Source organism: Passer domesticus, chromosome Z (genome assembly GCF_036417665.1).
Source record: "Passer domesticus isolate bPasDom1 chromosome Z, bPasDom1.hap1, whole genome shotgun sequence".
NCBI lineage: Eukaryota > Metazoa > Chordata > Aves > Passeriformes > Passeridae > Passer > Passer domesticus.
This window is the reverse complement of record NC_087512.1, coordinates 41,604,273-41,676,361: the sequence shown is the minus strand read 5'-3', so window position 1 is coordinate 41,676,361 and position 72,089 is coordinate 41,604,273. Positions and strand designations below refer to the sequence as shown.

Below are 72,089 nucleotides of genomic sequence, written 5' to 3'. Positions count from 1 at the left end.
CTCTGCCATGAAGAGAATATGAAAATGGAGAAAAATGCCTGAAGAAATAATCTGATTCAAAGGTAATCTAGACTAAGACTGTCTCTTATCCAATATTTTCTCAAAGTAATTTTATTCTTATGTCTTTTCCACCTTACCACCCACCTAAAGTGAAAATTTTAGCTGCTGTTAAGAGTGACTCAGAGAATTTTTAAATTTGATTTGAAGAGCCACTAGTAATTCACTTGTAGATGAAGTTTCTACCCAACACAAGTGCTGACGTTCTCCTTCACATTCTCAGAGTTTCCCTTTTCAGAAATAGCATCTTCTTTCATTTAGCTCTTGCTGTTCTCTTGTCTGAAATGCACAGATCAAGCGTTTATGAACACAGGTAAATTTGCATTCTGGAACCTATTCATTGTTAATTAGCCAAGCTTTCAGTGACTTAATGAAGATCATGCTGTCCTACCTCATCTGACAAACAGGATGGTATTCTCACAGTTATAAATTGTTCTTTTCTATAAAAAACCTGCAATATGACTTTTATATCAGAATACTAAATCCTGTGGCTGAATTAAATACAGATGATCAAGTCTGTATTTGAATTTCAGTCCTAACAGCTGTCACTTTCTCACCAAACAGTCTTAATCACTAATTTTTATGACAATTTATCATCATGCTTTTGTGAAACTTAGTAATTTTTTCCCGTTTTTGCATTCAGGCTCTACATACCCACTTTCAACATTCTGCACTCCGCCAAAACCCTTCTTTAAGTTTCAGTTCATGCAGAGAGTTAAGGGGCAGGTAGTTCCTTTCTGTCCACATTCCACAGAATTTTAGATTGAAAGATCTAACATCAAAATAATATCAAAATCATAGAATGGTTTGTGGTGGAAGGGACACTACAAAGCATCTTATATTAACCCCCTGCCATCAGCAGGGACATCTTTCACTAGATCAGGTTGCTCAGGGCTCCATCAAACCTAGCATTGAATACTTCCAGGAATAGGACATCTACAACTTCTCCTGGCAACCTGTTCTGGTACCTCACCCTCTTAACAGTAAAGAATTTCTTCCAAGTAACCAATGTAATTTCACACTCTTTCAGTTTAAAGCCATTCCCCCTTCTCCTATCCCTACATACTCTTGTAAAAAACCTCTCTCCAGCTCTCTTATAGGAGCCCTTTAGGTACTGGAAGGTGCTATAAGGAGTCCCTGGAGCCTTCTCTTCTCCAGACTGAAGAGCCACAGGTCTGTTACCCTGTCTTTTTAATATGAGAGATTCTTCAGGCCTCAGATCATCTTTGTGACCCTCCTCCGGAGTCACTCCAGAGGGTCCACATCCTTGTTGTGTTGGGGCCCCAGAGCTGGACAGAGTACTCCACGAGGGATCTTATGAGAGCTGAGTAGTGTCTGAAGAATAAGTTTTACAAATATTCGTTGATACTTTTTGCTCTCAAGAGCATTTTTTCAGGGTTTTCTTGCTGAGTCAACAAGAGAATGTTCACAGGATGGTTCTTCTTTTGAAGGAACTACATACTACCCACAAACCCTATGTAAGTGTGAGCTTCACATATGGAGGGAAGAATATTCTCTGTTTTCAGTTGAGAATGTGCCTCACAAAGCAGAGACTTTGCATAATGTGTGTTCATTCTGGTATGAAATGGCATGGTCATGTGAAATTTGGGAAGGCAGTGCTAGCTAGATAAGAGGGGCCTGTAAACCCTTTCTCCATTTTCATATTCTGTTTATCAGTAAAATTTACGGTTAAACTATACATGTTTTGTGCACGATCACAATCTGCTAGGAAGGACTTCCAGTGCTTTTGTGAAACTGGCCCATTCAACCATAGGACTGGTTGAAAAGTGGGGAGATTAAATGAGTTACAATATATGGCTAAATAAACATTGTTTCATACAGAGTTTGTTGTGTCTGACAGTGCAGTGGAAAATGGAAGACTGGCCTTATATGGGCTTTGATTTGTTCTCCTTCAAAAAAAAAAACAACCGGTTATAGGTTAGATGAGATTTGGCTTTGTTTGTGGATTTTCTTTTTGCTTGGTTGGTGGTTTTTTGTTAGTTTTTTTTTTTTTTTTTGTATGGGGGGGATGGTTTGTTCTGCTTTGTCTCCCTGTAGTGTATGCCTTTATCTGACATGACATTTTCCAACATAAAAACTGAAGAATATGCATGAAGTTTTCAGAAACATACTACTCAAATTATCCACTCTGTTTTCATTTCTGTGCAGCTAACAATGCTCGTCTTATATAATTGACACTTAGATGCAGATTTGTAATTTGTTTAATTTTTTGTCTCTTACAAGATATATTTTCACTTCTGCCTGGTTATTCATGCAGAAGCTTGAACAAGGGAAAAAAATAATCCTGCACTTCTGTATAATGATTATAAAATCAGAACTTACAAATGACCTATAAAGAATATTTAGGAGGAAAATGGACTGTTTTCCCTCCAGCTATTATGACATGCTTGCAAAGCTTTTTCAAAAACTGCATTATCACTGAACTAGTTAATTAATTTTATTTTATAATGCAGCCAGCAATTTAAGGTAATTTTTTCCTCCCATTGTTTTGATAGCTTTTTTTTTACAAAGATCCAGAGCTTCTAAAAACTCAGGTAGCCAAAGTATATGAAAATACAACTAAGGATGAAAGATACTCTGGGATAAAAATCTCTTGTGGCAGTTTTTGCTTTCTGTGGTAGTATTTTTGTCTCTTTCCCATTCACATAATCAAAGCCCAAGTTAATGAACTCATTGAAAAATCAGCAACTGATCACATCGTGGCTGAATGTCATAATAAAAATATTTTATAACACTTTAATTAACCCCTTGAACACCAGGGAAATATGCAAATTAATTTGCTTATTTCCCTGTGCTCTTTTCGGAGCTATTTAATTAACATGTTTTTGCAAATTCTTTATTTTATTAGTAGCCCTAGAGTTTGAGTACAAGGGGAGCTAGCTCTGAATGCAGGACTAAAACTGGTAGTTTTTTTCTCTTTTCTTTAATGATTGAATTTAATCTTCAAATTTGGCACACAAAAAAAAATCTACAGATGATAATTAATTTTTTATGTAACTTTTTGGCACAATTCTTAATAACATTTGAGAAGAGAACATTCTGAAGGGATTCCATTGTTTTAGAATTATATCCTCAAATACAAAGTGACCTCTGCCACAGTCTCATAGATGCTTGTGGTTGGATAGAAATTTGAGTCCATGGGAACTACAGTCATCAGAAAATCAGGATGAAACATGGTGTAAAATAAGGCAGCAGTTTGTTTCCCAGATATTGAACACTTTCCAGTTTAGACATTACAAACAAGCATGAGACAGAGTGTTGGCTGCATACCAAATAAGTACTTTCATAAATAAATCACTTTACAAATTTTGCTGGTATCTACTGAATAATTCATGTGACAAATAGGAGATGGTCAGCAACGGCTCTCCTTGACTACAAAGAATATTCCTGTTAATTGTTTTTTTTAAATGAAAAATTAGTGATTTTCACTGACTTTTATATTCAACAATTGCTACTCAATTAGATTTAAAAAGTAACAGTCAGAGGGCTTCACATTGCTGGTAGAAAGACATGTCATTTGAGGATAACTTATATTTTCTTTTGTACTCTTTCCCTAATGGTCTGTACCACTTTTGTTCTGTTCAGCTCCAGTGCTAAGTCCTGAAAAAAGCATCCTTTGTTTGGTGTACCAGAATCATCATGTGACTTGTCATTGGCCCAGCAATTCTACTTTCCTATCACTAGGAATATTTCAGGTTCATATTATTCTGAATTGATACATGGGCACTTATTAATATAAAATAGTTAACTTGTCTCTGAACATTGCAAAATGTCCACTTTCACCCTTGGAACTAAATAAAACCCCAAACACAAAAATTCCTAGTATTCAATTCTACAGTTAGGAACTGTATCTGGTTATTACGGCAGAATTATAAAAGGGATTCCCATGAACCTGAAGAAGAAATCAAGCTCTGGATTTGTTATTGCCAAAGATTTGCTTGTTTAGGATGTATTTTCGCTACTCAGAAACTTAAATGACAAAACCTTTCGACTACAGAAAGCAGTTACATTTGAAAATATTTCAAATTTATTTAAATTTGAGACGATAAAGAAGATAAACTATGGGGTTGTCAATGTATCTAACAACTGCTAAAATGTACTGGAATATCTTCCATTTGAACTGTACCATACATGTGTTGTTCTAGTTTAGCTCTGTGATTTAGGTCAAAGATCTTCCTCACAATCTTTAATTACCAGAGATCTAGATGATATAAACATTGTGTTTTATTTAATTTACTGAATATTCAATAGAATATCTGTGTGACCTCCAAAATGTTTCTATGGAAGTTACCTACATAGGGGTTTTTGGAACAGCTGTATCACTCTTCTGAAACTGAACTCTAGGCAGTCTCTTTCTATTCACAAGCTTTTTAACAAAAATTTTACATATGGACATAACTGATAAAAAGGATACATCCCTAAAAATCCAAAGATGACCACATGAACAACATTTGCACAGAGGTTTATTTTCAGCTATTGTTAAAGTCTGACTGCTCAGTGAAATGCATCAGAACATATGCATGTGTATAATGGATAAATATGGCCTTCTTTCTACCACGTGAGTGCAGTGGGATAGCTTCGCATTAAACAGATGATCCTGGAATATATGGCTGAAGATGAAGGAGTTATTTAATTTCATGTGATTGAAATAAATCTATTTCTCTAAATTCGGATGATTTCAAATATCATTCAAAAGAGGTTATTTTCACTATAGCAGGTGCATCCTAACTTTGTAGAAAATGGTATCACTGTAAAAAAGAAGAGTATGCCATGTTTAGGATATGAAACAGATGTAAAAACTGAAATGAATGCTCCATCTATCCAGTCTGACTTTCAAAAGAACAAATTATTTATTGGTTTATGGCCAGTAGAACTGATAGATCTGCAATGTTTCTACTATAAAAATCTCCTATCTTGCTGTAAGAGCTGTAAGAGAGAAGAAACTATCATGGTATTTGGTAAATTTTCTAATGGCAGGGAATCAAATTTTTTCTGTATTCCTTAAATATGTAAGGCAGCAGTAACAAATTGTTACCTCTGTTTAGAGTTTCACTCCTTTTAGTATTTTATTTTCAGTTGTAATAATGGTAAAAAAATGAGCCAAAGATGAACAGACATAACCAATAGTGCAGGAAAAATTGCCACATGAATTCAGAAAATGCCTGATGGGTTTGTTTAGATGTTATTTTTAGAGTATTTTTAAAAAGTGCCATAAATCCCTTTTATCTCTCTTGTACATTTTTAGTATTAGTTTTCCTTTTAACATAGTTTCTGTGTAGTGTATGTAAGGAAGCACTTCTTCTGTCTGAAAACTCAATGAGGCTCAAGATGCCATCTCTAAATATTTCAATTTTTACTAGGCATCTTGAATCTGCACTTTTGCTGATTTCAAGATGCTTTTGAAATACTGCAGCTCCTTGGTTGGTCTGGAATTTTCCATCAAACATTCTACTCATGAATGATTCTTTTCAGTGAAATAATCTCATTAACATTCCCAAGACTTAATCAAGGCATTAAGCTTGAAAAACATGTATCTCTGAAAGATGCACATTCATCCAGCTTCAACTTTCATCTGTTGAAGGAGATTAAAAATTTCTATTCTGAAATATTCAGTTGAATTAACATTATTCCTAAAGACACTTCTGTGTTTGTTGTTTGTGCTTCTACAACTCTTTTTTTTTTTTTTTTTTTTTTTTTTTTGTAAAGTAAGCTGGCGGCTCTGTTGGCAGCTCTGTTTATTTCCTAGCTGGAGTAATTCTTTTGACATTTTGGATTTTGTAACATCATTCAACTCTCTTCTTGAACTATATCTGCTGCTGGAATGTTTTTACAGTTTTAGTGAGTCCACTGGTCAGTACAGATTTCCATTATTGACTTGATCCTGTTCCACAACATGAACGGAACCCTTAACTTATGTAGGTTAGCTCAATTTGTATTAGATGAATGGCCTTAAACTGAAGGAAGGCAATTTTTTATTTGGTATTAAGAAGAAATTCTTTACTGTGAGGGTGCTAAGGCACTGGGACAGATTGATCAGAGAAGCTGTGTAGTCCCCATTTCTGGTGATGTTCAAGACCAGGCTATATGGGGCTCTGAGTTATCTGGGCTAGAGGAAGGTATCCTGGCCCATAGCAAGGATTTAGAACTAGCTGATTTTTGACATCACTTCCAAGCCAAACCATTACAGGACTCTATGATTCCATAACCTGTTTACTGAATTATATAGATGGTTCTCTTAGCCACATATAAACCTTGTCACAATCTGCTAATTTCTTTATAATTTTTCTTCCTGATTATTTGTTCCTGTAGCGCATCTTTGTCATGCACTTTCTCTAGGGCAAGTCATAATTTTCGAGACACTTTTAGGCTCTATCAGTCACCGGTTTTCATCCAAATTTTGGCTAACATGCTCTTTTAATCTTGCAGTCAGAAGCATGACAAAGTACAACTAGTAGCTAAACTGAAAAAAAATTCTGTTGTAAGTAAGAAATTCTTTTGGTGGTATAACTAACTACTAGAAACAGCTATTTAGGGATGTTTAGGAGCCTTTTACCCTCTCCCAAACTGAAAGGCTTATTAAACGCTTGCAATCTTATCAAGCTATTAATGTTTTTAAATACACAAATGAAGTAACAGCTTTCTAAAGCTTAATGAAATCAGAGGACTTTAAAGAGTTTTTAATTTAAGCTCCTTTTTTTCACTTTATTTCACAATATCTACTTATTGTTACTCCAGCAGTGAAGTTGGGAAGATATTGATCTCACAAACTTTACGAAATTTTTTTATCTTGTAACTAGTAGTAGCAAAAATTGATATTTGGAAATGTGCATTTAGGTACCAATTCCTGCCCTTCAGTGCTTCATTTCATGCTTTATTACAATATTTGTCCTTCTCTTTAGCCAAAAATACTCCCACTTGAGTACCGCATTCATTCAGCAGGACAGTGGAGAAAACTGAAGGGAATGGGATTAATGCTGACCCTCCACTAGGAAGCTCTCTGCTGCTTTGTCTCACCTAAGGAGAACTGTGCCGTTTCCCTCCTGCAACAAACTTAATTTTCTTATTTTTCAAGAACCTTACAACTTAAGAACTGATACAATTTTATTAACCTATATCCTATGTAATTTCAAAGTATTTCTTTATAATTTCTCAGTGATCTTTCTGATGAAATATAAAAAAATAATCACTTCGGAACATGCTGAAGAAACAGGTGAGATATAAAAGCTTCAAAAGTTACATTTCAGTTAACTGGAGCATTCCTTAGCTTTGCATATTAGCTTTTTAATGTGATTTAGTTTTTATGCTCTTCAAAATAAGATCTTAGTGAATAATGGGTAGCAACACTCAAGTCACCATAAAAGAAAACGACAAAATGACTTCATAAAAATGCCAGCAAAAGCAAGCTAAGAGCATTTTCAATTTATCTGCCAAGTTTCTAAGCACTCATCCAAAATAGCTTTGTGATTTTACTTCCAAAGCTATTATCTGTACCTAAATAAGTAGCTGTCAATAACTATCAGCTATTATGCTGACCTTTTTCTGTCTGAGGCTAAATCAGAACAGGTCTGTTGAAAGGTATACCTGGCTTCAGTACAGAAGATCCCATTAGCTGTTAATTCTTTAGTCATCTCTGAGGTTGGTGTTCTTGTCAGTGCCTTTATGGCAGTTCTGCAACACTTTAATAGTGATATACTAAGTTGCTGTGGAGTTCTAGCTGTGCTTAGAAGAAAATTATCAATGAAAGCAGACATGATAATAAAGGCAAACATCCTTTTATCTAAATGGATTCCTTGTTTTACCTCAAAAAAATTGTCTTAGATACGTTTTATAAGCCCATAAATCCATATGTTTTATAAGCAGATATATAAAGAGTTATGTCACTCACACCTCAATGTCACATTTTATTATGTAATGCAGAAAGGCTCACAAAACATACCAAATTTTAACAAACTGAGAAATAACATTGGTGCTGTTTGAACAGGCTGTATTCTTCAGGAGGAAAAAGTGTTCATTTCAAAGAAGTAAGGACTGCTGTGATTACAAAATAAGCACCAATTAATTATAATGAAATTTAATTAAGCATTGCTCAGGTTTGCATTCTCTCTTGTGTCTTTAAGGATTGATCTTTAGGAAAGACTCAAAATCACATTTCTCAGGTAAGTCACTTGTTATTTATTTGTGTATGATGAAGTTAAAAAAAAAAAAAACAAACCCAAAACCCACAAACAAAACAAGTACATAATTTAATCTAAAAATCTAAAAGTTTTTGGTTTTCAATTACAACATAAATGCTAATCCTAAAGCTACAGTTCCCTACACACTTATGTTTTCTAATTCACCTATTGTCAAACTATAGGCAGATGGAGAAGGAAAGGATGGGTCTCACAAGATTGACATTTTCATACTGTGGAGAGGTTGTGACCTCAGGATCAACCTTTGTATTTTCTTTATTTTAATGTCTTCAGTTCTCACTTTCTTATGCACTGACATCTGTATTTATTATGCTACATTAAACCACAAGGCAGATCTTGAAGCTTTTGGTCAATTTGAACTACTACCAGCAACAGATGCAGCAGCACCCATATTTTAAATCATCCCCAGTCTTCCTGTAAAACTTGTCTTCTCAGCTCTCTATTGTCCATAATTCAGGACAGTCAAAAGTAAACATATTCTCCATGATATTTTTGCTCTGTCTTCTGACCATTGTGCCTTACCAAAATTATTTACCAAAAGGTGATGTGCTCAAGATTATACATATAAAGTCCAAGCAAATATCTCTGAGGAAGGCAAGACTGCAGAACCACTCCTTTTGAGGTTTAGGAACTGACATGAAGGACATAATTGACACTAAATTCTCTTAACTTATAATCATATAGGTATGTTGCAATAGCACCGGGGCACTTATTTAATAATACTTGAAGGGTTTGTGAATTGATTGTCTTTGAAAAACAACTCACTGTTCAGTGGCAACAAAAAAGCATACTGAAAGCATAAGGAAAAGTGTAACACTATTACAGCACAAATGACCTATTGGCACTGTGCAGTTTTTCAGATTTGTTTTATCTGTAAATTCAAAATCACGTTAGTTTTCAGGAAAAACCCTGTGAGCTAAATATTTTTGTCTTGCCTTGCTTCTTTCCTTCTCCTTCCTCTTCTCCAGACTATGGTGAAATAATGTTCTTGAGGAAAATTGCACACAAATCTTTATTTTTAATTGAGGTTTGTAGTAGAACAATCTTATATGTAATCTCTAGTATCTATGATCCCTATGTATGCACATCTATGTGTGGACACAAATTTTAAATGAAGTTATAATTAGAATGAATAAAAAGTGCACTATATTGATTTCCTAAAACTAGAAAATTGCACAATTGTGGGTGCTTAAAATATTTTGGTGAAGGTGAAAAAAACACTCAAAGATAATATAAATAATTTCTTCCTTATTTTATTTTAATCCATGTGCTTGGTTCTTCCTTATTGTATTTTAATCCATGTGCTTTGTATTTATACAGGTGCCTGCCATTGTTTGGGCATATAATAAACTATTGCTTCAACTTTTTGGTAACAATTGTCATTTTAACATTTACTTTCATTGTCAGAAGAGTGTTTTGTTCTCATACAGTTAATGATACAGTAAGTTGAGATTGTGTCTTAAATTCAGAGAAAGCAAAGACTTTAAGAACATAATAAATTTTGATGCATCACTTACAATTTGTAACTAGTGTCAAGCACCTTGCCAGTATCAGCATATCATCTTGTTCATGAACTTGTCTGATATAATGAAAGATTCAGCTTTTGTAGAGAAAAATGTATTCTTTGGGCATTTTTTCTCTCATGAATGTTCTCCACAAGAGCTTTTAATGCCAAAACCTAACTATGTAACTAATTAATCTGAAATATTTAATGTGTTTTTATAGAACACTTTTTTTTAATTGTCAAGAGATAACTGTCTTGAACATTTATAAAAAATAAAGAATGTTAAGAAAACCTATTTTTGAAATGCCATACTTTATTTGATCTCAAGTCAGTCAGAGTAATCAGAGCAGTAATTTTTACCAGCTTGAAAGCTATGCTTAGTACATAGACACAATGCTGCCTCCAATTTTTCTTCAAATTTTCCTAGTATCAACAGCAGGTTATGTTAGGTATTTGGTAAAAAAACTAATGTGAACTCTAACCTTACCATAGATAAAATGGTGGAACACTCTTAGAAAGCTAGAGGATTTGATACTGAAGTATTGGAACAGTATTTTGGTAGTTTGCAGTAAGCTAGTTGCAACTCCTTTTGTATTGTTTTTCTTGCATAGTAGTTTGACCTTGGCTGAGCACCAGATGCCGCGTCTATTACTCCCCTTCCCAGCTGGACAGGAGAAAGAGAATAAGATGGAAAACAACTAGTAGGTTGACATTATTATAAGGAAAAAACCCCAAACAAAATAAAAACAAAAACAAACAAACCAAAAAAAACCCCAAAACCCAAAAAAGTCAAGCAAAAGTTTGGGCTCGCATAAGGACAAGGAAAAGTCAATCTCGACTTCCCATCAGTGAACGATGTTCAGACCCTCCCTGGGAATCAGCACCTGTAGCAGCTGTTCTGAAAGGAGAGCATTGTAGGACAACAAAGGCTTGCCCATCCCTCCTCCCTGCCTCCTTTTCTACCTGAGGTGGTGTGATATGGCGGGGAATATCCCTTTGGCTAATTTGGGTGAGCTGGCCTGGCTGTGTGCCTCCCAGGATTTCGTCCCATCCCAGCCCCTTTGATGTGGGGCAATGTCAGAGGGACAGCGCTGCTCGGCAGTGGCCAGAGCACGGGTGTGCTGTCAACACCCTGCCAGCAGCCAATGCAAAGCACAGCACTGCCAGGGCTGCTACGGGGAAATAAACTCCATCTCAGTCAGACCCAATACAACTTGTACCAAAGATATTTCATTTTATAAAACATTAATTGTTCGTTAAATGTCTTCCTTGTTATTTTCTCTTTGTAAGCAGTTTCTGTAATAATCACTGTTATTACAATACATTAGTGTCATGAATGGAACCAGTATTACAATACATTAGTGTCATGAATGGAAAAGGAAGTGGTCTGAGATGTAATCTTGCCTCAGACTGTGGTCTACACTATGAAAAAAGTTTGCAAATTCCTATGGTAACCAGTTAATTATTATATATTTGATAAATATCACCCCTGAAACTTGTAACATACACTAGGGAGATGTAAAAATAAATATACTAATTGTGATCATCAATAACAAAAAAGAAATTAATTAATGACTTGATTCAAGAATTTTATTAACTCTGTCTCTTATCAACTTAGCAACTTCAGTATGTCAATACTAACAGAAGAGACTACTTCCAGTAGAACATGCACTTCCTTAGCAAGTTTTCTTAAGTTTCTTTCTCATACTCAAGGCATACGTTGTTGTGAAGACTGCCCTATCTGATGAACTAGCAGCAAGCTAACTCTCTTTGGTTTTTACCAAAACAGTTGTGCAGCACACTTTCTTACATTAGGCAATACATGTATTATAAACACAGATATATCATTGGTTGTTATGGTAATAGGGTTCATATCATTGTCTAGCTGGATAGGGACTAAAAGAAAACTGCTAAGTCTCCCATAGGTTTCAACTGTGTCATAAAATTTCAGAAAAACATGTTCATGGGCAGTAAAGCAATTATTGCAAAACTTTGTCAACAAAATCCCCACCAGTGCAATCCATCAAAAGACTGAAGACAAAGTTTCTATACATGTATAGAAGTAAGATAAAAGGCCTGAGAGATGATGAAACCTAGCCAGACAGTCCAAAAATTCTTCTGCCATTTAAAATTACTCTTTCCAATGTATTCCAATGTTTTATATATAGAAATGCTATAGAAAGGACTGGATGACAGCATGTTCATAATTTCCCATGTGTTCTACTAAAAACTCTGTATGATTATGTCAGAAAAATAGAAAGACAATATGGTTAATTATTATGTTTTAATTGTTCACAGTGCATCTCCATAGGCCTATGCTTTTTCTGCTATAAAAGAAAAACATAGTGATTAAAACTTCATACAATACTTTTTATATTTATGAATTCAAACTGAATAATTTCACAACCTATAGGCCAAATAAAGTCAACATTTGTCTTTTCCACATGGTAGTGGAAGTACACATGCTGGATTTGTATACATTCCTTCTTCTTTGAACACTTATGTTTGCTTTATATTTCTGCATCCAAGAGAATGTTTTGAAGGAACAGTAGTCCTCATGTAGATACTTCAAGCAGTGATGTCAGAAGCAGGTGGGCTAGTTATAAAATTGAATTAGCTGTTTTTATTTTAGGAGTGGGCATCCTTTCTATAGCCTAAGTAAGAACAATATAGTTTGCTTTACGAGGTTTAAGAGAAATCTTACTCACTAATCACATGACTGATTCTAAAATTTTACTCATTTATTCATTGCCATTCCTTCTACACATATGCATCTCTATAGAAGCACATACTGAGACAGGACAGGAGTCATCACCTTTCATTTAGAGATGTAAGGTAGCTCACATTATTATTCATATATTCAAATTATGGCCTAAAATTTTTGGTATCTTTCATGTTTCATAGTAAGGTTCTTAGTGGAAAGATTTTGACTCATGTTATACTTTTCTTTTCCTGCTATCACAACTTATTTTACTTTGGAAGTTTGAACCTGTGCTGTGACATTACAGACTCTTTTGCAAGAAGAGGTAGGCAGAGACATATAGAACACTTTGGTATTGAAAGATGAGAAGTGTGCAGCTGACAGAGAAAAGTGAATTATTTGTATTAGGTTACAACATTTTCAATCTATGTTTCTTGCTTTCAATGTGGTATATTAAGACTTTTCATAAGTATTTTACATATCTACATAAAATGAAAAAGAAGTTCTTAAGTGGTTGTCATGGTTTAACCCCAGCCGGCAGCTATGCCCCACACAGCTGCTCTCTCACTCTCACACCAGCAGAACTGGGGAGAGAATTGGAAGGATGAAAGCCAGAAAATTCATGGGTTGAGATAAAGATAGTTTTGTAGGGAAAGCAAAAGCCACATAAACAAGAAAAGCAAAACAAATAATTGAATCAGTACTTCTGATGGACAGGTAGGTGTTTAGCCATCTTCAGGAGAGCAGGCCCCATCACACATGACTGTTACTTGGGAAGACAAATAGTATCACTCAAAATGTCCTTCCCTTCCTCCTTCTTCCCACCACCTTTATATGCTGAGGCTGATGTCATGTGCCTGGAATATGCCTTTGGGGTCACGTGTCCTGGCTGTGTCCCATCCCAACATCTCATGTACCCTCATGTACATTGTGCCAGTATGCAGAAAAAGCCAGAAACCAGAAAAAGTCTTGGTGCTGTGCAAAAGCCCTGCACAACAATAACAAAAATATCTCTATATTCTCAACCCTGTGTTCAGCACAAATCCAAAACACAATCCAACACCAGCCCCACTGAAGAAAATTAACTCTACTCCAGCTGAAACCAGCAGAGTATTCCTTTAGATTTCATCAGTACACAAAAGGGACCACACAGAACAAGTTTAAAAAAAGTTTTTGATCAGTCATCCTGAGGAAAAAAAACTTTCTGCTTCACAACTAATTATACTGATTTTTCATGTACGAAAATTCAAACCAAGAAAGTAAAAAATACTTATTTTTTCTGACTTGGATTAATCTGATGCAAGATGAATGAAATATCTAGATGGATCTCGATTTGAGATGTTGAACATTCTAGCTTTTCAAAATTTAAAAATAAATAATAATAACTGTTTTGCAGATGACAGTAGTTAGACATAAAATTACAGTGCCACAGAACTGAAAATCAGAGCTCTCATTGACTGCATATTGGATGAATTTCATGCAATGAATTTAAAATTATTTAGGACAGCATTAACGTTAAAAAATAACTCCTAGTTTTTTGCAAATGCAATAGATCTTTGATAGATAAATTCAAGTACTTTGGCTTTATTGCAGCACATCTGTTACTGAAACAAAAAGTCTGCACCACATACTATACTGGAGTAGTAACAATCTTTGGATGTTTTACTTACGGTTTAACTGTCTTTCCATTAGTTTTTTTATAGTTATTAAGCTGTGCTGTATATCTTCCATTGTCTTCCCCTTCTTGGCTAAATTATACAAGGAACTGATCTTTGAAAGGCTACTAATAATCAATAAATATTTTCGAAAGACTCATTCTTGTCCTTCTTCTCTAAATCAGGAAATTGACAGAAAAACACAGAGCACAAGTGAGGCTGTCATCTTATTCACTGGCATCCCCCATCTCTACTGTTGAGATGTAGTACCTGCTTGCATTTTAAAACTGAGAGTAGTGCCTAAAGTGGAGTTCTTAGTACTCCTTTTGACCTCTAGGTTTTACCACATAGTGAAGTGTTTCATTTGCAATCTAGAGGGAGAGACTGTTTTCTCCTATCTAAAATACAATGATTGAGTTAAACATTAAGATTTAGGGGGAAGATGCCTACCTTTATACAGAAGCAGATAATTATATTTTATTAGCAGTTGAAACAGTTCCTCTTGCACTTCTGTATTATACAGTCTTTCATAAAAAAAAAAGGTAAATATAAATTCAGTCTTATTTTACTGTTAATGTAATAAAAGTCTATTTTCTTTTCTTGCTTTAACAAACCAAGGTGGACATGACCTGGTTTCCCAATATTCATGGCAGATGATCAGGGCAATTCTAATAGCAGCAACAAATTTTTAGGCTCATATTGATTACAATTATGTCAACACATAGTCTGATAGGCCTCTGTAAAGAGAGGTAAATTTGCCATTAGTCAAGGAAGCAAAAATTCAGATTGTATACATTATCATCATTGGACAAAACCTGGTGATTTGGGCACTGCGTGTGTTTAGAATTTTTCTGCAAAAATTTATAATATTAGTAAGAAGAAAGGACGTATGTGAAGGGGAATTTCACCAGACAAATTAAAATGAAAACAATATAAACCAATTAAATGTATGAAAACAAGAAGGAATGAAGAACTGAACAATTTTTCTCGCAGATTTCCTTCCTTCCTTCCTTCCTTCCTTCCTTCCTTCCTTCCTTCCTTCCTTCCTTCCTTCCTTCCTTCCTTCCTTCCTTCCTTCCTTCCTTCCTTCCTTCCTTCCTTCCTTCCTTCCTTCCTTCCTTCCTTCCTTCCTTCCTTCCTTCCTTCCTTCCTTCCTTCCTTCCTTCCTTCCTTCCTTCCTTCCTTCCTTCCTTCCTTCCTTCCTTCCTTCCTTCCTTCCTTCCTTCCTTCCTTCCTTCCTTCCTTCCTTCCTTCCTTCCTTCCCTCCCTCCCTCCCTCCCTCCCTCCCTCCCTCCCTCCCTCCCTCCCTCCCTCCCTCCCTCCCTCCCTCCTTCCCTCCCTCCCTCCCTCCCTCCCTCCCTTCTTTCGTTTCTTTCTTTCATTCTTTTGTTGATAACTGAAATGTTTCTTAAAATTGTGGCAATTATAAGAATGCACTTTCTCCTACGTAGACATCCTGATACAAAATCCATATGCTTAGGTTACAGTCCTTTCCCTAGTTGTAGCCTCCTTTGTCTGTTTAATTACCTGTCTTCGCAGACACCTTATGAGTTTTCTGAACTAACTCCTCCTCCTATCCTCATCGAAGTTTTCTATACTGGCCCACAAGCTCAACAATTATTACTGCTGCATAAGCATAAGCATAGGTGGTCAGGTGAGACTTACTTACTGGGAAACTAGGCTATAAATATCCAAACAAATTTACTTTTGTTACTATTTAGGCTATTTTTTTTGCATATTATGCATTTTCACAAATGGTAAAAATACTACTCTGAGTACGTGATCTGTTCATTAGGTTGAGGATGAGTAAAACACTCATTTGGTAACCTTCACAGTATTCTGGAATTTCTAAAGTCCATTTTTAAATTTCAACAGTGTCGCAGATAATATATTACTTTGGCATTTACTCCCATGAGCATACACACGTGAGAAGGCTTATATACTTGTATAATTTCCTTGGTAGCAGTTTTCTCTGAAGAGAAATATAAAAAAAACCCAATTTGCCTGCTCAACAGCTCTCACTACTTAAAAAGAAAAAAAAATAGTCCTAAAAAATTGCTTACATGCATGTGTTTTTATTTCGGCTTTCTTTTTTATGAAATAGCCTAACCCTGCACGTGTGTGTGAATATTTCTCTTTGCATTTAATTTTATGAGATTGTTTTCAGTGCTTTTTTAGTATGTTTATTTATGACTGTGGTTTTTTTTTCCTTTAAAGAAAAAAAGCCCCAAAAACAAACAAAAATACCCACACAAACAAACAAAATAAAAAAAACCAAACCAAAACAAAAAAGCCAAACCAAGAACTACCACTTTCTTTTCTGGTTAGTATAAATTGCAAACATAAATTAGTGTGCACTCATTCCTGGTGCATACATGCATAAAACAATAGGCACTAGACTAATCATGAATATATACATACATAAAAAAAAAAAAAATAAAATATATATATATATATATATATATATATATATAAAAGCCTTGCTTATGTTTTTCAACTATTTCTAGACAATACTCTTTACAACAGAAAAAAGCCAAAAAACTAAAAACCAACCAAAGTTTGGTAGAAATAGCAAATATAAGTTAATAATAAGCACATACAGGAAGTCTATATGGGAATTCTTAAGCCGGGGTACTACATTGATTTATGTATGTACATGGAATCCATACAGCAAAAACTACCAAATTCTGCCCCAGCTGAACTCGAAGCAGTGAAAGTTACAACTACTGGATATTGGTATGGGAAGTATCACAGAACATCTGGTTTGGAAGGGATTCACAAGAGTGACGGAGTCCAACTCCCAAGTGAATGGCCCACTTGGTCATCAAATACACAACCTTGACCTTATTAGCACCATGCTCTCACCAACTGAGCTAATCTCAGCAGCATGGATGGTTAGTAAGGCTCTTCCCTTGCATATTTCTTGACCAGATTAACTGGTTTATACCTCCACAATTTCAGACTGCTGGAAAGTTGACCTGCAAAGTGGATCCCCTGGAGATTTTCCCAGGCTAGCTCTTTCCTGGACCATTCCAAGAGTGGGCACTCCCGAACCACCCTGAGGATAGTCTGGGTAGAAATGCGAGCAGCGGTGCTTGGTGCCCAAAACAGCAGTGCTGCTCCCTACAGTTAGCGATCTTAAAAGGCGTTGCGGATCAAGATAAAGAAACAGGAAGGGTCCCTCACACCAATTCCCACGAGGCTTATTCTTCAGAGAAATCAGAGACAAAGAAAGACAAAAGAACAGGGTACAGTAACTTATAAAGGGGGAAGGTAACTGGCGGGAGGGTACAGACTTCAACCACTTGCAGGGAACCAGGGGAGGGGTACAAGGCGGGGAATGCAATGCTTAGACCAATAGAGAGTAACAGAGGAGGAGAACAGTTTGCATACACCAATGAGGTCCCAGGGGATATACAAGTGATATGGAAAATTCTAGGAACAAAGGTAGGGCCGCAATGATTGACAAGGGAGGAGGGCAGGGTTACCATGATGGGCACGGAAGGGCCTGGAACAAAGGGCAGGTCTTTGGAAACATGGGCAAGGGAGGTGGGAGGATAAAGCTCAGGGACAAACCATCTACATAGGGGTGATGGAACAAAGAATTATAAACTTAGTTTGTAATGAAAACACACCACCAAAGACCTGAAATGCTGAAGAAAAAAAAATAGAGGTAACGCTTGGATTTACTATACTTCTCTTAATGTTTAAATTAGGAGTTTGTCCTGGCTGCATCCCATCCCAACCTCCCACATACTGCCAGTGTCCTTGACATTGTACTGGGATGAAAAGCCAAAAAGGCCTTGATGCTGTGCAAGCCTTGTGCAACAGTAACAAAAATATTTATATTATCAACCCTGTGTTCAGCATATCTATAGGTAAAAGTTGCATGTTTGAGATAGAGCTTCACATATTTTGTCTTGAAGAAACAGCTGGTGTTTTTTAATGGAAACTGACATGTAAAACAGCATGACAAGTAGGTACCTCAGACCAGTGCTAACTTGTGTGATGTATTTCACCCTATCTCTTCATGCCAAGAGACAGAGTGCACCTCCACAGCAAGGAAACAGTGCATTCAACAGCTGGGTAAGCCTCGGAAGACAGGAAATTCAGAGTGGCTGAAGAATACATGCAACAGGTACGTATGGATAGGCATATTTTCTAACCAGTAGCCATGTGCTGAAAAGTTCTACATATTTAAAGACAGATGTAGTATGGATATTAACAACCAAAATGTCCTTTGAAGCACAAATGTAGTAAAGAAACAGCACAATTAATTTCACTATTTTAATGTGTTTTGTTTTTTTGGTTTTTTGAGGGGTTTTTATTTTGCCTCTAAGATAGTTCACATAATGATAAAACAGGTTGAGGCCTAAATAGAGAAAAAACCCAAGACAAAACATACTCTCCTTTACATGAGGCAACAATATCTCTTGTGATCTTACAGTTAAGAAACTATTTTACATTTTCAGCAGTGTGTTCTCTCTGGCCCAATGACAGATATTATTTCCTGCATAGCTGTATAAAGCGCATTTTCTTAGACAAATGAAATTTTCTCCCCTGGCAACTTTTCATGTAGACCTGGAGTCGCTTATTTTTTGCCTCTGTTTTAATTAGGAGAGAAATTTGCCTGCTATGAAAGTGATGGCAGTCCCCTGTTAAATTTCCATCCATGCGATCAGAATTGCATTAATATCTAATGGATAGCCAGTTCATATCGTATCTCTTGAACTGCTATCAGATGATAGCAGTATATGTATAAATTAGTAGCAGCATATGTATAAATTAGTAGCTTCCCAGGTATCCTACCCCATTTCTTCCTTCAAGAATGATAATCCTGTCTTTTGCCTAACTCCTCTGCTATGTATAGTAATAACATGTATTCTAGGTATCACCTTGGAATTAACAGCAATTGTTCTAATGAAGTTTCTCTAAATTTAACTAATTTTAACTCCACTTAATGCCTCATATGAACCCAGCACAACTTAAATTGTAGAATGTTATTGTAGTGGTACATTATTTTTTGTTATTATATGGTGATTAACTAATTTGTGGACAGTGTTAACACATTCTCTTATAACAAATGCAAAATCAGAATCTTGCCCCTTGTTTTTTTAAGTTAATAAGCATTCCTGCACTTTTTCCTATTTATAACAGTAATATCACTCTATCATGAAGTGGTTCAGCTGCTTAAGTGATTGTCTGGTAACGCTTGCCAGACTACAAATACTTCACATCTCCTTCTTAATTTTTTGAATTAATATAATATACCATTAAGAAGTTTCAATATAAATATTGCAGTCTGCTTGCAAAATGCATGTTTTATTGACATATCATGTTTCAAGTGTCAAAGCTAGGCTAAAGACAAATTTGAAATATCATTTCAGAACATTTCTGGAGAGGAAAATCTTTAGACCTCCCACACTGAGAATTTTTCTATTCTGAGACCTAATCTACAGTGGGAGTAGAAGTAACAAAACACACAGTAATTTAAGGAGTAGGCTATATCAGATTAAATTGTAATATCATTTTACTATTCTCTTTTTTGTTCTCCCTGTCTTTCCAAAGATAAGGCTACTGTGTGGCTCTTAAAAACATGTTTTGAAGAGAATTAATTAGCTTTTGAGCACTTCCTGTCTGATGTTATTATTAATCTCTTCCCTGAATTTAGAGATTAATTCTTTTCCTCGTATCATTAATTATTTCTCCATTTTCCCTTACTGAATAATACATAGATGCAAACAGAAGGGAAACCAGCCAATTATTTTTCTCAACTAACATTATGTATATTCCATAAGGAATGTACCTTTCCAACTGAAAACTTTTGGAGCTTTTTTTCCACAAGTGCATATAGTATATAATATACCTCACTCTAATAAGAGCATTGTTCTCTTTCTCTAGAAATATATATGTAGAAAGAATACAGATCTGAAGTTAGCTGAATATTTCACTTAAATATTTTCTGATCGTATTCTGTCACTGCTTTCAAAAACCCAGTTCATAGTTTGTTTGAATAAGTAGATATTCTAGTGTTTTATCAAACTGGAAATGTCCAAAAGTCACTTAAAATATCATATAAGATAAATGGAAAAGAGGCTTAATATAGCTGATTCCATAAACGTCTCCATGTTTTCCAAGGATGATTAATCTGCACTAACTCGTATAATATGATATTACACACATGTTAAAATAGATGCTTAGGATATAAAGAATTAAGTTGTAGTGTAAGTTTTTCTCATGAAATGATGCCTGATTTATTAAAATTTATCATATTGCACACAATTAGTGGTATATCAGGGATTATTACCTAAAAAGTGCAAATCAGCAGAAATATACTAAAATTTTTTCTATGAGCAAACTACTTGGCCTAATGTACCTGTCTGTCAATGTATTTTACATATGGATGTAAAATAGTTTTTCAACTATTTTCAACTTTTTCATTGCTTTTAAAAGTTAGATAATTACTGCATATGTCTGAACTTTCTATAGAAAAATATGCTATGAAAAGTATTTATTGAGCTAGGATGGATTATCATTCTGTGTAAAATCTATGACTATATTTGCTGATGATGTAGTCAGTGATATTGTTTAGCTGTGGAATGTCCCCAGTCAAATTACTGGAGTTATGTGCCAACACAATAACATAAATAAATAAAACCTCCACAGCTATATTCACCTATAGCAATTTTTTATGTGTGATTGAATTTGGACTGGCAGACACCCACTGCCTCTTTTCTCCTTTTTCTAGCTCCAATGTCAATGGTATAGAAATTTCAAACACTTTTTCTGTATATCCCTTCAGTGTTAGAAATTTCTACCCAGTGCATTTTTACTAATGAAATCTGGTTGTCTAACTTATTTGCTTAATAAACTGTGTGTGTGTGTGTGTGTGCACGCATGTGTGTCCCACAAGTAGGAAATGTAACCAAATCAGTTGCACTTGTGGAATGTGACAAGGTATTAAAAAGGAAGCATCTTTTCAAAATTATTAGGCAAAGTAAATACTGCAATTTGAAAAAGTCAACTATTTAACCCAAGATAATTTATGCATATAAAGATCTGGGCTAAATGCTAAGGAACAATGAAGCCTGAGGCTATATGTTTTTCCAACTACCCTCGTCTTTCTTCAAACATATTCAAGTCACAAAGTATGGTTAATTAACTGATGTATTTTCTGTGCTGGAAGTACTACTGAGTATTCTATTCATTTCATTTTTCTCATATCTAAAGCTTGAAGGATAAAACAATAATCACATACTGTATAGCAACCCAAATGTATTGCAATTGTCTACGTTATTCTCCTTGGTCCATCTTGCAACATCAAGTCTGACAGCACACATTACTTGCTAAGTATTAATTTGGTTATGTGCTACTTGTTCCTCACAGTCTATTTATATTGCATTGATGACCTCACTCTTATATATACCAAATCAAATATTTTATTTTCACAGAGCAAGATGGAAAATGGTAGCAAGCTGTAACCCGCTGGTCAGCAAATGAAGATATTCCTTTCTTACCAGGTATCAGTGTCTCTACCTGTAAGGGAAGACTGGTGTCACTGGAGTACTGTCTGGGTCTATGAACATTGCCAAGGGAAGGAATTAGGACAGAGAAGAAGGACAGGAACTACTGTAGAATAGAGTAGAGCCTGAGAAACTTAGTAATAATGGAGTCAATTTTGAACAAAATACTTCAGAAAGGTTGGTGTGAAGTGTGAAAGGGCAAAACTCTGTTTTACATCTAATATTAAAAATACATGTTGGATCTATTTCCTCTAAACATTCTAGCTGGCTTTTTTAGAGACTTGGCTTCAAAACCTAGTTTAGCAGAACACATAAGCACATGTTTTTTGTTTTAAATTTGTGATATTTAGATACTGAACTGAAGTGGCAGTTTGAACCAATATGAAAGAGAGAACAAGATGATAATATAAAGATTATATAAAGATCTATATAAAGATTATATAAAGATATATATATGATAATATAAAGATTTTCCTAAACAAAGGCAAAACGTAAGAACATTCATTAGGCAAAAACCTTTTGGATAATTTGGCTGGCTATGCCACTTGCATTCATGTCTGGTGTGAATGGTGAATTAAGAGGAAAGAAACCTAACAAATGCACTATATATTCACTTTCTACAATTTTAATATATTGAACTCCTGTTGTGGTTAAACCAATTTGAATCAGAAAAGAAAAAAAACAAACAAATGAGAAAAAGATATGAATTATTGTTCAGTTAAGGAAAATAATGGCCTAATATTGGTGGTCCTTATGAAACCAGCTTACTCTTTTTCATTTCAGTAGCTATGATGTATAATTAACAGTCTTGCAAGTAGACTGTAGATTGATCAGGCAGTGGAATTCAATAATTATTGCTCTAAGAATAATTCTGGGACTACACATTGGTGTTAAGATTATTGGTAGAACATGAGCTATGAATGTTTTCCTGTGTACTTTAAATCCTCAGCATCTCTTTTCTCTGCCCCCTCTACCCCTCTTGACATCTTACAAGAAAGCTGCCTAATTTAGCATAGCATAAAATAAACTTTATAGATGTGAACCTGGTTAGAAAGAGTATTTCAATTCTATTCTACTTGCTGACATTTACAATTAAAAGCAATGACTATCTTCTGTGAATAATCACTCTGATGGATTGGGAAAGTATTAAGTATTTCAGGAAAGTATTAACACAGTTGAAAATGAATAGGTAAAACATAAATCTCAGCATGTAAAATGATAACTTTTATTTCCAGAGCTCAGATTGTTATGATATATATACACATAAAGTCCTGTATTAACAAGGAAGGATTTGTTTTGAAAAACATCTTTTATGCACACAGCTGTGGATTTCATTACATGTTGTTTATCTTGGTTTATTGTAAATCCTCAGAAAATGACAGTGCTTCAGGATAAGGTGAACAATTGTACTTAATTGCCTAGAGACTGTTGTGTTGGAGTAGTTCAGTTTCTCTAAAGGCTAGATGGTCAGTGAATAGAGACCTGAGGTGAGGAAAAAAGTGTTTGGCGTCTCTGGGATGCCTGAAAGAAGATTTTTTAAATAGGTTATTTTATTCCCTATTCTTGTAATTTTTTTGTATTTTGATGAAATACGTACATAGAGGTTGGAACCATTTTCATGTTCTTTAGATATCTATCTGTAAATAAGTAGGACAGTTTCACCAAAAGGCTCTTCCTCCTCTGTGGTCCCCTGACACAATCTTCCTGCACACTGTATGCCAATAATAAAAATACAATTTTTAATTTAGCTAGTAAGTGAAAGCTGCATCTGTTACAAAATGGCCAGTTGCAAATTTAAATTTCCCAAAAGAAAAAAACCCCTACAGTTAAAAGCCAGCTGTCTCTCAAAGACAGAATAACACATGAAATAATATCCCAAGGTAGGACAGTTTCCTGTGTGCCACACAAAACAAAACAATCCCAAAACAAACAAAAAAAATTGCCTTTCAAACTGTTTATCAAATCTGAGTTTCACACATTGATTTTAGTTGTTATTGACACTTAGATAGTTAATGCAACAATTTATGTAACTTGAAATATTTTGAGTATATATAAAATTGCTCTGAATCCTGAGCTTCAACAAACTTGTATCACTTAGCGCTCTGGTTCAATACAGCATTTGCTATCCATCTAGCATGTTTTCTTCTGAAGACAAGTGGAAATGGACTGGCCAGATGAATGGCGGTTCTTGTCAAGGTTTTGCCTTAGTCAGTACAATCACTGGACGAAATATAGAAATAATTTATTGTGCAGAAGCTGAAGCCCCAGTTCCTCCTTCCAAGACTGTGCTAAGCAGGAAGACCAGGGATGTGGTCTACATGATCTCCCTGTAAATATTCTGTTTCCCATACAAGTGGTGCAGTTGCAACAAAGCAGATGAATACTGTAAAGACAAAGCTCCCCTTTGGCCTGCTTGTAGCCTGGTATTTTCCTTGGTGGTGAAGATATGGCCTTGAATATCCTTGGGCCAGGAAGAGTGCTGAGCACAAGATATTTACCTCTGACTCAGCTCTCTAGCTTCTGTGTATGTACTGCTCTTTTCTTCATATTGGCTTTCAAATAAAGCAACTACCTAAAAATTTATTAAATAAATAATATCAAAAGCCTGATCCAAAGGCTGGGTCATCAGTGTCAGGAGAGTCTTGCTTAGACTGCAACCCCTGGTGCAAGGACACGAGGCTTGACTCCATGTTGATCAGAAGGCTGATTTATTATGATATATATTATACTAAAATGCTACATTACCGCTATACTAAAAAGAACAGAGAGAAGAAGATCAGAAGGCTACAAAGACAAGAATAGAATAGGAATGAATAACAAAAATCCTGTGACTCTCACAGCCTTGGCACAGGTGGCTGTGATTGGTCACTGATTGAAAACAATCCACATGGACTAATGGAAGATTCACCTGTGGCACTCCACAGCAGCAGATAGTTATTGTTTACATTTCTTTCCTGAGGCCCTCAGCTCCTCAGGACAGGAAAAATCCTAGCAGAGGCTTTTTCACTAAAAATCCTGGCAGCAGGAGAGCACTGGCAAAGAAATTTTAGTTTTGCTTGGAGATGTGCATGAGGTATAAGCTGATCTAGTCTGTAATGGGTATCCTTGAAAGCACAAAACGTAGAAAGGGTGGATTTTTAAGTGAAACATTGTCATGTATTACATCTATTGAATGTTGTATAAAATGCTTGCATTTGCCTTAAGTTGGTATCTCCAATGTTATATTAGTCCACAGACAGTTTTGGGGATGATTAGGATTTAAATGCAGGTTTAAATGCAAAACTTCCATTTTTCCTAAGGCCAGCTTTATGTACTTCAGTCACAAACAGGACGTTTTTACCAGCTAGACTTTAAGAGTATGCTCTCTTCTTCTGGAATATAATTGGATTATTGCTATTGTGATGCTAATTCTGCAGGTCCCTCAAGGTGCTAAGATCTGCATACCATCCATATGTTCTGTTGTGTTGCTAAAATTGACCACAAACCCTTCAAAGTGTGGCATAAAGTGTGGCATACTGACATAATTGCTATTATTCTTACCTTTTGCAAGACACTACGTAGTAAGATTTTTTACAGATTCAAGCCTGTAGTCTGGCATTTCTCTTTCATCAAGTATATAAAAGTGATATTTAAAATCAGGAAAGGAAGAGTGAGAATCTGAGGAACTCCTACACCTTATTAGATGGCTTTAAAGTTAGATAATTTGAAGACTTTTTAGAGATTTTCAAATTGCCTCACTGAATTACTGTCAATGCACATGTGCAATGAGCTCACTAAACAGAATTCTCACAATACTAACAATATTGCTAAAAAGGAAACATTTGACTAAAAGGTGATGCAATTGCCACTTTCTTTAATGGGCATTCTTAATGAATTTTATCAGAAGACTGATTCACATAGAACATGGACAATTAGCTGTGCCCACATTTAATATACCACAATTGCCACATTAGCCTTGGTTTCATTACTTCTTAGAAGTACTTTTCTTGTAAAGTGTATTGTGCAGTAGTATAATACTCTAAGCATTATATACAGATAAAAAGTTACTTTTTAATTGCTCATGTTCCCCAAATGATTATACACATAGAAAAAGAGTATGAGTATACAATACAAAATGTCTTAATCAGCTGAAAAAGGAAGAGAATTAAGCCTCTTTTGAAACTTGGGTTGAAACAGACATATGGACATGTGATTTCTGGTCCTTGATTAATGACCGGGTAATAAAATTCAGTAGAATTTATAGTTAAAACCTGCTGTATTAAAACAACAATGAAAATTTATACCAGGTTAAGGTTGTGACAACACATTGTTCCATTTTATATATATATATATTTTTTTTTTTTTCCTTAAACATATTGACACTGTCTTGTATAGGACAGTTCAAAAACACAGAAGGAAGTTCTCTAAGTCCAACAAATTGTTTTGGTTTTAGAAAGTCTTCTTAAAAATTTATTTTGTTTTTCTTTGAGTTTTTTTCCCTTTGTTTCTGCCTTTCACCTTCTGTTGAGGCTGAACATATCAATTTAATTCTGAAATCTTTAATTCTGGGTGGTTGAAAATTTCATCTTTCCCTGTCAGGGAAAGCAGACATATGGATCTGTCTCTTATTAGCACTAGATAAGAGCTGCTACCCTCATATGGTACATAAACATGCCACATTCTCTCTAGTCCTGAGCAGGCTTCAGCAAGCAATGTCACTGTAATTGTATGTGGGTAATCTTTGCTGAGTTGTGCAGTGAACTGCACCTTGGCACTTCTACATCTGTCGCACAAGCTGAACTCTCAATATGTATGAACTCTCTACAGGCAGCTGAAATATGAAGGCTATTTGTCTAGATATATTGACTATAGAGACCCATTAAAAGCCTAAGACTATTTGTTCCATTATTTTAATCAACTCAAATTTATGAGTTGATTGATTTTTGCAGACTGGAATAGTGTTTTGTCTGTTCCAAGTAGGAGGTGACATGAACATACGTTCATAGAAACAGTAACAGACAGATATTGCAGAGAATTAAAATGGAAGCTGCTGAAAAATACCAAGTCATTAAAATCAAAACTTTTTTTTCCTGTGAAATCATGAATAAATATCTTGAGAACATTTTTTAATCAAAGATACAGAATTTTCATGACATTATTTAATCCTTTCAGAATGTTGTTTCTCCTTGAGCAAAGCAAATAGCAAAACAAAACAAGTTTGCAGAAATACCTGATAATTGAGCAAAGGATAATACTGTTAAAATTATCTTGATGTAGCTACTCTGAGTTATTGTGATGTATTAAAGTCAAGTGAAAAGAGTTTTTATTCTTTAGTATGTTGATCCTGTGGCAGGCTATTTACATTTCTAATGATGTATATTTTAGAAGCTTTTATCGATAATGTGTACAGACAATGCCCTTTAGGTATACACAGCCACTAGTACCAAAAAATGCCACAGGCTGTTTCAAAGAATCAGAGTGTATGGGGTTGGAAGAGATCTCTGGAGATCATTTGGTTCCACTCTCCTGCTCAAGCAGGTGTATCCAGGACCATGCACCAGATGGCTCTGGAAAATCTCTGAGAATCTCTAAGATGGAAGCTCTATCTCTGGGCAACTTCTGCCAGTTATTCCTCATCCTCACAGTATACAAGAGTTTCCTGGTGTTCTGGAGGAAAATCCTGTGTTTTAGCTTGTCACTGCTATTGTGTGTCACTGGACACATCAAAAAAAAACCTCACAAGCTCTAATAAAAATAAGACTAGAATCAGACCATGAATAGATAGACAACCAGGGAGGCACAGGAACAATAGTTAGTTTTCTGAAGGCATAATAACCACAAGAGCTTTGCTAACTGAATTTTAATAGAATAAACAACCTGTTTTGCAGGAAAAGGAGAAGAAAAATTCTGTATTTGTCAAGTATGATGCACAGGTTGCCATTGCAGGCTGAGTGAACTACAAACAAAAAATTACATGTGAGAAAATGTTTTTAAAAAATATTTGGTAAGAGCATGAATCTCTCAAGGGGGATGTGGTGGATTTTACTGAAAGCCAGCCTTGAAACGGTAAATTTCCCCCTGAATTCTAATAAAAGACAGTCTGCTTGAGATCACTGACATCAAAAACATAACAACCTCCCCGCCACTGAAAAAAAAAAGCCAACAACAAACAGCTGAATAGAGACAAAGACTTGATTTGTCTGTCTAATTTAGGCCCTTTCATTCAACATTTACAAGACTATTGAGAATTTGCCAAGTAAGAAATTAATATATTTGAAGACTTGTTTTTGATTAATTAGCAGTGTTTTGACATTGTGTAAAGTAGCTCATGAACTAAATGTGATAAAAAAAGTCCATGTGAAATAAAAGCTGTTACATACTATTAAAAAAAGATATTTATATTTAGTGCAAGTAATTTTCAAATTCTTCCTTATGGAATGGCACTAGCACCAGAAACTGCCTGCCAGATAAGTTGTGTCTGAAGGGATTGAAAAATCTGAAAAAATATTCAAATAGTGACCTTCTATGAAGGACAGCAATATGGACAGTGTTATGCATGTGCATACCACGTATACAATAATTCAAGTCAAAAGGAAAACCCATGGTCATGGCACAAGAAAAAACCTAGTAGAAAACATCATTGTACCTGCTTCCCTGAAATAAAGTTACTTTAAAAATTTCAGTATAATATGTATATTCTCTATTTTTGCTGTATATGACTGTCTTATCAACATCTGATGCTCACCTGCAATGTAGTTAATATTAGTATTAATGTTTAAGTGAAGTATAGGTTCAATTAATGAAAGTTATATTTTGTTACCATTTATCCTAAATACAATAGGCCTCAAAAGAATGGAACACCAGTGTACAAGGTAGAAAAGTCAGATTTTAATGTGTATTTTGAGCAGGCAAATTATAGAATGGCACTTAAAAAGCAAATGGTCTAGTTATGGATATATTCTTCAAGAGAAGCCCAAGAAATTTTAACTACAAGAAGCTATTGTCCCTGGAGATTTACTTGAAGATCTGAATGTACAGATGCAGGCAAGGCTGAGTAAAAATCTCACTGTACTGAAAGCTTCGAAGTATCACCTGATAAAAGTGACAATGCATGCAAGCGAGGCAATGTGTCTCAGCTGTAGTATAGGCACATGAGTTGTGCCTGGTGTCATGCCCTAAGATAGTCATGTCCTGTGAGAAAGGAGTTGTTTTATCTCTCTAAAATTCAAAAAAAAGGAAAAGGAGAGTAAGACATTTTATCAGTTTTACTACAAAAATATTGGACAGATGGTAAATCAAACCATTCTAAGCGTGCTAAGCATTTTAGAGTACACTTTGACAACTTAGCGTACAAAAAAATGTGTGATGCATTCAGCATTTTTAAAGGTTATATTTAAGCTATACTATATCTGTAAAATATGTTTATAATTTTTCTTGCTCATGTTAATGTGTTTATATATATATATATTTATTTATTTATTTTGCCTTTGTTGCACAAGCCCAATATTCTGCATTGATACTCCTCCATGAATGAATGACATGAGGTTTCTTTCTGGTTTTTGGTTCATAAACTCTGCAAACTAGTGTCTGTAATGATAACTGTGAGTTACCATCTTGGTATCAGCTTGGAACACAAACCACAGTCTTCACAGTCCTCAAACATCTTCCACTCCAAATATAGTCTTCGCTATATAAAAATATAGCTTTTTTAGTTGCACGTCTAAGAGGTTTTTCATTTATAGGCTGGGAACACACAGCATATAAATTCAATACTGAATGTCTTTTAAGAAGTTCAAATTTATATATGCAGAATTAATATTATCTCTGTGGCTAGAATCTAAAACTGTTGGGAATTTCTGGTAAGACCAGTGGAGGTAATTAATGGGGTGTTTTCAGTAATGACCTAAGAATCAAGTAAAGGTTAGAAAAAACGATGTGTTTGAATTGGTTCAGGAAAACATACACTTCAAAGAGAAGATTAGAAGGGATAGAAAAAGGCTGAATGATTTTTGGGGTTGTTTCTTTGTGCGAGGCTCTTTGTCTGTCAGCCAGCTTCCTTGCTATATGACATCTTTTGCTGGAATAAGTGATAAGGAAGACTAATTTTTTTCTCATTGAGCCAGGTGACAAACCCACAAAGGATGCATGTGGTCTTAACTGCAAAGTTTCAAAGAAAACCTTGCCTGCTTTACTAAATTGAATGTGTATTGTATATTTAGAGTTTTCAGAACCATGTCTTTAAAAACACTTATCAAGAAGTGTGTTTGACTTGCACTATATCTGGGTAGTATCCATATCTCATTATAAATTATTTACTGTAAACAGTCAAGTAGGAAACCAGAATAATTTTCGTGACTGTAGAAGTGAATTTCGGATGAAATACAACCACAGCCAAAAGAGACTTGTTTTTAAATTCTGGTGGATACTTAGGGTGATATTTATTATCCCTCAACAGTTTACTATATTGATAAAAGAACAATGCATGAATCTGCTACAGGTTATGGCAATTTGAAAACCATATTTGGTCACATTTAAAAGATATTATGCAGAATCATTATTTAATAGAATTTACAGATTCTCTTTTCACAGCAACAGCACATTACTGAGGATGGCAGTTTAAATGCTGAAAGCTGAACAAAATATTTCCAGTACAGTAATTTAAAGCTAAAATATCATCCAGCAAACTTGAACAAAACCAAATGGACAACTTGCTATCTTTCTCCATATGTATAAAGTATAAGTATACTTCTCCATATGTGTAAAGTATACTTCTCCATATAAGTATAAATATGTATCTGTCTAGGTGTATTTAGACATATATACATACACACACATATATTTGATATTGTCATGGTTTAAGTCCAGTTGGAAATTAAACACCCCGCAGCTACTCACTCAAACCCCCTTCTCTCCACCACACCTTGTTGGAATAGGGAGGAGATTAAAAGTAAAATTTGTCTGTTGAAATAAGAGCTGTTTAATAATTGAAAATAAACTAAAATATAGTAATAATGGCAAATGATGACACTGATAACAAAACAGGAAGACCAAGTGATGGTCAGTGCATTTGCTCACCACCTGCTGACTGATGCCAGAGCCACAGCCAGTGAACACAGATCAGTTTCTCTTCCCAGTAAATCCACCAGGATATGGTGTGGAACATCCCTTTGCTCAGTTTGGGTCATCTGTCCCAGCTGTGCTCCCTCGCAGTTTCTTTTGTGTCCTCCTCACTGGCAGAGCATGAGAGAAAAGTGCAGGATAAACACAACTTGGAGAAACCCAAAACATTAGTGTGTTATCAACACTATTCTCATTCTGAATACAAAACATGGCAGTGTAGTGCTGAGAAGAAATTAACTCTACCCTAGATGAAACCATATATATATATATATATATATATATATATATATGAGAGAGATATAAACACATATAGAAAATAGAAATGCTGTACCAAAGGTTTTGTAGTACCAAAGTAGAGTGAGCATAAGTTTTTGGTTCAATCATTATTGATTTTTCTGTACTTTCTACTTTGAACTACAACATTTTGATAAAAAATGGTGAGAAGAGATATCATTATCTGCTTAGTTTGCCTAGTACTTTTTATGTAAAAAATTGCTATTTCTCTATGAAACCATTGTCTGAAGATGCATTACACATTTTATTTGGCATATTTAAAATTTCTGTTTTCTTATTTGGGTTCGTTTGTCTTATCAGCTATCAGAGTATTTTCTCTTTCATACAATACTTCAAAATTTTCAATGTCTTACAGAAACTGAGAGGTTCTTTGATACTCAAAGTAAGCAATACTAAAATGAAGTCCTTTTGATATACTGATAGAAATTATTTTGCCCCATTGATAATGAAAAATGAGAGTCTTCTAACACTGATTATTTCCATGACGTGAGTTCATTACTTTTCTTGGATAATCAAATCAAAATTCATCATATAAAATAACTATTCTTTTCCATGTGGCAGCGATCCCATTTTTCTTTCTAATTACTGTCTTAATTTCTCCAAGCTATGCATGAAACTGTGAAAAAAATCTTTTCCCCCTATCTGATAAAAACTCTTAGAACAGAAAACTTATCACATGAAGAAATTTGTATGCATACTTGCTAGAGAAACCATCTCATTTAAGGTGGACAGGAATTTTATCAGGTCCTAATAGGTAGAAAATACTCTATAAACATTTTACGACCACTCAAAGATAAATTACATACATATGAAATCAGAACATAGTAAGTGATTTTAAAATAAATAATTGATATCTGAAGAATTAGAAAATTTATATTTTATGAGACTCTATTGACAGTTTAAAAAGTTAGGTTTGAATATTTCTTTTATACAAGATGGTGACTTCCATTCCCTCTACAGCCAATTGTCACAGAGGAAATCATGGCTGTGGTTAAGAAGGAAACACATCTGCTGTCTTGTTAGAACCTAAATTCCTCAATCCTCCTGGGGAGAAGTATCTACTCCATGCAGTGAGTAACTTAAATTAGGCTTGTTATGTCAAGAAAAGGAAAAGCAAAAAAAATGGGGCGGGGAGGGGGTGAGAAAGAAAAAAATAAATCACCTTATTGAGAATTACAGACTCAGTTATGTTGGAAGAGACCTCTGAGATCATTGAGTCTAACCTTATGACAAAACACCACCTTGTCAGCTAGACCGTGACACTGAGTGCCACATCCAGTCTTTTCTTAAACACTTTTGAGAATGGTGATACTTCCATACCCGTGGCAGTCCATTGCAAAGCCCAATCATCCTTTCTGGGAAGAAATTCTTTCTGATGTCCAGGTTAAACCTCCCTTGGTGCAGCTTAAGACTGTCTCTTCTTGTCTTGTCACAGGTTGCCTGTGAGTGAGAACAGACTGATCCCCATCTGGCTACACCCTCCTGTCAGGTGGTTGCAAAGGGATCAGATCAGCCCTGAGCCTCCTTTTCTCCAAGCTAAACACCCCAGCTCCCTCAGCTGCTAATCATCACATGTGCTCTGGATCCTTCACCAGCTTCATTGCCCTTCTCTAGACCCACTCCAACACCTCACTATCCCTCCTGAAGGACCCCCTCTTTTCATTTACTGAGGTAATGCCAATGGCTAGATTATTATTTAGCTCTTCAGTGCTAAAGCATTCTTCTATTTACCTGTCACAAGGCTGTACTTCAGTATAAGTTTTGGAGTTGTGCCTGGCTGACCCTCACAAATTTCTTTTATCCTGGCAGTCTCACAGCTGACTCTGTAGTCATAGACATTGTTCAAACAGAAAGTCTGGAGACTCAGCATTCAAAGAGGTGAAATCAGTGAAAAGAAAGTCTCTGCCCTCTTAATGAGTTCACCATTTTTTTCTGTGCAAGGTTGAGTAAAAACTCTCCAACTTCTTTTCATTTTTAAGCTCCTCAGAGAATATTTAGAAAGCTGTGAGAGAATTAAAATATTAATTTCTTATGGAGGGAGAATATAACCACTCTACCTTGATAATTTTTGAAATAAGGCAATGGGCAGGATATGGTAGACAGTGATGGCAGGGAAGAAAATTAGAATTAAAGAAATGTTATATAGTTTGATACTTTTTTTTGTACTTCTATTCAGCTACACAAATGCACATACATGTTTCCTTGTGTAACTGTGAATTTTTGTTTTTTTGCAATGCATTTGTGTTTATTAGCGTCTTATATTTTCATGGCAGCTCTAACATGTCAGGCTCTACAGAAAATTGTATTTTACAACATTTGGCAGATATAGAGAAAAAACCATTAGAGGAAATTCAAATGAACAATGTGTCCGCAATGAAAAGAGGAATTAAAATAACTTTTAGCAAGCAGAAGAAAAAATAATATTGAGAAAGATTTTTTTTGGGGGTGGGAAATGTGTCTTCAGAAGAGAAAAAAGCAAATGTGAATGAAAGAGCAGAGCTCATTTATGAAAAGTTGCAGTAGCCCTGAACAAACAAGAGTACTTACAGCAAAAATTACATAGAAATGACAAACCAGGAGGTTTTGATCCCTGAAGTGTCTATGAATGGGTAGAGCTACCTGTTTCAACATCAGTTTTATGTCTTTCTAATTTTAGCTTTTATTTCCCATGTTTCAATCTTTTTTATTAAAAAAAAAAGTCCTAGTATGCAAAATAGCTGGATGGAGGTTTTTTTTGTTGTTTTTTTTTAGTGAAGCAACTAAGAAAATACAAAGTGAGATTGTACTGCTGCAGAGTTTTCATATTTGACATCCTTTGTTTCACTTGTACACTTATTTAATTTGGAAAAAAAATAAAAGAACATATTGTATAATCCATTTGTTGTGTGATTGAGCAACAGGCAGCCCATACCTAAATTGTTTCTTTCTATTGATCAGATGTGCCTCAGAAACAATAAAAATAATACACTATTAACTGATGTTGTAGATTGCAGACACAGCACCACCAAAGAGCACCTAAGGAAAATTAGGAGGGAGAATGATGGCTTTTAACTTTGTTAGCCTGCTATTAAAGTTTTGCATATTCGGAAAGCTTTCTTCTTTTCTGCAAAATTGCTAGTCTTTCCTAAGGAAATGTAAGTGATCCATGAATCTTCAATGGTGAATAGAGGATTTTTGGCCATAAAGCATGTTTGAGGTCAATTAAATGATTTCTCATTTGTTCTGCAAAAGAAAGGAATAAACTGAATCCTCAAGGCAAGAGTGAACAGGTTTTATAATGTCTTTAAATGACTTTAGTTAGTAGTACTGAAGACTACTTTAAATATAACAATGAGAAAAGACAATTTTTCATATTTATGTAATTCACTTAGAGCACTACCTTGTAGGTCAATGAGCTATGAGGGAAGGTAAGAGTAGGAATTTGCACTTTTTTCCTCCCTTATTTTCCTTTTCTTTTTACTGTGCTGAAAAGTACCAGTGCAAAAGACAATTGAAAAAAAAAAAAAAAAACAAACAAAAATTAAACAATAATTCAAGACTTATGCTGTGAAGAAACCAGCATCTTCTCCAAACAAACTTACTGTATAATATTACACACTGCATCTTGACAGCTGGTTTGAAGATAAAGTGCTTTTTAAGTAAACTTAACTTTTTAAGTAAACTTAAAGAAAATGTTTTGAATGTCTTGGTCATCAAGAAAATACTACAATACTATGGTGGTGGAAACTCTTGGCCTCTGAATCTATTGCTGAATGGAAAACCCACAAAGAGCAGCTATTACTTTGTACTCCTGAAAATGAGAATTTGTTAACTTGTTGTTCTGAATAATATAGAAGCCGAGAAATATGTTGAAGCACAGTTGAATACAGTGGGAATTTTCACAATTCTTTAAGCCTTACTACTCTTCAGATAATGGGTTGGAGCCTTCTGTATGTTTGTTAAAGTGACTGCAGAAAAAGAAAGAAAAAAAGTTGTTGGGATGCTACAATCTTTGTAGCAGAGACTGTAGCATCCCAACTGACTTCTACAAAGATATTTAGTAAACCTACTGGTTGCTTAAACCATTTTGGAAAAAATTCCATATCCGTTGGCCATGCTACTCCTCAGATTTTATTGTAAAGCTGTAAATTATTATATGGGCATACCATTTTCCTTGTAATCTGGCAGAAGCTACTAGAAATTTTTGTTAGTTCTCAAAGATTGTTTGTCCCTCAGAGAAACATCAACACTGAATCATTAGGATGCAAATAAAATAAGATGCAGTAAGTGGTATGCATTTAAAATGCTCTTCAGCATTTGTTCTGGAATCTAACTGATTCCTTTGCTCTCTTGTTGTTGCTTCTTGTTTAAAAATTTTTACTCCCTTCATGGAGCTGCCCCAATGACCTGCTTTACCTATTGCTCTGATTGAATTCTTTAAGAAATACTTTTCTCTGATCTAATCTCAGGACCAACAAAGTGTCTCTCAGGATCAACAGAGTCCTGAAGACCGATTCAGAGTGACTACTGATAATGACATATTTTAGTATAGAAGCAAATTTTGAGGAACCTTTTTTCCTTTCAAACGCCTCTGCAGACTTAGGAAGTGACACTCAATATCACACTGTTGGGTCACTACAAGAGCAGGAAAGATCATAGGAAAGCATACGCTCTATACATTCACTAATGTAGGTGAGGGCACACTCTTGAAAATTTGACTGTATACTCAAGTCAAGCATGGGTATTACAAACTTTGCTTAATGTAACAAACTGTGATAATCTCCACCTTAATAAATATTAAAAATCTTTACATTTTTACATTACATACATATTAACTATTTTATGTGAATTTAAAAATACACTTTGTACTGCAGAGTCCAAATGCTTTAATTCTGTCTGCTCCTGAAATAAATTTCTTACTACTTCTTTTCAAGTTATTCCTTTATTAGTTCATACATTGACAGTTATGTGGGCTTTCACATGTAAATACAAAGTCTTCTGATTTGTCCTACACTTCCTAGATTTAACAGTAGATGAAATATCTGTCTTTGCTGCATGGTTTAAACAGTGTATAAAACTGAAGGGAATAAAAGAAAAGATTTGTGATGACTTTAGACTTGTATTGACTTTGATATACTAATGCTAAACTTATGCAGGTAGAAATTTTAGCACATGGTTTTTGCCTGCATGATGTGCTAACATTATGGAATTTTGTTTCTATTATAGCACAGATTTTTATTATATATATTTTTAATCTTTTTTCATAACTTTTAATTTTAAACTGACAGATGAATGCTTCTGTATTATAGCTGTATATCCAAGAAATCAACACTTTCAAACTTGAAAATTTTCACTTGTTTCAAAACGTAATTTGTTAAGTTCATGCATGTGCATTTGTGTGAATATTTGAGCTAGAAATGGAATATAAATGTGACATTAAGCAATATAAAACTTTGCAGCATCTTCTTAAATATGTAACAGAGGTGGAAGATCTATCTGATGCCTTTTGAGTAAACACGAAACACCAGTGCAACCAGTAAATAAGAAAGCACTAAGTCAACAAAAGTAGCAAGTGAAATCTTATTCTATAAATCCAGTTCTGCATAACAGTATATGCATGTTTCAAAAGTAAGAAATGCTTGTAAAAAGCATACAAAAATATAGAAAGAATGTTAGGCCAATTAGGAAAATGCATAAAATTTTAAGGCAAAACTTTTATATTTTCAGAATTTGTTCTCATGCTGGCAAATCAGAAACTTAGAAAAAACATTGTTTCTAATTATAAACACGTGGAGAAAAATGTTGGAATGTGGAAATCCATCAAAATATAGATTTTTGTAATGAATAAATGTTAGTAATGGAAATTAAAAGTTCTTTTAATCATCAGACCCATCCTATTCTGGGACAGCCTTCACATAGAAACATTAGAGGCAAAACACAGTTCCACTTTAAAGTCGGAAAATCTTTGCTTTATGAAAATAGAGGAGGTTAGAGAGTTTCAACTTGGTGTTCTGGGAAGTCCTTTTAATCTGTTTAACTTTAGCAGCATTCTGTTTCACCATGGGCTGAAAGCACTGGTTCAAAACAGTGACTTTGTAATTAATCACTATTTGATTTGGAATATTAAGAAATGGAGTGAGCCCTGATCTTGTGTGTAGAGTAGTGCTGTGCCGTGTGATATTGTAAAAGCAATACTGTTAGGAAAGGTTAATGCAAAAGTATGTTATAGTGATGATACCACTGAACAAAAATCATATATTTCCATGCTGATTTGCCACTCTCATCTGGATCACCATTCACAACAGGCAGGATTTTACCACTTGTCAAAAGGAGAACAGTCCATCTGAAGATATGAGAAATGTGCTTGCAATAAATTCATCTACTCCTGCATTTTAAATTATTAATATAAAAAGCCACACAAGTAAAAATTTTTAAATTAATTAATTATAAGATATGAGTGTTTTGTGAGAAGATGGGTTAAAACACATTAAAAGCTGAGGGCTGAAACCATTTGCCTTGTCTTCAAGGGAAAGAAAGCTTTTCAGCTTGTCATATATGTATGACCTTTAGTACATTCAAGACATGAAAATCATCCATGAGCAGATATATGGACAGACACCATACTTTGTTTTAAGTTCCTCAAGAAAAGAGATAAATAATTAAGAATATCAGCAAAACCATATAAAGCTACCAGCTTCCATTATCATCTTTCCTTCCTCAATCAAATGAGTAATATATATCTAAAATGCTTAATCATTCCTGTAAGTTACAGGATAATTTCATCAGAAGAGTTCCTTGGAAATATGTGATTTTGTGAGCCTACATCTCATTTGGGGCAGCTAACCAACAAAATCAAAGCAAAAGCATAAATAGCTTGTCCAACAACTTCAGACAATACCTTGAGGAAAACGCTGATTCCAGTCGAAATTTTCAGGGGAGATGTTTTGAGTCTGACAAGTCTGAAGTCCTCTGTTTTAAGACAGATATCTGGTCTGCAGAAAACTTGTAATAAAGATCTGTTAAGTACTATCTGAAGTACGATCATCAAGGTTGTGCAGATGTTTCAAAAACACTTCTCCCACTGCTGTCTCTTCACATAAAGCTGCAACTAAAGTAAGACAGTGTATTCTTTCTGTGAAAAGAAATTAAATGCTTTTCTAGGTCAGCAGAAAAGATTTTTCATGACTTTTTTTCTCCTTTTATGTCTTTTAGGAAGGAACTTATACTTACAGACCTAGACAGGATATGTATGAAAAATAAATAAAAGCAGTACAACAATTAACAAGGGAAATATAAAAAATATGATCTTAATGCAGAAGATCACATGCACATAGTGTGTATTTTGGTAATAGGGTTTGTTGTTACTCAGAGGGCTATAACATTCTGAGAAAAAAATGCATGATGTACCAGGAAAGCAACATACCATAGCTATATATGCCAACCCATGTATTATGTTTATATGAATACATCCTACCATATACTTTCATGGGTTTTACCTCTATTATTTGACAAAAAAGTCACAAAGACTCTAGCTTGAATGAATTTGTGAGATGCAGGCAACATTGCCTCCCTTACCTGTGTCCCATTGCACTGGGGACAAATTTACAAATGATCTAACTCCATTTCACAATGAATCAATGACACTGTAGAAGAAACATTTCCTAGAAATGGTAGCTTTCAGTACAAAGTAGTTTCAATGTGCTCCTTAACATTCTGTGTTTGAGGGCCTGGCAAAGTTAGCTAAAGACCTTGAGCACTGTTAAAAGGACTCTTGGAATGGAGTATCTTTTCTAGTAAGACACTTGTATTTATAAGGTAAAGAGCTCTGTTGGGGGTAATTTAGATTATAGAATGCTTTAGATTACAATATTATTGTTTCCAATTAGGTATGCTTTAAAAAGGAGCATGAGTTTTTGAGTTACTGAATATTTACTGAATATTAATTACCTGCTAAATAAAATACACAATTTTAAAAGATTAAGATAATTCCAACAATATATATTGTATATATTATGTACATAAGGGAGTACAGTTTGGTTGCCTAATGAAAACACTTCCATGCATTTCAGTAACTCTGCTTCAGAACTTCAAAACACACCCATAACACCCTACCCTGAATCTGGCAAATGGGAGACAGATGAAAGACTGCTGAGCAAGCAAAGGGCTCAAAATTCCACTCAGAACAATTGTAAAACTTCAGCAGAAAGTGTTGTAGTGTTTGCCTTTTGTATATGATGAGAGGATAAGGTAGTGTCAGATGGAGTAGCTCATCTACTGATGTAAATTAGCCCATCTATGCTGATCTCAGAGATACAGAAATTTATACCAGCTACAGAGATGTTGTAATGCATATATATGAAATATATGTAGGCCTGTTCCATGGGTTAGCGTCTTTTCTGGTCTCTGGTGTAAATTTACCTTTTTAACATACTCCCTTCTAAGTGTTTCTACCAAGACAGTCTTTCCTTGCACAGTGTGTGTGTGCAAAGGCTAACTGTCATGGGAAATAAGAGGAAGGCAGAGTCCCAGCAAAACCAAACCAGTGACAATTGAATATTAATGGATATCTGTTGCAATTTCCAGTAAAAAAGAATATGAAAAGGTAGCTTACAGGAAGTAGACATTCTTTATGCATAATAGAAATTTAAATTAGTGAAATAAAACTTTCCCAGATGTCTGCAAATGTTTTTCAGCTGAGTATGGTTCAAGCTAAAATTAAGAAGTTAAAATGATTTAGCAGAAATAATAGAAATCAGAAAGATTATAAGCATGAACACACTAGTAGGAATGTGACCATTAAAAGACCATAGCTGTAGATAAAATATTGAGTCAACAAACTATAATCAAGCACATAGCGCAGCAATAATGTGAATAAGAAATGCAACAAATTAATCACAGGTAAAATGGTGGCAAGGAAAACCTAAATGGTTTTCCATTCAGTAAGGTTTTTAAAAAGGTGGTTCTTGTTAAAAATTAACACAAACATATCTACAGGAAAAACTATGGTGTCCATTAAACAGATGTGAACTACTGAGCAGATGTATCTCTGAATCTTCTGGTATTCTCTAAAACAAGTAGGAACCTTTGAATAGTCCTTTCAAAGTGACAGTCCTTTCAAAGTGAAAACAGGACATGTTTTCCTGGTAGGAAGGGCAAAAACAAGAACCCAAGGATAAACATGGAGGAAGTTTAAGTGTTACATACAAATCACATAAGAAATGAAAAACCAGAAATAGAAACTGTAGGCTTTCATAGTTCATGTACTGAATTACTGGATGATAGTGCTAAAAAATCAAAAGGAACCTTTCTTTGGGCAGCATACACAATGGCCTGGACATCAAAAATTAAAATATTTTTATTGAAAAACAAACAGCAATTATGGAGGAAACCAGGATGCAAACTTCGATAAAATATCAGTCACACTATAGATAGTCAAAGAGTTTGTAATTGTCTTAGGGTGCAGTTGGGATTAAATGGTTATTTGTGTTTGGTGCTGTCAACTTTTATCCAGAAATTATCATCTGGTTCAGTATTTCTGAATTACAGTAATTTCTCCTTTCCTAAATTAAGTTGGGTAATTAGTTTGATTCTAGCTATTTAGTACTCTAACTAGGTTTAATTAAACAAAATAGTGACTGTGTGTTTATGAACTTCATTTTTCTTGCTGTTATCCTGTTCAAAACTCTCAGTGTGTTTTTGGCATTCTGAAAACAACAGGTGGGCTCTCCTATACTGAATTAGCACTGCATGAAGTTTTATTGAGAGTAACAAGGTCTGATCCCCTGTGACTTTTACTGATCTCCTGCAAGACTTTAAAATTTCAGGGTTCTAGAAAGCAAACTGATCACCAGTTACTACTATGCTGCCAACAATTTAAGTGAATAGCCAAGACTGAGTAGTGGGAATAAATCCTGGTTTTGCAAGGATTTGCAAGGATCCTTTGTTCTCCCAATTTTGCAAGTCCCTACCAATGTGACATTCATTACCCTGTTACAAAATTGAGGACTTTTGTTTGATGTTGGAGCCATAACAGCCTAGTCATGATTTTTCTTTTCTACCACCTACTCTGGGGAAAAAAAAACCATAATCAAAAGACCAAAACAATCAATGGGACTTGATTTGTATTGTCAAAGGGGAGCTGCTTCAGTTCATGAGGATCAGAGATTCTTTCTGGTGGTTGAGCAACAGAGATGGCTCTGAGTATTGACACATTAGTGACATTGTGTGAGAATAAAGATTAGGGAGAAGAAAGTAATTTTGAGCATTTTGATAACTATCACACAGAAATAGACCACAGAAAGGAAGCAGCAACTTCAACATGCTTTTTACTTCATTTTAGTCTAGTTTCAATTAAAGAGGAAAACTACAGCTGAACAAATCTGATATAGATGTCCAGGAGCTCTATTAAGAAAGAGTCCTGTGGTGATAGAGCATAGTTTTGAGAGAGGATAGTCCTAATTAACCAATTTGTTTTACAGAAAAGTAAAATCATGTTAGAAAGGGGATCTTTCTTTTCATAGAGCTTGACCTGTGTTTTTTAAGCTTTTCTCCTTTATTCCATCTGCCTCACAGGAACCACAGTTTCCTATAATGGCTCTGTGGTGCTCTCTTTTCTTGTCTGTGAAATACTGCAGAAAGCAAAGTGTCCGTGCTTTGAGGACAATAGAAAAAATGGAGGCAGATCTGGCATCACTGAAAGACAGAAAGATTTAATGTATCACCACCTGCAAAGGGACTAACTACTAACTACAAACAACTGATTGAAAATCAAAATAAAGGAACACACTTTTATGTTCCAAGAAAGATTTCAGTGTCTGCAGTGAAAATTCAGGAAAATAGTTTCTCATGTACATTGTAGAGCAGGGAGTGTGCAAAAACACTCTTTGGAAAAGTAGATGATAAAGTCTAACTTTCTTTAAACTTTTTTCACTTTCTGTGATGAAAAGAAAAAATAAAAACACTATGCAGAGAAATAAAGATGAGGAAGGAAAAATATAAGTGGGAGAAAATACTACATGAATTTCTGACCTGTCTCACCCACTCATTACTGATTAACAAACCAATAAAATGATTCCCTTCTATTCTTACATGAAAGCGGATATTTCACTAACTAGGAATGAAAAAAATAAAAGAAGAAGATTAAAGGAAAAAAACCAGCATAGTGGAAAATGGCAAAACTATAATTAGCTGGAAGTTTGCAACATATTTTGGTCCTGGTTCCTGTGTTTTAACACAGTCCCCTGAAAAAGAAGGAAGTCATAGCCAGGGTTGCACTGCTTGCACAGCTACATGCTTTTACTTTACTGAATGGGAGTGAATTAGATATCTTGTATTCAACATAGGTTTTTTAAAAATCGTAACAACTCACAGGTTCTTTTTTTCTGGTGCATTTGACTACGACATACATCTATGGCACCACTGTGGAGAGATCTTATCAAAATCAAAATCATCTAGACTGCCAGAAAAAACTAAAATGCAGGAAGAGCCTAGAGTTTGTATTAGTATGGCTACTTTGATATTTTTATTATTATTTTGTTATTAAAATGCGTGAGAAATAACTTGATGCATATGCATATTAATTTTCTTGTTTAATATTAAACTTTGAAATGGGAGTGTTTGCTGGTAGTGGGGAAATTCTGTAGATAATAAGGAACAGAACAAACTTCCAGTGAAAGAAGTGTGGCAAATTAATTATGAGAGTCAAGGACAGTAAGACATCATATTTTTAGTATAATTTTCATTAAATCCATAACAAAACTGTATCTGCTACAAAAGTTTCTGAAATACAGAAGAGAAAAAGGTATAAAAGGTTGAAGGATTTTTAAAAAAACACTTAAATTGCTAGTCTTTACATATATTACTTATGTTTCAAGTAATAATTTCCACTGCATGTATTCTTTCAACTTTATTAAACATTCTCATAAATACAAATCTTACAGTGGATTATGTTAATTCTCTTTAACAGAAAACCAAATTTTAAATGATGTTCTAGCACTTCAGAGAAAACAGTGTTGACACAGCCTATTTTTCTATACATGCATGCCTATATTATCCTCTAGTTAATGTAAAAACTTTTGAAGAATGCGAGTGATGAAGTTCAACTCACCTTCTCAGAGTTGAAATAAAACATTCAGACAGGGTATTTTCTGGATGCTATCCCATTACCAGAGACCATCCTTCCTTAATGCAGAAAATTCTGGTTAAACATGCTGATGCTCCAACCCCTCTACCATTCTCTTGGGTTACGAAGAAGTATATCCACGATTCTGTTCTGACTGCTTTTGTGACAAAAGTATTTTCCAAATGTATCTACCAGCTTAATTTTGAATTTGAAAAAAATGTAGTGTTTGGAATTATACCTGAAAGATCACTCCTTTCTAAGTTAGCAAAAAAAAGGGCCATTAGGAGTGTAAATAATCTACTAGTAGCACTGGTAGACAGAAAAGTAGAGCTTTACTGGCAGACTTGTAATGATAATTAACTACCCAAAGACAGTTCTTAATTAGTAAAAATATTTACTTTATATTGCAGTGCATGTATGAAGCATTTTTCTCTCTTTTTGAAATAGAATTTGAAAGTGCTGTTTTCTGAGTCTAATAAAGGAGTACGTTTGACATTTAAAAAAAAAAAGCTACAGCAGGACATAATCAATGTTCCCACAGCCTAACTGGACAGATGGGCGTGACGGCAGTGCCAATTTATACTCAACTGAAAGACTGCTGTTGGCCAATATTTACTTAATTTGTTATCACTGCAACTCTCATCCAAATGAAACTGCACATTACATAAAATACCATACTAAAGCCTCTCATTTTTGCTTTGTTAGCTATGTTCATGATTATTTTACGTAATTTAAGGAGGAAAGAAAAGGCAATGGGACTTATAATAATGTACAAACACTAAATTATGTTTCACACAATGCAGTATCAATGGCAAAGACCTTGGCTAGGAAAACTCACTGTGTTACTGTTAAAGAGTTTCAAGCCTGTGGTGTCAGATTAATGTCTGCATGGTTTTGCTTTTTTTTTTTGTGTTGTTATTGTTGTTGTTTTTTCTTTTTCTCTTTTTAAAAATTTTTATTTCTAGAACATCCCTGAGTGTAGATACAAGATATCGTTTATAATTCAGTATCTGAAGGTCAGTAACTTGAGTTAAACTGTGCATGCCCTAAAATATCAAATAAATAAATCAAAGAACCAGATTTAAAGAATGAGTGGAAAGCATATTTTAAAATAAACTTTTTCTATTTAAGTCCTCCCTCAAAACAAGCATATAACAAAATTTATTTTAAAATTACTGATATACCTAAACATATAGTCAGCTTAAATTGCATGTTTTGTAAAAGGAAAGCATAGGCTTCATTTAAACTGAGAATCAGAGGCCCAGTCCTAAAATACCCAATATGGGTATTTTAAAACACTTCCCTTTGAACCGAGAACAGTTGATATTATAACCTAAGTTGGAATTCATTGTCCTCCTTAAAATACTTTTTCTTCATTTTAAATAACTTACCTGCTAACCTATTGAAAAGCCATGGAAGAGATATTAAAAAATATATTTATTATTAATAAATTTATTAAATACTTTATAAGAGCACTATGTAAGCTAAATACTGTGTAAGAGAACTTGCCAAACAATTCTCTTAACAGATGCTTAAGGGAGCTAGCTATTGTAAAAACTAAAAGGACTGTGTCTGTCTGTGTCTTATCTTCCATTTCAATATAAACTTTTCATTTTTTGGAGGTTTCTCGTGGTTTAACCCCAGACAACATTTAAACCCTATGCAGATACTCTCACACTCCTCTCTCTCTACTCTTCCTCCCCCTTATGATGCGGAAGAGAATCAGAGGGCTGAAAATAAGAAAACTAGTGAGTTGATATAAATACAGTCTAATAGATAAAGCAAAAACCATGCACACAGGCAAAGTCAAACACGGAATTCATTCACCGCTTTCTGTGGGAAGTTCAGCCATCTCCAAAAGAGCAGGGCCACATCACACGTGACTGTTAACCTGAGCAGACCAACGCCGTCACGGTGAACATCCCCAGTTTCTCTGTCCATCTTCTAAACTGAACATGATGCCACATGGTCTGGAACATCCCTTTGGTCAGCTGGGGTCATCTGTCCTGGCTGTGACCCCCCTCAATTTCCTACACAACCCCAGCAGACTACTTGGTGGGGTGGTGAAAGAGGCAGACACGGCCTTGATGTAGTGCAAGTAGTGCTCAGCAACAACAAAAAAATCTCTATATTATCTATATATTCAGCACAAAACCAAAATATGGCTTCACACTAGCCACTGTGAAGAAAGTTAACCAGCACAAAGGGTAAGGTTGTTTTTATTATTTTCCAAGTGATCTAAGAAACATTGCCTAGGATTTTTGGGTATCAGTTTGATGGAATTCCATGTGACAGTACAGGTAAAAAGAAACTTCTCTCTTCAGCTTTGTTGATCATAGTTGAGGGAATCTTATTATTTAATAAATTTATGAATAAGTAATCATTGTGGTACTTTGATATACAAAGCCAGGAATATTATATTGCATTCTTCCACCTGGTTTCCAGTTATTGTAATGTCCAGGAAGAAACATGCCAAAATAAGAGCATTTATAATATTCATATCAATACTCAGTATGCATGCTGAGTATGTTATGTTTGTGTTCTGGAGGTGACAGCAGTACTTAGGCCTGCATTTTTTTATTGAAAGTTTGGGATGAAATTCTTGATAAGCCTGCTTGCTTCTTCAAAGTAGGTCTAGTTCCTACTGTCTCTGAAAATTAATAGAAAGTAAGTTATTTTTAAAAAAATAACCCTCTGCAGATACACTCTGTTAAAATATTTTATAGCAGTACTCACATTTTTAATAAGGAGTCGTCAAATAACATCACATCATGAGTTTCCCATGGGCTGATAGAGATGTAAGTCCAGGGACTTTTCCTTCTTTTTCCCCCACTTCTGAGACTCTCACTGCCAAATTATTTTCTATTTCAAAATCTGAAAGATGCCTTTAGAGAAAAGACTTTTCAGTAATATACCTGAAGGATTTCACCATTTCTTTATCAATCATAATGTGGTGCAGTAAAGGGCTCATTATTTTCAATAACACAGATGTTTCTGAATTACAGTGGATTTTGTCTTGCTTTTTGCCATCAAGCAAAGTTCTGTATTTTTCTTCTGCAACTTAGGACTTTCAAAACTGATGAACAAAATAATTTTAACATTTCCCATTGTGCAAGTATAAACATTTTCCTGTATGGATACTTTCTGGGGAAGCAAAAGTCCTTTTCCGTAAAAAAACCCTCATTACTTAAAAAAAAGCATATAAGGTATTGCTTTCCTTAAAATGTTTAGTTGAAGGTAATGGATATATAATTAAGTCTTGTTCTTCTACCCTAGCAGAAAAAAAATAAAACCTTTCTTTTCTTGTTTAGAGGAAGTTGTTAGTAGAATGAAAAAGCTATCACTCTCAGACCAACATAATCTTTATGAGTAGTAATATTGAGCAAGCAGTTCTAAGACATGTTATAAGACATCTCTTATTGATGAAGCATTGTAAATCTGAAAGACATTTGGTAATATAAAGCAACAAGGAAAAGGAAAATAGGAGCATAAATTTGTAAACTGTAAAACTGAAAACATTTTGAATTGACTATTGCTAAAAAGTGCTGTATGAGGACAAGTCATCTAAAACATAACTGTGATCATGTAAGAAGGAAAATCTTCATCATAAATCATGGTCTCTTGTAAATAATTTGGATTTGTTTAGAGAGGAGTGCTGTCCAAATCATCCACAATGCAGAACGAATAATGAATATTTCTTGACAGGATTGATCAAGTGATATTTAAGAACTGAAGTAAGAATACAGAAGTTATATCATATGTGAAATTGAAATGCTGATGTTTTTCAAGGGAAATATACAAACTTGAAAACACAGGGAAAGCCTGTAATCCATGATTCATCTAAAAACATTCAAAGCTATGTTTTCAAAGTATATTTATTTTAAATTGTAACCATGTGAAAACCTGCAAAACCATTGTAGCATAATCTCTGTGTTTGTGTTTTTGAATGTTAAAAAATGCTATGTTTTTAGGAAAAACTAGTTTTTTCCATTTCTTTGTCTGTGTGACTTTATCCTAAAGTCTATCTTTAAAATTTGACTAAGGTGTTTTGTTTATTTTCTTTCAGGGCAAGAGCCTCTCCTGCCCATGTTTTTCACTTTAGCTTGCCTCATGTTTGTGATTTGAGCTATTTGATCCCAGAGGACCAACATGTTTGATCAAAAGCTTTACCACTGAAATCTTAGTCCACCCTACAGTTAAGAGAAATGCAAAACCCATCTTACTTATTCCATCTAAAATCTCATTGTTGCTTTGTTCTGTAGAAGAAATCAACTGGCAACAGGGCTATGCTCAGTCAAATACAACAGAAACAACCAGGAACAATCCTTTTCAATCTACTGTAGGCAGTTGGGTTGTACTTTATATTTTCCTGCTCCTTTTCAAAATCCCTTATCCCAGATTATGTTGCCTTATCTAAAATAGGGTCAGAATGGATAAATGCTTGGTGAGAAGCACTTTTACCACATCCAGCTACGTCATCCGAAAGTGATGGAGAATCATAGAATCATGGAATGGTTTAGTTTGAAAGGGACCTTATAGATAATCTAGTTCTAACCCTTCTGCCACAGATAGAGGCAGCCAGGTTGCTCAAAGCCTTTTCCAACCTGGCCTTGAACACTTCTGGAGATGGGACATCCGCAGCCTCTGGGCAACCTGTTCCTCACCACCCTCACAGTAAAGATTTTTTTCCCTGACATCTAATCTAAACCTACTCTCTTTACAGTTAGAAGCCACTCTCCCTTGTCCCATCACTACAGTTTCTGAAAGAAGATCCCTCTTTGGCTTTCTTCAATAGGCCACCTTTAGATACTGGAATGTTGCTATGAGGTCTCCATGCAACCTTGTCTTCCCCAGGGTGAGCAGTCCCACCTTCCTTCTCCCATCCTCATAGGGTAGGTGCTCCATTCCCATGATTAACTTCTTGGCCTCCTCTGGACTTGCTCCAACAGTTCCATGTCATTTTTGTTTTGGGGGCACCAGAACTACACACTGTGCTCCGGTGGGGGGAATCTCACTAGAGCAGAGTGGAGAGGAAGCACCACCACCTCCCCTGACTTGGCTGCACTGCATTTGATGTAGGGCAGAGGCCAAGACAGTGCCATATCTGACGAGGACTTGGGAATGCATTAACTCTATGACTTAGTGAAATATTTTATTTCTTCTTAAGCTTTCCCCCTCCCCGCCTTTTTTTTTTTTTCCCCCAAAGGGTAGCTAAGCAATCAATTCCTGAGCAAATTTAAAATTCATGTCTATATATTTTTACTCTATGTCTTGGTTTGAGGCAATTTAAGATAGGCATTCTGGAGTGAGTTGTCTTTCCCTATGATATTATTCATTCCAAATACAGATTCCACAAATAAGGGACAGATACTAGCAGATACAAGTGAAAATATAACAGTTTACTAACAAGCAAAATGGCAACAGGCAAGAAATAACACTAAATAATATCTATAAACAAAATTGCCAAATCCCATGAAACACATGGGAATAAAGAAAGACTTGAAATGTGGGGAAACCCCCTTCCCCACAAAAAATCATGCTCTGCAGCTGAGTGCATGGTTATAAAGACAAAGGGGAGGTGGTGTCTGCCTTCTTCCTTTCTCTTATCTCTCTGTCATCTGGAGCTCCAAAGGCAGATTGTGGTCTGTCAAGGGCTGGAATTCCTGGAGGGGCTTTGCTCACGGCAGGAAATGGCAGACACAGCAAGGCAAAGCAGGTGGGTTGTGGCAATAGGGGTCTCCTCTCCTCGGTTGGGCACTGCTGGTGAGCTCCAGGAGACTCCGACCAGAGCAGGGCCATGCCATCTCCCCATGCATGGCACCACAACTTAAGACAGGAACCTGTGGATTCACCCCAAGGCAGTCAAAATGCAAGGAAGGAACAGAAGAGATGGGAAAAAACCCCCAAAGTGGACTCTCTCTCTTGGGCAAAGATGACCCCAGGCAAGAAAAGAAAGACTTGAGTTTTGGTGCTTCCAGCTTTTCAAGGACCCGAGGTCCTGGTTGTGAGGCCTTAGAGAGACAGTAACAATTTAGATAGATATGGAATACAGGAACATTTTGGGTTACCCGCAACACCCTGAAATAAATTAATTATTCTTACGAGACCTGGTTAGCAGGATGCTGCTGAAATGGACTCCCTATACTGCCTTAGATATGCAACATCCAGAAAGTGATTACAACTAGATTTAAAGAACTAATGGAATAAAGAAATCAGTGCTGTTGAGATTAATTCTCAGCTGGGTATTTTCAATAGAAAACAATAATATTTTAATTAGAATTTGTCCTCTTTCAAAAGCTGCTCTGGTTATACATGTATCTGTTATATTACAATGTTATTCATCAATTAATTGTTTATTTTTTAATACCTACTTTCTGTGAAAACTCGTATCAGTTACATTTTAGTATGAGTTACATGCAAATGCAAAAGGAAGGAGAGCATAAGAGATGCATAAACAGACTCAACTTCTGTAACTCTGCTTGAAATGGAAATATTGCTAATTTCACTGTCATTTTTGGATATCATCTCAGTTCTAAGTCTGCCTGATATTTGTAACACAGTTACATTATAGGCAATTTCAAACAAATACAGATTCAAAATTTTACGAAGTGGTGACTTTTTTTCCCCCTTAAACAGCAAAAAAAACCTCAGACACTTGTTTTGTATTTGATTTTGGTAATGAGAACACCTATCTCATTGCTCAGCTTACCTAAACAATTTTAATTTCACTCTTTGAACCTTATCTTTATGATTCAGAGATTTTTAGGGTAGAAAAAGAAAAAAAAAACAGCAAAACCCCAATATCCTCTGTTTTTACTTTATTTAAAAGGCATTAAAAGAAATCACTTTGACTTGAATCTTGTCATATATTATTTTAATATAGAAATAATAGCATAAATAGACTTGTTTTTCCTGAAATTTAAGATGGAAGCAAAGAAAAGGTAAGTTTTGAATTTTTTACTGTATTTTGTAAGGATGGCTGAGATCATATTGGAATGTTCAAAACTGGCAGCTGACAACAATTTGTTTTACCAAATAAATTGAAATATTTGTAAAGATGTGTTCTTCATAGATATGGAAAATAAAGGCAGTTTAGATGCTACTACCACTATCTTGAGAGAAATTTTATAAGAACATTAAAAAGATATATTAATTAGATATATTAAATATCTGTTTATTTAATCAAATTTATAAACACATTAGATTATGCATATAAAGGTAATGATGATGTCAATCCTAAGAAACCAGTTTCACTAAATAATAGTGATCTTTATTGTTGACAAATATATGATGCCAGTATTTTCAAGGTTACATGGGTCCATCTGAACAAAATGAAGATGATTGGGTCTGCAGAAATGGCAAAATTCCTCATGCAGTGCCTGTTTTGGTGGCTTGTGAAAATGCTTTCTTTGGTTCCATTTTCAAGTAAAAAGTATTTCTTTTAAAAAAATCCCAAACCATACAGGAAGAGGGAGCTTTTTTCAAGCTTGTGCTTTTTATGGGAAATGAAAAAGTTTCTCCTGTCTAACTCTAAGGAGTCACAGAACTGCTTTTACATTGCCACAGAAGCTGAGAAAGAGGGAGTGGGCAGGCCTATAAGCATTTTCACTCCATCCTCTGTGTTACAGGGGAGGTGGTGATGGGCTGGATGTGTATGAAAATTGATCCAATGGAATAAAATTCTTTACAGACTTCTCCAGGATGTGTCCTTCCCAGATGCCATTTTTCAGGAACTGCTCTATCATGGGTCTTTTCTCACAGGCTGCAGTCCTTCAGGAATGGATTTCTCCCATCATTCCCACAGACAGCACCTCCTGCCAGAAAGCCTTCTCCTGCATGGTCTCACTTTGGAGGGCTGCAGTTTCTGCCAGGAACTCCAGTGTGGGCTTGCCACAGACTGCAGCTTCTTTCAGGGTAAGTACGTCTGTTGCACAGTGGGGTCCTCCTCTTGCCTTGGGGGAATAGCCTGCTTCACCATGGTCTGCAGGGGAACCTCTCCTCCAGTGTCTGGAACACTTCTTCTCCCCCTTTTTGACTGAACTCAATTTTCTGTTTACCATATGTGTTTCTTCTGTCTTACACAGCTTCTATGCAGCAATTTCTACACTGTCTTAAATACCTTATCACACAAGTGCCACTGGAATTGCTGATGGGCTCAGCTTTGGCCAGTGGTGAGTCTGTTTTGGGCTCAGCTAGAAAGAGCTGTGTCCAACCCAAGGTCCACTGCTGGTGGCTATGCCTGTTTCATGTGGAGTTTGCTTACGTATACATGCAAAAAATACAGCCCTAATATAACAGTGGGGACTTGCACACAGAGATTTTTGTGTTTCTTCCGTGTTTCAATCTTAATTTTCCCCCTTCCTGTTATGAGGTTATTTGAAAATACCTTTGAAAAAGTTTCAGATTTATTTTTAAAATAAAAGCAGTCCAATCCTGTTTCTAACAGAGGATAATTTGAGGTTAGAAGGCATCCCTTGAGGTCACCTAGTCAAACCATCTGACAAAGCAGGAACAGCTATTACAGTTTGACAAGGAATGTGTAGAATCAGGCTCTGAATATCTACAAGAATGAAGATACCACAGTCTCTCTGAACAAGCTGTGCCATGTTTGACCACCCTCACAGTAAAAGTGTTTTTTTCTTTTCAGATGGAATTTCAAGGTGTTTAAATTTGTGCCTGCTACCTCCTGTCCTTATAATTTATCGTACCTAAAAGAGCAAATAATGAAGCAGACATCTTAAGTAATTTAGGGGTTACTGTCAAATATGTAATGTGGTTTTAATGCAGAAAAGGAGGCTGTCTCTCAAATTGATAGAAGTTTCTTAATATAAAATCTTCCTGCCAGGTCACAGAAAAGTACAAGGACATTGCAAAATTAATCAATCCAGATTTTCACTGTCGTGTTTTTGGTTCTCTAAGTTTGAGGGATAGTTTTTGCCTTATAAAGTTCTGAGTCAGCTATTGACAGAGGAAGGAGGCATATTTAAAATGCTTACCTTGGCCCAAGCCCAAAGAGGCTGTTATGGCTAGATTATAGCCCCATTAACTAAACTGCCTGTAAAATCATTTGACTTGGCTAATGTCTCTGATTCCAAGGTCTGAGAATGTCTAAACTCATTTCTAAATATTGTAAAAGTTAATTAACTTTATAGTCTGAGTTGAATGTCTATTAAAATGGATATATCTGGATTACTGTTTGGATATAAAATAATATAATTAGTGTTGCTGAAAGGTAGAATGTAAATCAGCTTGATGAAACCCTGAGAAAATATGGCACCAGAAGAATTCCTTAACAGTTTTTTCTTTAAGAGTAATTACAGGAAAGAGTACTCATGTTTGTGACACTGAGGGAAAAAACTGCTCATCCTAATAATATTTTTCCTTTCACTCCCCATTAATTTGCTACAGATGGATCATAAAATTATGAGGAATCTTCTTACAGCCTAAACTGACCCTGAAATGCATCACAATTATTATATGTTATATTGCTAACAAATTTTTTGCTTTGAGATTTTAAAACAATCTGGCGTAATTAATGAAAGCAAACTATACAGTGATGCTATCATTATAACTGCTTTGTACAGGAAACTCAAAAAACAAGGTTAAATGCCCTGCCAACTGATCCTGTTTAGTCAAGAATTCCTAAGAGGCAGTTATTCAGCAAACCAGTTTCCACCACATCTAATTATTATTCATCTCTACATATGCATTGATTTTTGTGAAGAGCTTGCACAGTCTGCAATGAGCAAAGTAAAACAATTCAAAGACAGCTAAGTTAGTGAAAAATGAACTAGTTTTGGTATTGGAACAATATAATCACATTGTCTGGCTGCTTCTGGGAAATCCAGCAGAGATTTTGTATTGTGCTGTACTGTACTGAGTTAGATTATTCTCTTGCTGTGAGCTGGATGCCACTGGCTGTATGTGCCACAGATGGCTCAAGAGAAAAATGTACAATTTAGTTTGGAGTTACCCACAGAAACAAGTAAATTTCATAGATATAATTCCTAGGAGACTAAGGACTTTAGCAGTGTATTTATCAGATACAATTATTTACTTATTTTAAGTTTAGAGTATGGAGGAAGAGATGCATAATAACCATCATAGTTTGATCTAGGAAAAATGAGTAATAAAGACAGAGATCATGTTTCCTACTGTGATAACCAAGACAATAAAGTATTGGTATGAATCACATTAAATACGGCAGATGTAGGTTTGGCTAACGTGCTAACCACTCTTTGTTCTTCAAGGAGAAAAGCTTCTGCATCACCATCTTCAGCAAAAGCAGTGCCATTCATGACACCAAATGAATAACGGCAAGATGGAAGGACTAGATACAGAGCACATTAATTAAGTAAAATATTACTTTACTTTTACTACAGGAAACTTTGATTTCAATTGGTTTCTGCACACTAATACATTTCCTAAAACTGCTATAAATTTTTATGGATGGATTACTTTATCTGAAGAGCTCACAGTGAATTACGATTTGTACAAGGCTTTCCTCTCTGAGACTTAATGTGTGTTTCTCTGTCTGTTGAACCAGACTTCATAAAGGTTCTCCAGAGGTGCTAGGCATCATTAAGGATAGAAATAAGCTCTTCCCTCTTTCACTGAAATACTATATTTATTGCTTCAGTGTAGTAATGTGAATGTCCATTTTGTTTCTCTTTGATTTTCACTGTCAATATCTGGCCCCTAATTATAGAATTAGAAAGGATGACCTTAGTAATGCATCCAAATGAAAAATAATTCATATTTTATTCTCTGCCAATATACCCCTGAAAAATTAAAATATGTAAATTAAAACACCAGGCAGTTAAAAGAATTAACTGGAAACCACATGCTGTATCAAAAGACTTAAGCTGTATCAAAAGACTTATTTCAAAATCTGAGCACTTGATGTAACTTATTTATGTGGAGCTAAGTCAGTTTACAGGAGTAACTACCCTATGAGGGCTGCACATTTTAGAACTGTTCTCACAGTTCTTCTGCCTGCAGTTTTAGAAAAAGAGAGTTTGTGAACCTACTAACTGTGGGGAAAAACTCCACAAACTCTACAGACAGCTTCAAGCCATGTAAATCAGAATGCAGACAAAGAGCCTTTAAAACTCAACTTTGAAGTAGTACTCCTTTCCTCCTTTTCAGCCTCCATTTCAGACTGTTTCAGAGAAACAGTCTGGACAGTCTGGCCTCCATCTACTGGGATTTTATTCTATTATGGGCTGAGGACCATGCTGGAGTTTAAAATATCTCGTGATCTTCAACACATGAGGACACTATGATCTGCGCAGATCAAGTACCAGTATCAGAAAAATATTGCAAGGCTATTTTCCTGGTTTTGTGCTCACTTAAAAACAATTCCCCAAAAAAAAAAAAAAAAAAAAAAGTTATGCTTCCTCCTTTTTCACATCTCAGATGAAAAGTTAATACCACAACTTTTCTAGGCACTGAAGACCTTCCCAGACTTTGGCATGTTCATTTGATGCTCAGTTTACACTCACAGATTCCAACTTGTACACCAGTTGTGTCAGCTCTGTCGTGAATATCCTATAGCTGAACAAGGAGAACAGGCTGGAAGATATTTGGAGGCAGTCCCCTATTCTGCATGCAATCTAGTCTATTCTCCTAACACTATTGACAAACAGATCTGAAAACTGGCAAGGATATGTCAGTTTTAACATGCAGAGAGCTCACAGAACTTTGATGGAAGTGTTAACTTGGTTTGGATTTTAAGTACAGACTTATCACATCATAGAAACATCCAGATATTACAATACACAGAATATAAAGGTGGTATAGGATCAGAAGTGTATAGTAACATTTTTAGACTTAAATTATCTGCTTCTTTAAGCAGAAGAAGAATGACAAGGAGAAAAGATCAACTGTTTCTTTCCTTTCATGGTAATAAAATCTGAATGTAATGCTTGAAAGAGGCAGTGTTCTAGGTAGGATTTTGATGACATATATTTTATTTTTAATGAGACTTTTATTTTACATGTACTTAGATTTCTGTAATGGTTTTGTTGTTTGTTTTGATTTTTTTTTGGCAGCTTAATACCAGTTCCTTTTCTAAGCCTCATTCACAATGCAATTGAGTTGAAGAGACAAAGCTTCAGACGCATATGGGCTAGTAAATCCAGAAGTAATATTGGTTCAGCTTCTGTATATGTGTTCCATCACTCAGTTTATAATTTTGTCTTACTTGTGAAGTTTGTTTCTAGTTTTTTTTCTATTATGTTTCTAGGTTTTTTTTTCTATTATGGTTTGGGATTTTAATTTCATAGTATATAATTTTGTGACAGAAACTTACATTTTTTAGCTTTAAAAGGACATTCCAGCACAGTGATAGCTTTATGTAATCTCCTCTTCCTGGATAATTTACGCACACTCCTCTGATGTAACAAAAAAACCCTCATCTTCTTATTCTAATAATGACTCCAGGTGCAACAAGGTAGAGGTAAGATTTCTATTATAATTTCTTTTATGACATTTACTTTTTACTGTACTAATTGATGTTGCCTAATTTTTCAATGTTTCTTTCCATCAGTTAATCATCTTATCATAGTTCCTTCCTAAATAGCAATTAGTAGAGTGAGATAAAACATGCAATGGATTTTTAAAATCAAACTCCTCATCCTTCCTCCATGAAATAGAAAATTCATTAAAAGTAATTATAATGTTATAGTATGCCAGAACCAATACAGCAGAGGGTGGATAATTTGATTAAACAGAGCTCTTCTAGTTAAACAAATCTTACTATTTGTAATACAGATGGAATTCACAAGCTCATATGACTGTCCAAGAGAAAAACACTAGGATTTGATTAATGACCCATGTTCTTTGTTACAAGAACAAAACTGTCTTGTAATATAGTAAAGACACAGTACAGTCAAGTTTTCAGATAATATTGTGATTTTTAGTCCTCTTGTGTGAGTAAGGAAGTGACTCCTTATACAAGAGTGAAGTTGAGTAGCATCTGAAGGAATCACATTACACTTTTCCTGCCTACAAAATAAGTCATACTAATGCAGGATATTTGGAAATAAAACTCATAAAGTATAAAATGTTCTCCCCTCGCTACACCCACTGACTGGATCCTCACCATTATTTTAAAACAGCTTTGTATCCAGCACAGAGCAGTTGATTTACACTGCGTTTTGTACTGCAAATAAAAATGCAGTATTTCTACACAAAAATGGCAGGTTGGTATATATTTACTTGTATTGGTTGACCACACAAGATGAAATATTGTATTCCACAAGGGAATATCATGGATAATAATTTTTTCTGCTAGGAAAATAAGGAAGTCAGGGAAGCATTTTTCTATTTTCCTATTTCTCTATTCCAGCTAAGTGTTCATTGTAAACTTCATCTAAGGATGCAAGACACTTTAATTTAGAAGAGTTTACAACATCAAATTTAAATGTCTTATCTTAATTTTCATTCATGTTTAGGTTCTGTGAATTAGAAACAGAACTACCTAACATGATAAATAACATTTCTTCTAAGCTTTGCTGTCAGATACATTGTGATGGACAGATTACACAGCATAAACTTTTTTCCCCAACGTAAGATGCTGCAGTACTGAAGCTAACATTGCAGTACTGATATTGGTAGTAGTTCAAGATTAAATGTTCTTCTCATTGTCAGTGATGGACAGTGAGGACTTCAGTTTCAATAATCTCCTGCCAGCATCTGAGAGTAATGAGCTCTGGTGCCAGTCCAATGGCAGGAGAATAAACAGTAGTTTTATACCTACCATAATATGTGCAGTTCTATGTTTGCTTGCATGTTTTTGCAATCAAATATACAAAGTACGTGTGATCAAATATACCCAAGTAATTGACTAAAATTCAAGCTAAATATCACCCCCCAATCTTAGCATTTCTTTCAGTTTTACATCTGACCACGTTTGTGGATTTAGACCATGAATACTGTCTTTTATTATGTAACTAATGTTCCTTTCTGTCAACTGCAACCTCCTATAAAAAGGAAAGATCAGAGAGTTTGGTGCCTGTATCACTCATAATTCTGACCTTCACTGTTTTCAGCCATAAAAATCAGCATCCTTCTCATTTAGTTATTTTGAACCCCAAGTTGCATCTCTAAAAGAAAGGTGTATGAGGAAAGAATTTATGCGTAAAATCTACACTGATGACTCAAAATGAAAAGTTTTCATTGCCTGGTAAACCAGAGCTGTAACAGGAGTTTAGAACTGAGTTGCTCACTCCTGATTATCAAACTTCTGTTCTTCAGTGCATAGGAAAGTAATTAAATTTCTCTACCCAAAAAGCCATGAGGATAGTAAATGTTATTATTTCAAGTATGTTTGTAATTAATTTCTTCAGCGTTTGATTTATTTATAAATATAAAACTATGTGGAGGGGGTGATACTCTGTGTGAACTCTGTGTAACTGCTGAGTAAACAAAAATCTTGTTGTGTAATGTTTATCTCTTCTTCATTTCCTTTTTTGCAGCAGTAGCAGCATCCTAGTGCAGGGAGTATACAGTAAGACCTTTGATAGTAGAGGCATGTAACCATTCACGCTAAAGGCTCTTAGGAAAATTAGCCACCCCTGCCAGTAGAACAAGCTGTAGCTTTCACCCTGCCTCACTGCCTGAAGTAGCTGCCAAAGTCCAGTGCCCTCTTGCACATGAAAATTTCTTTTGTTTCTTCTGTTATGGTTCTTCTGAGAGATAGGATTTAATCCTTTTAACTTTCAACATGCAAAGGAACAGTTTGCTTCTGCAACTGGGAGAGGAAATTGCTTGTTTATTTGGACAGCCTTGAGGGATGCAATGAAATTAGTGCAGCAATCTGCAATAACCTTACAGGAATGCATGCCACCAAAGATTGCTAAGTACAATACACTTTAATTGGAACCCTCCAGTTTCCAGGACACTGTATTAATTATATATGCTAGGAGTAAATGGCACAGAACAGGTTGAGGCCCAAAATACCATAAAGTGATCGGACAGTCCCCCTAACTACTCTCTACATTGAATCATTACGATTGCAATAAATAATTCACATTTCTACTCTGGTCTGATTAACCCACGATGAAAATAGGTTGTGGAATTAGCTCTTGGGACTTTTCTGAAACAAAACTTATCATCAAAAGCTGTACATCATAGCTGAGATTCCAAATACAAGGTAGGATAAGTACTGAAGTGGTGATGGCTAATCATATATAGCCCATGTTCAAAATATTTGTGGTGCTGTAGTAGTACATTTGGCAGTTCCAAAAATTCAAAATGCATTGATCAGGACAAAGAAAATATTGAAATTTCTAAAAGAGGTCAAGGGAAAATTTGAGTCTTGAATGCTTTTTTTAGCATTCTGTATTTTAAATCACAAATCACATTTTTAAACTTTCACCTAATCTCTAAGGATTTAAAGTATCATTTTAAATACTTTATGATCTAAAGATCATTTTAGACTCTGGAGCTGGGGTATTATGAAAACAATTAGATATTCCAAAATTTGTGGAGGAGATTATGTGAAGTTCCAACTTCTAGCAGTATCTCCTGTTCAGGCAAGGTAGAAATGTGACTCAATATGTGAAAAATACATCTAAACCAGTAAGAGACACATTAAAACATATTTATGGAAAACAAATATCAGTGTTATAGACTGTAAGTGAAATGTCCCTTTAGATGTGTTACATAAAAGCGTTTGGGTTTATGGCTAACATGTAAGTAAGGTGTGCCATACCTTTAACTGATCTGTGTTATCACAGGAGCTGTCCTCTCTTTCATACAGCGTTTGGGCCTATAAAATTACAAGTCAGACAAACTCCTGGTTTTCAAAGTAGCATTATTATCAAGGTATGTTTCCCTCATACCCACCTGCTTATCATGTCTTACACTGTAGATGTTAATGTATCATAAATCACAGAGGACTAGGAAAGCACAAAACATGAGTGAGAATACATTCTATGTATTTCTACTGTTTACATAGCATTCTACAGAAAGACAAGTTGAATTTTCTGACATATATTGCAAAACAAAGCCTTAATTCTTTGTAAGGATTATTACTAGAAAAGGCAAAAGTGAGAAAGAAAACTTCATGAAGAATATCTTGTCTTATTATGAATGATAATAAAATTCATATAAGCAGAAACTCAGTCAGTATGAAGAATATTTAGTTTTGGTTGGATATGATCATGTCACAAGTCATGCTATTAATGCCTTAAGTAGATGCCTTAGTAGTAGTGCCAAGGTAGATGCCTTGTCAAGCCTCCAAAGGGAAGGGAATGAATGATGTGTTAGGTTTTAGCTTTCATATTTTCCAGATTCTGTACTGCATTGGTATATAACTCTGAACTTCATATAAAGTGTTAGCAAGTTCTCTTCACAGTTTAGTTAGACAAAACAATCCTTTTCCAGTCCGAGCACCAAGGACACCATTGCAGCTTCAGACCCAAAAAACACAAACGGTGAACTGAAGAGAGCAAATGGTCAATTGAAGAGAGCAAAGCAGGAGGATGGGACTTCATAGCCTGAAGGTGTAATTGGACAATTAACTCTAATATGTAAATGGACCAAAACTTAAAAGTGTGAAACCTCCTGACTTGGCGTCCATCTTCGGTGTAGTCCCAGCTGGGCTCTTGTACTGCCCAAGGTGTAACCTTTGAAGGGCTTCTACTAAATACCTACTTTATACCTGTAACACTGTCTAGCCTCTCAAGGCATCACTATGTCACTACAGGTGGAACCACAGCTGGGACAGGACACAATGTTTTTGGAAATCACAGGCTATGTCCTAAATTCTTATTGGCTAAAATGATATTTCTATATGAAAGAGGTTTTAAGGATGTAACTACGTCTGTGCACTGTGGCTGGTGTTTAGATTGATTTTAGATGAGGACACGGTACAATCTTTCGATCAAAATAGATTAGGCAAATCCAGTTCGAGGATAAATATTACCAGTGAAAGACAAATGTGCCTCATGATGTTTACATTTCTCAAAGATAAATATTTTGCTTAAATATTAAATAGAAGGAAGGTTCAAACTATAGGTTGTGTTGTCCTTGCTTGTGAATGACTGTCTCCTAAGGTCTTTAATAAACTTTTATTTTTTTGAAAATGAATGTTGCATAGCAAATTATGTGGATTTGATCACATCTCCCAAAAGACAGGAGAGGTCATTGTCTGAGAGCTAGAAGAAGAGCTGTCCAAGCTCACTGATAGTATCAGAATGTGTAAATGCCTGAAATAAGCATTTAGTACCTTTTAAGAGACAGTTTTGGATGTTAACCAGTATGGAGCTAGAGTAATCTTTCAAGAACTGAAGAGCGAGTGACAGGTTTTCAGATATGAATGGTATATTTATAAAATATGCATATTTATTAGATTAAGATAAAACCAACATGGACTTTATCCCTTGAAAACAACAATTTTTTTTCATAGTCACTTTTAATTTCCACATGCATCTTTTATGCATCCTCTTCCTTTCTTCTCTTTACCTTCTCTCCCATACCTGTGTCAAGAGTACTGTCTCATGATGATATATTCCAGGTTTATTAGGAGTTCCTTATAAGTAATCTTTTAGTAAAATATTAAGAAAAATTGTATTCCATTTTATGCCATGTCACAGAATATCCTGAGTTGGAAGCGATCAACAAGCACCATAGGTTTCAACACCTGGCCCTTCACAAAACAACCCTAAAAATCACATTGTGTGCCTACAAATATTGCCTAAGATTGTCTTGAAATCTGTCAGGCTTTGTTCTGTGACCACTTCCCTGGGAAACCTGTTCCAGTGCCCAACCACCCTCTGGGTGAAGAGAATCTTTTCCTGGTATCAAGTCTACTCCTGCCCTGACAGTGCTTCAGGTTATTCCCTCAGGTCCTGTAACTGGGGACCACACAGAAGAGATCAGTGATTATCCTTCCTCTTCCCCTGATGAGGAACCTGCAACTGCAGTAAGGTCCGTCCTCAGTCTCTTCCCCAGCCTGAACAAATCAAGTGATCTCAGCAGCTCTTCACAGAGCTTTCCACCAAGGCCTTGACCATCTCTATTGCCCTTCTCTGGACACTCTCTAACAGCTTAATGTCTGTTTCATATTGTGGTACCCAGAACTCAAGATGAAGCTGCCCCAGTGCAGACCAGAGCAGGACAATCCCCTCCTTTTCCTGGCTGGCAATGCTGTGCCTGATGCACCCCAGGACAGGGTTGGCCCTCCTGGCTGCCAGGGCACTGCTGACTCATGTTCAATTGCCATGACCAGTCCCCCAGTTCCTTTCCTGCAGTGCTGCTCTCCAGCCTCTCATTCCCCAGCCCGTCCAGGGTTGTCTTGTACCAGGTGCAAAATCTGGCACTTCCCATTTTTAAACTTCATGTGGTTATTCAGGTTAGACAGAAGGAATTTCTTAACTGAAAGGGCTGTCAAGCACATGAATGTACTGTCCAGAGAGGTGGTGGAGTCACCGTTCCTGGAAGAGTTAATGAAATGACTAGACATGGCATTTAGTGCTCTGGTTATTTCAAAAACTGTTGATTGATCAAAGGTTGGACTCAGTGACCCTGGAGGTCTTTTCCAACTTTAATTATTCCATGACTCTATACTGGGTGATTACCTGTCTCTCTAATTTGTCTAGGTCTCTGCAAGGTCTTTCTGTCTTCAAGAGAGTCAAGAGCTCCTTCTAATTTAGTATCAGCACACTTAGTATATCTTTGAGTCCCGCATCCAAGTCATTTATAAAGGAGTTGAAGAGAACTGCTCCTAAAATGGAGCTTGGAGAAAACCCAGAGCACTAGGTTGATGTAACCACATTCACATCAAAAGAGTTAAAAAGTCAAAAGAGTTAAGAAACACTTTACTATTTAAAGACGGATTATAGAAGTGTTAATTGGAAGTGATGAAGTTGAAATTTAGAGTATAAATGTACAACTCAACTCATATATTTTCTGCCTTGACAATATACTCTCTTTTTTGAGTATGTGCTGACATGACTACCAAAATATTCTCTGGTTTTCCTTACAATTTTAGAAATATTTCTTCTGTTGATTCACTTTATGTCACCAGGTTCTGTGAAAACTCACAATTTCAAAGGAAATCAAATGGCTACTATTAGTTAAAATTTAATTTCATTATTGTCAAATGTATATAAAAATTTGCAAGCTTTTATTTTAATTTCTTTCAAGAAATTATAGAATTTTTTTAATGTAACATCATTACCATTCTTTCTGTGACCCAGAAGAAAAATGGGATACTGTCTAAAAGACTTACTGAATAAAATTAAAATACAATGTATCAGTAAAGATGTGAATAAGTATTGATACTTTATGACTGGTCTATAATTTTATAGGTTTAGAATTTGGTCTTATGAAATATAACGTAGGTGGCAGCAAGAAAATAATTGCAGTTTACAAAACACCATGCACTGATTTATATTGTCTTTATGTTTTGTTAATAATATATCAGCTAGTCTCCAGAAACAATATGATGTGTGAGGCAATTTCTTGCATTGTATCCTTCCTCTCACCAAAGAAGTTTTCTTTAGTTGATCTAAAATATCCCTTAGACCAAGAGTGCAGATGTCACATGATGAACTGGCTCAGTGCTTAGTACAGAGTATTAACAATAATGCTAAAGAATGCAATTTTACTCTTAGTCAAAGCACCTGATTCTGCCACATGCCTGACACTTGAATTATCCTGTGGATGAAAGTCAGGGCACCTGTTTTCACTGGAAAAGTGTTTAGATGGAGTCTACAAAGAGGGCATCCTGTTTTTAGGTATGCAGCATGATGAATTACATCAGAATGATGTAGTTCTGCTGAAGGCAATGGGATTATAATGGGTTGGTATCCAAATATTACAACTTTAGCTTTGGAATAAATATTAATAATTGCCGCTCACATGCTGTACAGCACTGAGAATATAAAGTGGTGTCACCTTAATGTTACCTATTTTGCTGGCCTCAGTGTCTGACGAGCACAGGTTCTCCAGTGCAATATTGTGCACACAAAAAACCCCAGTATGTGGATAGTCCCTTATGACAGAGATATTACTCTTTCCCCAGGCCAATCTTTATAGGCTTATAAGTCCTGACTATAAAGCTGAAAGGCTTGACAGCCCTGCCTAACTGAGCATCCAGGCCCCATAGTTCTTGAAATCCAGCTCAAATGTCTCATCTAAACCCAATAAAATGCTAGCATGTTTTATAATGGGGAGCTGGTGATTAAGGTAAGCTAAATAAATTTTGCTGTGAATTCTACTTTGAAAGATGAACCAGAGCTGCTCAGGAAGTTGCATGAACTGCTTATAAGCCACGGTTTAACCAGTTGTGTAATAAGGTGCTGAGAGTGGTTTGTACTCAAACAAAAGACAGATTGGCAAATCTAAACAAAACTAATTAAATTGATAAATGGACCCAATGAAAGGTATTATACAGACATATACCTATACATGTACATATAAAATTTCAAAATATATTGGAAAAAAATATTTCATCACCACTTACTATGAGAATTTATGTTTGAATAACTGTAGTAATTTAAAGGTACAGAGGTATTTTGATCCATGTATTAGGGCACTGCACAGTCTTGCACAAGAAATCATTAGATTTAATGGGGTATCCATTCCAAGCACTACTGAAATTACAAGAAGCTTACTTAAAAGAGAGAGTATTTAATTCTGCATATGAATGAGTGTGTAAGCAAAGAAAAATACTGATTTTTTTCTTGAATTTCCTGATATCTGACTGAGCCCACCAAATGCTAACTAATCTTTACTTTCTAATACTGCAAGAAAATTAAGATTTTCAGCTAATTTTCTTAGTTTCCTTGGAACCCTTTTTCTGTGTTCACACAGTTCTGTGAAATGTCTCTGCTTCTGGCATTCTGGCATGTCTCTGCTTCATTCTTCTATTTTCAGCATTGGTGTTTTGTGGAGATAGGCACCTTCTTTAGCATGTCGATAACATTTAAAAATAGTAGAGGGCACAGAGATGCCAGAGACTATGAAGTATTAAAGTAATTCTATGCCTAGAACCAATCATCATGACTTCTAAGGATAATTGAAACAGCATTCCTTCTTCAGAGCTTTTCTGGTTTTTCCTTTTAAAAGACTGGAATGGTCTATGAGCACACATTTCTCAGCCTCAAGAGTTCTTGATTGTTGTATGCTGGTAATTTTTAATTTTTTTTTTCCTTTTTAGCTTTTTAGGGATATCTGGAATGTTTTTCTTCAGATTATATTGCTTCTAAGGAAATCAGCAATTTTCCTCAGAGGTAGCATGTGGCATCATCTTGAATCCTATACTACTTAAAGAGACTGTTGCCTTTTGAAATGCTTCACTATATTTTCCTCCTGATTTCCTGAGTGTAAATTCTGATCTGGAAAAAATTATTTCTTCAAAGGCTACTGAAAAGACTATAACTATTCCTCTTCTGTGATATTCAAAGCCTCCTTTTAATGCACCCAATCTACTGTGGGTATTCAGTCATGTTAATGTGCTAACACAGAAATATGTACTCATATAGATGAGCATTCAGTGTGTGAAAATCTGCTATGTGAGAGTAGGCATATTCTTACTCTCCTTAATGAGCCAGTCCTTGAAATGATACTGGGCCAGCCAAGGTTAAGACATGCATTTGAATTTCTAAACAGAAAAAACTTAATAAAGTTCAGATGCAGAAAGAAGTGGCAAAAAAGTATTTTGAAAAATAGTCTGGAATAAGCCCAGAAGCTTGCCCATGTTCCAGAAATCTGATAATTTGTGCTAAATCCTGCTTTCCAGTTTTGTTGGTGGCATCTGTCAGTAGCATATTCTTTTCTGTTTTCCCAATAAGTTGCATTCACAGACAATAGCTCTCCAATTTGTGTATACATGCTTGTGTGCATATATAGGGGGTGGGTGGAACATGTAAACAATGCATTCTTGAAAGTATCATATTATTTCTCCCTTGTTATTTATTTATAATTATGTATTGCATAATTCATGTATACCTGTATGTAATATACATTAGGATTATTTTTATGTCTGGAACCTCTTGTTCAAGTCTGTGCTGGATTTCTGTAAAGTCCCATGTAACAATAACTTGGCAATGGAGAAAACATTTATGTGATGGAGCACCACACTTTACAAAGTTCCTTAATGATCTAATGAAAATCAGAATTACATGGGAATGTATGAGACTACAACCTCATTTGTAACTATAGACAAGATCAAATGTTTAAGGCATCGGGGAATGCCTTCCACAGAATTCTGTAAGGTAATGAAATTATGATAATTTTACTTCATTTGATTATGCTTTAATTTTACTTATTATGGGTGTAACTAGGAACTTAATGTATTGTCTGATGTGGCAAGCAACAATACTTGCAAATGAGTCTTGAATTGGTAATGTTCTCCCCCTACCTCAAATCAGGGTTTCCTAATGCTTCTACAAAGCAAAGGTAAATGGCAGAAATTCCTTTATTGTAATGAAACAATTTATAAAGAACTTTCGTCTATTTTTTTATTATTTACTTTATTTTTAGAAATTTATATTGTTTGTTGCAACTTAATTTATGAGTCCTCTTTTACATATGCACCTCAACCTTTAATTTTTTTTCATATGAAGATGAACTAAAACAGAACCCCTTTCTTTTTTTCACCTTTGACAGCAGATGAAAGAATAATCTCTCCTGCACTACATCAAATAACCTTGTCTTTTCTAACATTCTGCCTCACCCAAGGTGATTTCTGAGCTTTCTCCGAATTCCTTAATGTCTTCCCTGTATTTCACCGTTACTTTTCTAGTGTGTCTTTATACTTTTATGGTGTCAATTGTGCTTGTACTTAAAATCCTCCAGTCAATTAAGCAGCTGAACTTTAATGATGGTCTATTAGGAGACATCTTGTTTCTGCTAATTTTCAGGGACTGCACTGCCTCTTTTTTCACTTTGAAATAAAAAAAGGTATGTCCACTCTTCTCAATTGAAACCAATTACTCAATTCCTGCTTGTTTAAACTGACTCGGGATTTTCCCAGAAAATATCTAAGAGTAGTTAACATTTGCCATTCTGAGCATAAAATACTTTGGAAGAACTCCATGAAATGCAATCTGAAATTTTATTTAGAAAACTGTTGTAGCACACTTACCAGAGCAAGTAAAACCTGCAGTTCGTTCATAGATGTACTGTTGATAACAAAACCCACTGAATTACTCATGAAGTGATTCCATGTTTTCTGTCCTCATCTCATCTTACCTTGCTGTTATGATCCAATTGTTAAAAGAGATGCCTCCTTCTCCTCTTTTAGGCCTGGAATTAGAGCCTTCTTTTTTTTGCCATCTGTGCTTATCTAGTGACATGGAAATTCTGGCAGCTTATGGAAATTTCCTTATTTGTCAGTGTTTTGGGAGAATTGATTGTGCCCTTTACGTTCTTGCATTTGCCTCACAAGATGCAGTACTAAGAAGATAAAACCACTACTCTCTCACAGCTCTTCCCTCTTACAGCTTAACACTAGATACACAATCCTGTTGTCACAGTAGTTCTTTTGGGGAATACAGTGGTTTTTGCTAGGTATGTTCATTGTCCCTTCTCCTAGCATATGGAGTTATCTGCAGTGATATATCCCTGTTTCACTGGCCTCCTTTCAGGGATAAGCTTTCCATCATTAAGAGGCTGAAATAAACCCAGTGAAATAAAGAAACAATATAAGATTCATTTTAATAGTTATTTTCATCAATTTATTTGCATTTTTTGGGATTAATCTATATATAGCAGCAATTATGAATTTTCATGTATCATGTTATGTGATGGAAAATAATAAAAATATTTATATTGTTTTGCTATTTTATTTTTATTATTGTCATTAATTAGAAAGTGCTAGAAATATATACAATAGTTAATATAAGAGTCAAACAACACAGTCTTCTTTAGATTTAAAGAAATGTGTGTGTGTGCGTATGTGTGTGTGTTTATCTATATGAATATCTCTGACATATTTTAAAGTATTTCCATGTAAAATTGTAAATTACACTGGGATCTCATGATAGTTGGAGCTGGACACATGCTGTGACATAGCCAAGGTCTAAGAAGGACTTATGATTTCCCCACTGAAATGGTATTAACTATAAATATAATGCAAAGGGTAAGTGGCTGACAAAGGTGTAGGGAGATATTCACTTAGCTGGTGAATCATTTTCTCACCTTTCAGTCAGGCTATCAATGCCCTTTTCTAAAACACAAATAAATATGTTTTCAGCTTATCTGTCTCAGCTGTCTGAATATTTTTGCCTTTTAATTACCTGAAAGGTCTAAATATCTATGTGAAAAATCTAATACTTATTCTGGACTGAGACTATATTGATTAGTTGTACGGAATCTTGTATAATTACAGTTCACCTATCTAGCAGTAGAAAGCTTTTGCATACATTCTAAGCAAGAGCTCAGGTCATACGGAAGAGTTTCAGCCACAACAGAAAGTGAAAGTTGTTTTGCTTCCTAAAAACTAAAATAGCAAACAACTAAACTTTAAAACCCATTGTACATATCTTTCTATGATATATACCAAGATATCATGTCCTATATTCCTTGGTGATAGCCATGCGAGGCTTTAAAGAAGAAACATTCCAGATATTTTTTTGTGCTCTCTGGTCATGGTTTTCTCAGTCTTGTCATCTGTGTGTCAGCACTGACACACAGGTGGACAAATCTCTTTTATTTTAGCTCAATGCCCAGAGGCAGAACATAAGAGCAGAGAAACACCAGACAAGAAAGAATAAATGAGATGCTTTTTTTGCTCAAGGTCTTGGGTCAAATCGGGTTTTTAATCTTTTTGACATTCTTGATATAAAGCAAAAAAATCCCAGTTTAGTTCTCTTTGCACAAAAAGCAGTTCAGTGTTTCTTGCCAGTGTATGGACTGTTGCTCAAAGAAAGCACTTTATTTTGGTCACCATGCTCCTCTGCCATATTTTACTAATGATGTTTCGTTCATTTTTCTCCAATGACACAGAAAATCTGAAAGTGACTTCTGAAAAATAGTGGCCTTTATTAGTTCAAAATTTCTGCTATCAATGCAGTACTGCTGTGATGAGAGTACTGCATTTTGATAAGAGTAAAGATAGATGAAAGAATGTGATTTACAGTTTTAGTATATCTTTTTAGGAGAAGATTGAAATGCCTGTGTATGAAAAGAATAATGTCTTTGCTTCAGTCAGATTGTTTTAGAAGTAGAAAGACAAAGAAGGCTTTACATCCTCTACTTGTTTTCCTACTTCCATATTTATTGCAATTTTTAAACTAAAAACAACTAAAACATTTAGCCTCAAAATAACAAATCAGTCTTTTTTAGGTGGAGAAAAGGTGATGTTTATGTCAAAGAGTAGCTAGTTTCTGTGCTCTTCAGATATCTGGCTGAATTCTGCTACCAGAGGAAACTGCAATAATATAGGAAAAATAATACTGAGTAACAGTAAAACTTCAATACATATCAGGAGAATGGGATCCTTACCACAAAATTGCACTGTCTTGATAAAAAGGTTGATAAGAAAATAAAAGATTCAGAACATAGTTACAATAATGATTTGAGGTCAGGAAAAAGTGTCTTATAATGAGAGGCTAAAGACACCCCGATTAATTTTGTTTACCAAAAAGTAAGTTAAAATGTTACTTGATCTTGATCACTGCCTAGCAACATGAAGAGTTTTTTGGTTTAACAACTACTTTCATCTTATAGAAAACCCCCAAGCAACCCAAACCAAACAAATAGGATCCATTTTTGAGAGAAAAAAAGTAGACCTTTTTATAGAAACAAACTGCAAAGTTTTAATTTATTAACAGGTGAATAGCTTTCATTAGGAATGCAGTGGGACTTCATAATTTGAATCCTTTAGATCAATATTAGGTAAATTCCTTAAAAAACTTTCTAAGTACCAAATGGATCCCGTGCGATGTATACTAACAGGAAGGAGAATATGGAAGAAACCACCCTTCAAAACCCAAACAAATTGAAAAATACGTACAAGATGTATAAAGCAGGGGATCCATGTAGCCTCACAGCAGCCACTTCTCACTCAAAACCTGTGTCTAGGTTCAAAACTGCTATGTAATTTCAGGATTATGTTTCCATAGACTGTATCAAAGACTAAAGAGTGTAATTTCTAGAATGTAGGGTATTTTATATGAATGCATGGCAAATAAGAGAGACTAGCTGTAACTGTCATCATCTCTTCAAAGAAGTTGGATACCATTTTCATAAGCAATCTCTGGTTGATATATTATACTGTTTGTGGAATAATGGAAGGGGAGAAAAAAGGCACTTTGTATATTTGTCTTGGAGCTCTCTGGGACAACATGCTATACTGCATGTACTCTCCATCAAAACTGGATCATTTTTAATCATCTGTAATTTGACTATTGGGGCATATTATACCCAGAGAAAAGGACAGGGGCAAGATGGTCCTGGAGAACAGGGGGCTGAGGGTCTCATGGCAGTCTACAGCTTCCTCACAAGGTGTTCAGTGACAGGACCCAAGGAAATGGCCTGAAGTTGTGTCAGGGGATGTTTAGGTTGGGGATTAGGAAAAGGTTCTTCATCCAGGGGGTGGTCATACTGGAACAGGCTCCCCAGGGAAGCAGTCACAGCACCAGCCTGACAGAGCTCAAGAAGCATTTGGATGACGCTCTCAGTCACACTGGGATTCTTCAGGTTATCTTGTGCAGGGCTAGGAGTAGAACTTTGATGATCCATGTGGATCCTTTCCAGTTCAGGATATTGTATGGTTGTACCATACTCATGGCCCTCTTGGCTTGCTGTCCCACACAAAAGGGGGTCTGGAAAGTCAGTGAGCATCACAATGCTGACCTTCTGTGTCCAAAGTGTGAAGAGTGAAATCAATCACCCATGACCAGGATTCATCAAAAAGTTGAGGTTGATGTGTGAGCCTTCTCCCAGGACAGCAGCCACAAGTGCACAGGTGCCTTCTAGATTTGGTGTTACTTACAAGTCTTTTACGAGCTTATGAATCCCAAGTTACCACTTCTTAGCCCTACAATCATTTCAGGTCCTAGATAAGCTTCATGGACACTGCAACAATTTATGCTGACAGCTGTCATGATACCAAAGAGTTTGAGTTCTTCACCATCCAGGATTTAGGCCAGGAAAGCATCCACAATTCTCAGTTTGCACAGGTCTGACTGCCTCATGGCAGATGCTGTTTACACATTTCTGGTACCACATGCTCCTTTTTTTGAAGCCCTACAGGTAATCAGGGATCTCACCCTCAGCTGGCCTGCTGAGAGGTGGCAAACCTGATCAAAAACAGCTGTGTTGGTCATCACTTGATGTGCTTTGTACAGCCTGTGTGAAGACATGGGGAGGTGGCTCTAGGCAGAGGGGCCACCAGAAGGTTCTGCTGCTACCCTGAAAGTGAAAAGTGCACTAAGGAAGTGAAGTGCATATGCCATCTGTGCCCATCTGTTCCATCCAAGTGCCCACAAACACCAGTAGTAATCCACCATGCCTTCAAGCTCCAATAATCAAAGAATACATTTAACTTCCTCCATCTAAATTTCTCACACATTTGTCAGTCTTTTCTACCCATTCCTTTGTGTTATCTTCTTTAACCTTCTTTAGCTCTCCCTGCAAGATGCAGGTTGAGCTTTTGACACAGATTATGCAGATTTTGAAGACATTCTTTACTTGTATTTATTATCCACAGTCACTGTCCTTACAAGTTGAAGAGCCCTGTCTCACCAGGAGATATGGTTCTCTAATGTAATTGTTCCTCTGTATACACTTTTCTCTTCTGTCACAGGGCTTTACATGGCCCACAAAAAATATTTCCTCTATTTTTGACTGTCATTTTAGTCTTTTCCTAAGATTACATTTTCGAAAGGATTTTTAAAAAAATTTTTTTGTTTTGTTCCTTCTCCCTCACTATGGAGCTTTGGATTCTTTAGCTTCTTTCTTTGGTTCTTTGGCTCTTGGTGCAAAAACACCAAACAGGAAGTCTGGTCTCTGCAAATAAGGTTTTTGGGAGAGAAAAGAAGGAAGGTCACCCTTAAAAGCTTATTTACTTACTACCTTATCTTCTTTGAGCCACTTCATTTTCTACATTTAATTGCTATTCCCTTCATTGAGGCCCTGTTCTGAGCTGTGCTTTCAAACTATTTTCAGGAAAAAACCTTAGATTTATTGAGTTGCTTACACATTAATTTACTCTCACTGTCACCAATATTTGAAAGGCAGTTAAATTATTCACATCTAACATGACTTAAACACTTGGAATCTACTAAACCTTAAATTTTAGTTTTTATCTTCTTTCAAATTTGCTTAAAATGTACATTTAGATCTATACTTATGAAGCTGTACTTATCAAAAGGTGATTCATCTGTCTAACTGCAAGTATCTGAGGCTTTTTTTGAGAGAAAAAGAAGTGCTATTTCTCACAAGAGCATTATGTATCAAAAAAATATGAAGAATTCTTCCACTGCTCTGCAGAAACTCTTTTTCTTTCTCTAGATAGAAGTAATTTCCTTTCCAATTAATTCAAAGTTCAGGACTAAGGGGAAAATAGACTGTATAATAGTCAAGATCCAGGACATCATATCAGAGAAGGAAGAATGTAACCAGGGAGGAAAGTTGTTCTGAGATTGCTTTAAAAAAATTCTATTAGGGAACCATTAACATCTTAGAATACATGTGAACTGTGGAACTCTGAGCAATTTTAATCTTGTTCTGGCTGCTGACTCAAGCTGTGTTGCTGCATCCTGCTAAGGAAAGGACACAGATATCACAGAATATGGTCCATATTTCTTGTCTTTGTATGAGTGTGAAGAATCATGGAACCAAACATAAGGGCCATATTACACAGTATGCCCCATTTCTGCCACAGAGCTCCTGGTTTTAATCTCTTTTTGCAAATTGATCAGACTGTTTTCAATATTTTTTTTTCACTCTGGTAATATTGAAATTGGCTCTGCTCCAGAGCT

At 35.4% G+C, this 72,089-nt stretch overlaps 1 long non-coding RNA gene across 5 annotated transcripts; it reads left to right on the top strand.

Annotated features, from left to right (window-relative positions):
• Positions 1-17,590: 17,590 nt before the first annotated feature.
• On the top strand, positions 17,591-66,869 carry LOC135290508 (uncharacterized). Of its 5 annotated transcripts, none has more exons than XR_010353277.1 (7): positions 17,591-17,803; positions 18,169-18,268; positions 21,582-21,650; positions 32,007-32,116; positions 32,482-32,717; positions 50,908-51,060; positions 53,397-66,869. It is a non-coding gene; the product is annotated as an uncharacterized LOC135290508 (long non-coding RNA). The 5 variants fall into 5 exon arrangements; XR_010353274.1 differs by having other exon boundaries at positions 17,591-18,268; positions 53,397-55,606; positions 56,268-66,869; XR_010353276.1 differs by having other exon boundaries at positions 17,591-18,268; positions 53,397-58,977; positions 59,539-66,869.
• The last annotated feature ends 5,220 nt before the right edge of the window (positions 66,870-72,089 follow it).